The sequence below is a fragment of the Cynocephalus volans genome, chromosome 5, assembly GCF_027409185.1.
Source record: "Cynocephalus volans isolate mCynVol1 chromosome 5, mCynVol1.pri, whole genome shotgun sequence".
Classification (NCBI taxonomy): domain Eukaryota; kingdom Metazoa; phylum Chordata; class Mammalia; order Dermoptera; family Cynocephalidae; genus Cynocephalus; species Cynocephalus volans.
Window position 1 is genome coordinate 52,880,162 of NC_084464.1, and position 70,306 is coordinate 52,950,467.

Sequence of the window (70,306 nt, forward strand, 5' to 3'; positions counted from 1 at the left end):
TTACCAGATGTTATTAAATAAAAGTGAGCCAGCAATACATTGTAACATCAATGACATATGAGTGCTAAAGAGGAGAGGGAAAGAGGAAACCATGGGCTGGGGTAATCAAGAAATAACTGTAGCTACAGTCTATGAGATGCTATACTGAGAAGAACCCTACATGAGCCATCCTGTTCTGCACCACCTCTCTGCCAGACTCTCTTCCTTCTCCCTGTCCGGCAGTTGAAGAAACTGAGGTTAAACCCCTTGCTTCAGGATTTCAGGCTAGAAAGTGACAGAACTGGGATTTAAATCCAAGAGCACTTCACAAACGAATATGATGTGGGATAGCTCTTAAAAGATGAGGAAGAACTAAATGAAAAGGATCCTTTTCTCTGTTCTCTCTTTCTCTGTGCCTGCTCCTTCACCTCCCCCACCCCCATTAATGACTTGGTGCAAAGCATGGGGGAGTGGTAAGGTGCTGGTTCTGCCCATCCCTGTGTGTGTCTTGCTCTCTTGCTGCACGGAAATCCCTCCATGGCGGGATCTCATTTAACCCAAAGACACTACATTCTAATTAATGGAATATTGCTCACTGCTTGTCAAGTTATTGTTCATTTCCTGATCTTTAATGACTGATTTTCCACCAATCAGCCTAACGTCCCGTGCCCACCACCCTGCGCACAAGGCCTGAGTCTCTGAGTCCATAAAAGTGACTACAGGGGGGCTGGCAAACATCACTTAGGGCCCAGGCACCTGGCCAGCCTAACACCTAGAAGGGCAACGCAGCCCTGCCCCAGTCCTGGGTTCCCTCTCCCCCATAGTCCCTGAAACAGTTCCCCAAACTACCATGGTCCTCTACTCAGGGCAATATGGTAAGCTGATAAGCATCCTCCCAGGGGTAAAAGCTCCCCCTTTAAAAAGGGGGAGTCTAGAGAGTGCCTTGAAGGTTCCTGGCACAGTTCATTAAGATATCAACCCTTAATGAAATATTTCTTTGTTTAAATCGTCATTTATCTTGGGGAAGAGGGGCCTTGTGGAAAAGGAAAAGGCTGTTCCCCCTCTATTCCTCCCCCACCTCCACTCTGCACAGTTCCTGGGTCTTTCTGAGTCAGAAAGATTGGGAAGCAGGGTGGGGAGAAACAGGTGGGAAATGGGGAGAGAAGAAGATTCCAGAGGGGAGGAACCACTGTGGGGGATGGGGGCAACTTGCCTGAGCAGGAAGCAAAGCGAGGGGGTCACAGAATGAAACCCACTGCAGCGAGACCACAATGGCCAAACACTGAGTACAATTTAACTGTACATCAAGAGGAGGCTGGGTAAAGAAATGGGGGCATGTTGATATGGTAGAATGTTCTCCAGCAGCCTCTTAAATAAATGACCTAGAGATACACGTAACAATCATGTAGGGATTCATCTCAGCAACATGAAGTTGAGTAAAACACAGAAGTAAAAGCAAGGCGCAGAAGGATGCCTTTTGTGTAAAATTTTAAGATACTCAAGCAATACTAAACAAGTTAGTATAAAACTTACTTGGGAAGGCCAAATTCAGGAAACTGGCTATCTTTGGCAAGGGAAGGGTGGAGTAAGGGAGAGAGGGATGGATATGGAAAGGGCCTCAACTATATTGACAATTTTTAAATTTTTTATTTTTATACATAAAGGTACAAAAATCACAAGTATACAGACAGCTCTATTGATTTTCACAAAGTGAACACACCCATGTAACCAACTCACAAATTCAAAAAAGACAGATAATTCCCAGACCCCCAGAACCCCCCTCACGCCTCCTCCCAATCTCTCCTCCAACCATAGTAGCCACTCTCCTGAGTTCTAACACTATCAATTAATTTGACTGCTTTTTAAATTTCAGATCAATAGAATCATACCATGTGTTTTCTTTTGTGTCTGGCTTCAATGCTCAATGTCACATTTGGGAGATTTCTCCATGCTATTGTGTGTGGCAATGGTTTGTTCATTCTCATTGCCAAGTACTAGCCCACATATGAGAAGACCGTGATTTATTTACCTCTTCCACTGTTGATGACAATTGCCAAGAGTTGGCATCGAATAGGCAGCATACTATTCCAGTGTATGCATTTCTGTTGGTATATATGTTGGGGTGGAGTTGCTATATTATGCTAATAAAGCTTTATAACTTAATAAATAAAAAAAGTTTTCAAGAAAAAAAAATGTAAGATTCAAGCAGTCAGATAAATGGAAACATAAAATAACTGGGCCTAGGTGTGTTGGGACTATGGAAACAAGGAGACTAATGTTTCTAGATACACACCGCACCCCCACCACCCCCAGTGTCAGGCCTGGTACTAGGAACAATCTCATCCATTAGTCCACTTCATCCCCATAACAGGGAGGCAGGTGACCCGGGGAAAAGGCATCTGCTTCAGAGGAGCAAGTCCTTGCTGTACCACTTCCTAGCTATGTGACCAGACCTCTCTGAGCCTCCCCTGTAAAATGGGGAAAAGAACCACCAACCTGGGGGGATGAAGCTGAACAGCATGTTATTCAAGTGCCTGGCACACAGCAGGCATTTAATCACTAGCATCTCCTATGATCTACAGCTTTGTTAGGTCAGTATTCCTCGTTTTGAAGTGAGGAAATGGTCTCACAAAAGGGAAAAGCAGCAATTATGGAAAGCACTCGATAAATAGGTCACCACACTAGATGCTTTGTCCATCTTTTCATGCAATCCTCCCAATCACCTGAGGAGGCATTCTTCCAGTTTTGTGGGTGAGGAAACTGAGGCTCAGACATCATGTAAATTGCCCAAGTCACGCACTGGGAAATGACAGAGGCTGCCTGACTCTGGCCCCAGTGCTCTTTGCCATGGACCCCCAGTAGAGCCAGGCCAGAGCCCCTGCACCTGCTCTGATTCCTGTGAAGGAACAAGGAAAGAAAGAGGATCCTCTTCCCTGGCCCCAGTCACTCCCACTCAGGAGCCAAGGACTACTCTTTCAAAACTTCCCACGAAGCTCTTGCTTCCAGGAGGAAGGGCTTCAGACTGGCTTTTGTTGATTTGGGGGCAAATAGTTTTGCATCTTTCTTTGGCAAGGCTTTGTTTTCCTCACTAAAATGCCCATTAGGTGAAGGACAAAACAGGGTCTTTCGATTCCCTTGGGCCCTCCACTGTGACTCACAGGGTGCTGAGAACTGAGCTGGCCTGGAGACAAGGGGTAAACTGAAATGAAAGCAAAAACATTTCCCAGGGAAATCCCTGAGAGCAAGTGAGCCCACGTGTGAGGTATGGAGAACTGCTGCAGGAAGGTGATAGGAAAAGGATTCAGTGGGTATGAGAACCAGCTAGGGCTAGAGAAGCCCATTGGAGATCACCTCATTCCACCTCCTCCCTGAAGAAATCCCCTTTTGTATCCAAAGTCCCTAGTTATCACCCCACCATCAGCCTTTACTGCAGGAAGGATGAGAAGAAGGGCTGTGGGGCATGGTCATTGGCCCAGCTGGCCTGGCCCAAGGCTGTCCATACACCACGACTTCCACCAAAGCTGGCTCTCCACAGAAGATAAATTAGATCATACTACCAAGGGCTTCCTTCCCCCCACAACATACCCCTCCTCACATAATCACAAACAGGCAGTGCCACTTTAAAGACCTCCATGAGCTTCTTCCCTGTCCTCACCTAAGTGGCTCTGGTTGGAAGCCTGCTCCATCATTTACCAGATGTGTAAGCCTGAGCAACTGACTTAACCTTTTTCTGCCTGTTTCCTACTCTACGAAACGGAGATTATAGACCTACATACCTCTCAGGTTATTGTGAAGATTAAATGAGTTAATACGCCTGGCATGTGGCACAACTCAAATGTTAGCTGTTGTTTTACTCTTAATGCTATTGCTACAATAGAAAGGACAGTGTAATAGCCAAATTAATGGCACTTAGAGTCCTCCCCCACCTATTTCACACCTAGACATCCAAAAGGACCTAAGGATGCCTGTCATACTTCCCCAATAGGGCAAATACATAAGATCTGTACCTGGTCAGGTGTCACTAACATTACAATTACTGACTTAATGCACCTCCAGAAAAGGGACAGAATAAGCGATCGAGAACAACCCAAGAGGGGGTTCCTCTATGAGATCCCTTTTCTTTCAAGTCTCATTGGAAGGGCCTCGTCTAAGAAATCTGTCCCCAGGCAACGTCCTTGCAGCTCACACTCCAATGGGGTGTCATGTGTTTATCCCTTGTCCACCTGCCTCAGATGATTTGGGGCCAGGAGAGCCTTCAAGAGTCATTGCCTGCCTACTCTCATCCCACAGCAGGACCTCCTTGGTCCTGGGGAGCGGGCACCACTAGGCTGGGTCAGGGCACTCCTTGAGGATCCCTGAGGAGTCCCTCGCCTCTCCCCACCACACTCAATGCACACAGACAGACCAGAGATGTTTCGGGTTGTGGAGAGTGAGAGGGAGGATTTGTTCAGATTTCCATGGGTCTCTGAGTGGGGCATTTGCTACCGGCATAGCCCTTCCCCTGGCATCGTGGGCCTTTCCTCACCCGGACTTACCCATCCCAACCCAAATACACACCACCGCCACCACTACAATCCTTCCAATGCTTCCGGGCAGAAGCGGTATTCAGAGACACCAAGTTTTGTTTACATTCTAATTTATCCGGATAATTGCCTCAACGTTGCACTTCGCCTTGCCCGCGTGGATCCGGCCTAGGGCCCCTAGTTCACTAGTTCGCATGGCACCTTACGGGAAATTCCCCTTCCGCAGAGGGAGCCAGTGTGCGCCCGGGGGTGACGGTTCACAAAGCCCAGAAGGAGCCACCCCCCACCCCCACCCCGGTTCAGAAAGCCCACCCCCAGCCCCCACGCACTGGGGAGCAGGAAAGAGACAAGGCAGGGCCCCGGCCGGACGTCGGCTCCGAGCTCCCGGCCACTCCCCGCGCCCGGCTCAGCCCGCCGGGAACCAGTGAACCGTGTGGGAGCAGCACTCGGCCGTACCTCCAGACTCTAGGGAAAGGCCGGGGTTTGCAAAGCGTGCCATAGGATTAGTCCCAGACCAGGGTGAATCCCTGGAGTCTCTCCACCTACCCCCTTTTTCAGATCCGCAGCCCCACGTCTTCTCCCCATGTCCCTATTTTTCCTCGCCTAAAGTTTGGTCCACGTGGTCTTCTCTTGCTCGCGGTAGGCTGCCTGCGGGCCGAAAGTTGCTGCACCTGCTTTAGGCGAATTATGGTAGCACTAGAAGTTGGTCTCCCCTCCCTCCGCCGCTCGCCCGCTCACTCCCTCCTCCCTCGCTCTCCGCGCGCTCCCTCCTTCTCCCTCTACCCCTCCTCCTCCCCCGCCCCTTCCCGCCCCGCCCGCGCGCCGCCGGCTCGCAGCCACTCGCAGCCCGGGCTCAGTCGCAGCCCCTCGGAGTCCGGGGCCGGCCGCCCCTGTGGACCGGACAGTGCGGCCGGCAGCCGGGACGGAACCCCCAGCCCGCGAGGAGGGCGCGGCTCAGGCGGCCGCACGGCGGGGTGGAGCCCAGGCCGGAACCAGGGCTGGGCCGGGGGCGGGGACGCCGGGGTCCCGGAGCCCGGGAGCCGGAGCGAGCTAACGAGCGTCGCGGGAGGACCGGGAAGGAGGAGCGGAGCCGGAGCAAGCCAAGCCGCCCACAAAGTGCGATGCCCCAGCGGAGCTAAGGCGCGCGGCGGTCGGCGCGTCGCGCAGGGAGGACGCCAGGGAGCTGCGCGGCGCGGGGCGGCGCGGAGGGGCAGCCCCGGCGGGCGGCGGCGGGCCCGGGCTGCAACCGGAGCGAGCCCCATGCCCCGCGCGGGCTGACGGGCCGGAGCCCGCACGGAGCAGCCGGGCGGGACAGGTAGGTGGCGGGTCGGTCCCGGGGACGCGGGTGGGGGCTGGGCCGGCGACCTGACCAACTCCCAAGCTCGCGCACTCTCTTGCCCGCTCACTGGCTCACTTTGTGTTTGCAAACTGCCCGCCGGAGACGCGCCGGGCGCCGGGAGGAGCCGGGCCCGGGCCGGCGCACTTTGTTCCAGCCAGGGCCGGCCGCGGCGCACTGACCCAGCGCAGCCGCGACACCCCGCCCCCGGCCCCTGCGGGCCGGAGGTGTCTTGGGAACAGGTGGGGGTTACGGCTGGGCGGCGGGGAGGGGGACAGCCGGAGGCCGGTCAGAGGGGCGGCTGAAGAGGCCACTGAGGCCCGCCCTTCCCCAAGAATCTGGGCCCCGCCCCCTCCCGGCCGGTCGCTGGGAATGGGGTGTAAGGGGGCGCGACCCCCTCCCCGCCCCGAGTCAGACAAAGAATATTTCCCGGCCCAGAGTTTCCTGAGCTGGGAAGGGAAGTGAAGTGAAGTGGGCTCCCCCAACCCCAGTCTGTACAGACTCCCCAAGATGCGCTGGAGGCGAATGGACCGGGGAGGGGGTATGAGGAGGTGGCAGGGAACGGCCGTCCCAGCCGCCGCGTCGCCTCGAGTGAGGAAGGGACTCATCTTGCTGAAGTCGTACCTCGGAAGTGCCCGGACCAGTCAACCCCTTTCCCCCATCCCTCAGTCAGCTCGGAGATAGAGCGGAAAACTTCTTGGGAACTTGGGAGCTTCTGGAAATGCCCCCTGTGATTTTGTGCGCAGATGCTGGAAGTTGGGAGAGCGATCTGGCCGATACTTCTCCTCACCCCATTTGGGGAGAGCTCCTGCCCACCATGTATTGGGGGGAAAGAGGGCGGCAGAGGGACCCGGAGGCCACCAGGGAAGAGTGTCCCGGAGAGACCCAGCAGGACCCCACCCCCCAGACTGAGTACTCTAGTGTCTCCCCTGGACAGCCCCCACAACACCTCTCTGATCGGCGGCTACCCCGGCGGCGCTCCAGCCTCACGCTCCCCGTCAGCACAAACTTCCTTGGGCTGCCCCGGAGCAGAGCTGGTGGCGCTAGAATGCGGGCGTCCTCGTAAAGGACCGTGTGGTTTCGCCGGACGCGGATTGTGAGGCGAAGGCCGAGGCCCTGACGGCGGCGGATTCCCTCTCTCCGCGAACTGGGGCGACCTCGTGAACACACCCGCGTCCCACCCCCGACTCTAGGTTGGGAGAAAGAGGGCATGGGAACCCAGATACCCTGAGCCCGAGAGCGACCTGCTGCTCCCTTTGCACCCCCGACGTCTCATGCCGACCCCCGCATGGCCAGTTTCTTTGCTCACTCGGCGTCTGGGGTTAAAGGCATCTATTTCACCGCGTGTCTAGCATCCAGCACCTGGTTTCCCCGCCGGCTGATCGCGGTGCTTGGAGCTGAGGATAGTGGTGGGGGCCCGGAGGAAAGCCCGGGAGCATTTTGGCCAATGCGGGTTTTTACCTGAACTTCAGCATCTGCACCCCTGCTTCAGAGCACCCGCCTGGATTAGTCCCAGACCGAATTGTACTGGGTCTGGGATTGAGGGTCGCGGGAGCGCAGCTTGAGGGGTAGTCGCTATGGTTGGTCCGAGTGCCCCCTTCGCCCACGCAGGAAGGAGCAGCAGCAGGATCGCCCAGACGGCCGCCGGGTAGCTGCGAACGGGTCTGCATCCGTCCCACCATCCAGCCCAGTAGCTCACTTTCCACACGAACAGGGACTGAAGGGCCCTTTGGCCGCCATGCCCTTCGGGCACCCGGCTTTTCGAGTCCCCCGACGCTCCGGGGAACCAGCGGTTGGTGCAGGGGCCAAAGGCCGGGCCTAGCCGGGATTGAGCTGCCCAAAGGGGAGCCACCGTCCTCAGATGACCTCTGCCCGCCTACCCTCGCAGAAAACGGCTGCGGGAAAAGTCTGCAGGCTTTTTTTTTTTTTTTTTTTTTTTTTCCAGCTTGAGAAACTTTGTCTTGCCTGGGGTTCTGGGTGTCTGTCGCTTGGTGGTTGAAGGGAGGACACCTGGACTGTGCTGTGGGTACCTGCATGACTTGCTGGCTCCTGTGGGCCCTTGGATCTGAGTCTCTCAAAAGGCTGTGCTTTGTAGGGCTCCCAGTGTGATGTCACTTTCACTCTAGTCAGAGGGTCAAGGTAGCATGCACAGGAGATGTCCTTGTGTGTTACCCCCGCCCACCCCTCCTGGGCCATGTTGAGGTCCGAATCTCTTGCTGGGCCCTACTATACCCCAGTCCCAGGCTTGGCAGTAAGTTGGGGGAGTCGACAAGAACCTTCTCTCCTGACACTAAGCACTGGGCCCCTGGGTGGGGTTTTCTATTCTTCTCCCAGTCCTGGGCAAGTTTCCCAGGAGTTATGGAGTTGGGGAAGCCCTGAGCCCTGTGGAGGGAAAGAGAGGCCTGACACCAATACTAGAGAATGCCAGGAACAGCGCAGGCTGGGCCCAGCTTGCAAAGGACCTGCCCCTGTTGCTTTCTGTGTAGGTGCCTTCCTCACACCTAGACACCCCCATTTCCCTTCCTCTTCCTTTGGCCAGAAACTTCCTTTCTGGCTGTAGGCAGGTAGGTCCCTTCTTGCCAGGAATGTGCATATCCTGCTGGGCCCTTACTCCAAACACACCTCTTCCTTGCAGGGAGGGAAGTAGGGGGACTGGTGGAGGGGGAGCTTTCTTTTGATCTAGTAATTCCCCAAGTGCTTGCTAAGCCCCTACTGTGTCTGGGCAGGTCCCAGGCAGGTACTGGGGTACCCAAGTGATGAAGACTGGGGTCTGCTCTCTGGACCTCACATCACATTGTTGGGTTAGGAGAGATAAATAAGATATCGCTTCAGGGAGAGAAAGGTGGAGCAGGGCATCTGTTTCAGAGGGTAAGTGTGAGGTGCAAGAGGAGGGAAGGGTCATCTCCCCAAGAAGCCTTCTCGGCTGGGTAGCTGCCCCCTCCTTCCCTACATCTTAACCCTTCCAATGCCCCACTGCCTTGGCAGTTTCCTGTCTCTCCAGCTGTAATACAATCCACTCCACTCCCATCCCAAGCAGGCACAATGTCTTCTAACCTGAACTGTGTGAAATAATTTCTTCTGTCCAAAGAACTCCTCACAGTTTCCTTTCAGATCTTACCACTCTCCCAGCTTCCCCAGACCAAGGCAGGGCAAATACTATTTTTCACAGGACTCTGAGGCTCCATTGGCTGAAGTGGCTTTCTCAGACTTGGTTCCAGAACTCTGAGCCCAGGGCAAGGAACTCTGGCCTCCCCAGGGCAAAACCTGTGTCAGGATGGAAAAGGCTTTGGAACTTGGCAGTAGAGATGGGACTCTGGGGAACTTAATTAAGCTCTTCAAACCTCAATTTTCTTCTGTTGTGAAGTAGGTCAGTAATACCCACCTTAAAGAGTCAGCTTGGTTACTGAATGAGAGAGCAGATGTAAAGGACCTAGCATGGTGCCTGGCGCATGGTAGTGCTGATCAAGGGATAGCTTTTATTATTAGTTTACCACCACTGCCAGACCACATGTTGAGCTGAATACTGGAAATACTGGAGTATTAACCTTCATTTTATGGGTTGGGAAAATGAAGCCCAGAGAGAAGAGATGACTTGTCTGAGGTTACACAGCTACTTAGTAGCAGAGCTAGGACTAAAATGTGAGGCTCCTGAATCCCAGTACAACCAGTAGGGCTTGAGCCCCTGCTGTGGGAAAGAGAGAAAGGAAGGGATGGGAGGATCTGCTACAACCCTCTGCCCCCTTCACAAGCCTGGCCTAGGCCTCCTCTCTTTCCTCTATGTGAAGGCTGTATCTTCCATTCCTTTCTTCCTTTGAGGGAGGGTCTGGATTCAGGATCTGGCATTTCCTACCTGCATACAACCCTGGCGTATCCCCCAGGCACTCCTGAGGTGCTCATGGAGACAAATATAAGTGGAAGAGAATTCTCCAGAATGCAGAGGAGGAAAAATAACTGGTATCCCCTCTCTCCAAAAAAGGGGGATTCCCAGGGTTTGGAAACCCTAGCCTACACAGCCATAAGGAAGACATTTGGCAGCGAGTCTCAGACCAGTTTAGGACCTACCACGGACTGGATCATCTCAGAAAAGCAAAAAGAAACATCCCTTGAGTTTGAAGTCATTGGCTCTTTTCTGCATTACCTTCCAGGACACTCCATGGAAATACAAACAGTCGCCTTTGCCCACTGCCAGTTCGGACAAGCTGGTAGGGATCACAGCGGGAGCCCTCTTTCCTATAGACTTTGTGGCTGCTGATGCAGTGGTATTGTGAGATGCAGTTCCTGGGCCCTTCCAGAGCCTGGACTCGGGGCACACCTGCTTGAGCTAGAAAGCAAGAGTTCCTGGCACAAAAGGTGTACATCTGGACAAGACCACAGGGTGTTGGGCCATGGAGTCAGAGTTTCTGTGGTGCATTGCTTGAGCTGGCCAGTCTGGGCCTGGCCTGAGCTCCCCCTTGCCTTGATCCCTGGTCCCAAGACTCCTCCTAGAACCAGGGTCTTTTCCTGGCTGTCCCTCCAGCAGAGCCCTGCACCTTTCTTCTTTCCATCTGAGGCAGTAGCCATGTGCCTGTGCCCCAAATTCCAGCTGCTCTGCCCACCTCCCTGGACCCCATCCTCTATCCAAGAGGGGCCTCTCCAGCAGCGGCCTAGGGTGGGTGGGGTAGGTTGGTGGTACAAGATAAAGGGAAATGGTGTTCCCTTTCCCACTTGAGTTGGTTCTGATGACACCTGTCCTGGGCCACCATGTTGATGGGGGTGGGGGGGGCAAGATGGTGAGTTTTCCTTAGACGGTAACAAAGCAGAGCGTGTGGAATAGAGACCCTCCAGCATTTGTTCAGGTAGGCAGAGCTGTTGGGAGTGGAAGTTACCTAGAATTCCTACTGGCAGGAAGGAGGTGGCAAAATGATGGCGACTTGCTTTGTAGCCATTCTACAAACATTATAGAGCACCTACTGTGCAGGGACACATGGGAGAGACCCAAACAAGAGGTGAAATGAGAGGTGACTTGCTTGCAACTTGGAAAATCAGAAATGGAACAAGTGCCAGAGTGCCGATCTTTCCAGTGGGTACTGGCCACCCGAGGTAGCTTAGGACCTGACACACCCCAGCTGAGAAAGGACTTGTGTGTTAGCCAGAAGAGTCATTGGGAGGGCCTCCTCCTGTGAAGGGGAACCTGGGGGAGGGAGGTTAGCCAGGAAGGGGGCTTCAGTTCTCCTTTCCTCAAGGGGACAGCCCTGAGGGGGCTCCCTCAGATTCATTTCCCCAGCTCTGCATTTCTAGAAGACCCAGGCCTAAAGAGGTTGGTCCAAAAGAGAGTAGCTGCATAATTCTTCTTCTGCTTCAGGGGTTCCCTGTGCACATGCACATTCGAGTCCTGGAAGGAAAGGGTGCGGCTGGGGCGAATTTCTGAGAGAGATGGAACATCGGGATTTGTGGGAAACCCAGCAATGGGCAACTGCTGTAAGCACTTGGGGAGCAGAGTTCCGGGCTTCTTGAGGTTTCCCCATCCCTGGATTGGAACTGGGGCACTGCCAATGGTCGGGCCATGTTAAGGGTGTAGAGTTGGTCCACTGGGAGAATCCCTCCTTTAGAAAGCCTCTGGGATTTCCCACAGAGAGGCAGGATGACCTGTTCCCCCTCCCAGCTGAGCGCACTCACTTCCCCAACTAGCATTTTCCTGAGCTCCTGAGAGCGCACCAATCTGAGACTTGAGCTCCGGGATACAGCGCCTTTCCAGTGCGAAGCATGGCCAGCCTGGGTGGGGAACGCTGGAAGAGGGGGTGGTTCTTTTAGCCACAGTGAGGGCTGCCCACACCATCATGTGCGGCACCCTCTTAACTCAGATATGACTTCATATGTCTGAGTGGTTAACAGGGTCTGGACTCACAAGGGTACACCATGAGGGGCACCAACTTCCTAACTCGCTCTGTGGCCTGGGCATGACCCGTCTTCTCTCTGGGCCCTGGTTTTCCTAACCTAGTTAGTGAGGGAGCACCCGCAGTCCCCTCTCCCTGACCTGAAGATCCAATGCACACCCTCTTTGTTCCGACAGCATCTCGAGCCTACTGCCTCCGCAGTTGCTTCCGGAAAGAGGCGCTGTAGAGCTCAGGGCAGGGTACCCTGGGACCCATGCAAGTCTCCTCCTTCCCAATTAGGCAGTAGAACCTGATTAAAAGGGGTGCTGCCCGCCCCCACCCACCCGATCCCCACCAATGAGATTTCCCTTCATCAGAATCTCACATCCTCCAGAAATTAATTTGATGCCTTCTGTTATCAATTAATTGAATCTCGTTGGGAGAGAGAGCTCTGGGAGGCAGGCTGCAGCTTGGCCCTTGCGCGCCTCCATGCCCCCTCCCCCTAACACCAGGACAGCCACCCTCTTCCTCCATTTCTCTTTTTCTGCCATGCTTTTAATTTCACTTATTTTCTAAAATAACAGCACTGCTCTGGGACCCTTTGCCCAGGTTGGCTTGGATGGACACCGGTGGCCTGGGTACTGAGTGGGATTCACCCTTTCTGAGGTGGGGGGCAGGGAGATTTCCTTTACCCTGGGCCCTGTTTGATCTCTTTTTAAATAAGCAAAATCTCACCTTTTGGGAATTTGGCCCTGACGCTGTGTGTTCCAGGGGCTACTCGTGAGAAACTTGGAGAAGGGGAATGGAGGAGGAGGGCTGGGTTCAGACTCCGTCCTAGTTGGGGGGAGGAGGGAACAGAAGGACCAACCTAGGTACCTCTTAGCCATCAGGATTTTGTTCTTGTTCTTTTTTTTTTTTTTTAGAAGAGTCACTTAGGAGCTGTTGCTTCTTCCAGGGCTGCTGTAGGGCAGAGGGCATAGGTGTATAGTACCTCCTAGCTTCCCAACACCAGGCCAGGCATCTGCAGGAACAAGACTTCAGCGTATTCAAGGACATTTCGCCCTGCCTCCTGCATGGAAGATGGGGAAAGAAGATTCTAGAAGACATCCACATAAGGAAATCTGGGAGGGGGGTGTAGCAGATAGAACTAGGTGGTCACCAGACCCTGGCTGAGGAACTATGCTTTGCAGGTTCAAGTACCTTCTTGTTCTAATCCTCACAACAGCCCTGAGCGATCCTCCAGATAGTGATAATCATTACTCTCATTTGAGAGGTGAAGGAGCCAGGCCCGGAGAGGTGATGTGACTTGCCCAGGGTCATATGTTAACTGGAACCTGCCTTTCTGGAATGCTGACCATAAGGGCTGAGGTCAGAAATTGACCAATTTCACCCTTGCTGAGTTTTGTTGACCCACACATGGTTTTATTACAATGGTAAATTTCACATAAATATCTCCACTCAACTTCTTTTGAAAAACCCAGACCCTGTCAGCACTGAGCCTGCATTTCTGTGTGGTAAGGATAGACTGGGATTGAGTGGCAGCTGCCTCCTGTGCCCTCCTGGCCCTCTAGGTGACCAGCCTAGACCCTGAAGACATTTTGGCTAGCAGCTTTGACATGGAAATTCACCTGTCCCCAATATTCTTCAAGGAAAATCTAGGGGGGCCATGTCTGAAAGACTCTGCAGGGTCTGTACATCAAGAGCTTAGAGAAGACCTACAAGGATGCCCTGACCTAAATCTAATTCCCACACAGCTGCTTAAGAACTGATGGTGGTGGAGAATACTTTTTCCCTTCTTTCTACCATGGAGGAAATGATAAAGCCTTGTGTCTCCTGGGACTTGTTCCAAGCTGACACCAGGCCATCCCTGCCCAGGTGAGCAGGGATAAAAGTATATGAAAGTCATCAGCCTTTTACCTGTCCCCCAAACTTATTCTCTTTGTGTACTTTTTGTTGGGGGAGGAGGAGCTTTCTTCCAAGATTGCAACCACATGTGGTGACTAGAGAAAAACTAGACAGAAATCACCTTTCTGGAACTCAGCTTGGAAAAGTGGAAGGATGCTGAATCTTTGCATACTTGAATGTGGCTATATTTTGGATGCTCCTGAATTGATGCCTGAGATCGTTGTGAATGCCACACCTAGAAATCATATGGGGAGACAAAAGTAAGGGCCAGGACATGTCAGGGGCAAGCTGGGCAGAGCAGCCAGGGAAACAGGGAAGGCCGGGCCTAGTGGTTTATCCCAGGCCCACTGGAGCTCCTGAGCCCACAGGAGCCCCTGGTGCCAAGGGCACTAACAGAACCAGGCTCCAGATGGCCATCCTGGCCCTGGGCAGGTTGCCCCTACCCCTTAACCAACAGGCCCCCCAAGTAAGACGTCACTATTTAATTAGCCATCTCTGATTAACCAAACTTGGCATTAGGCTCCTCTTGCCCTCATCTTTCCCAGCTCAGAATCAATGGCTTTGATATGCTAATTAGGGAGTAATTTAATTTCAAAAGGCCGCAATTAACAAGGGTGTTGTGGACATGCTGTAGTTAAGCGGAGTAATCTAATTTGCATTAGTAACAAGCAGGGACTAATTAGAAGCTTAATTAGACACTTAGATGGCTCTTATGTTTACTTTCTTAATGAGATGGAGTGGGATCTTTGGTTCTCTTTCTATTTTTTTTCCCCTTTATTGTTAATTCTCCCTTTTGGTCATGCTAGTTCGGAAGGAGTGTTTAGAGAGGTCACTTTGCCAGGGCCTGGTGGGAGCATTTTGGGTCTGGAGCCAGTAAAAGGTAAACTGAGATGTAGTGGCGGTGGTGGTGGTGGGGAGAGGTTTGGATTCCACAGAAATTCCAGAGTGACTGCCCTCTGGGCCTTGCCACCTCTGAGGTGGGATGCAGGGAAGAGCACTGGTTTGAGAGTCAGAAAAGCCATCTGGTTTCAGTTTGGCTCAACCACTTAGCAGCCAGGTGACCTTGTCAAGTCACTTGGCATCTTTGAAGTGTGGTTCCTTCCTCTGTCAAAGTGAAACAAGATTGTATGAAGAATAGGGCGGACATAGAGTATGGGAAAGGGCTTTCTGTGAGTGGCATGGTTGTTATTAAGAATAAAATATATTCAGGAATTGTGTGCTGAGGCCTCGCTGCCTTGTGACTCAGCTCAGAAGTCACCTCCTACAGGAAGCCTTTCCAGAGTACTCCCTCTCCCTCCAGGCTCCAGTGTCTATATACATAACATTTGTAAAGTGGTATGTGTGTTGTGTAGGGCAGAGGTTCTGAACCCTGGCTGCACTTGAAGCTTAGAATACTTGGAAAAGCTTTTTAAAATATCCTTGCCTGTGTCCCACTCACCAGAGAGTCCAATTTAATTGACCAAGGGTGGGGCCTAGGTATGGGTTTGTTTGTTTAACACTCCCGAGGTAATTCTGGTGTATTAGAAGGTAAACTTACCTGCCCATGTGTCTCTCTTTATCCTCCACCAAATTGTAAGTCCCCCAAAAGCAATGGCTGTGTTTTATTCTCCTCTATTTGCCCAGACCCTAGTACCCACTTAGGTAAAGGCCCACCACCCAGCTATGTGCCCAGATTTGACAGGGTCTGTAGTGTTGAGTTTTGAATGCCTCATGCTGGATCTGAGAATCTCCTGGAGAAAGAGCTGAGGAGAATGGAGGGAAATCACTAAAAAGGTGAAGGCTTGTGAATCTTCTGAGACATGGGCATGTTGCCGAAGGGAGGGCAGAATTGGTATAAATTTTATTGACCCAATTAAGGAATAAATATATCAAGAGCATTAAAATATGCAATTCCACCTTCTAAACATGTATCCTAGTTGTTAAATAGCCAAAAATGTAAAGTATCCTGTTCCCACAAAGGTGTTTATTATGAAGTCGTAGTATAAAATAGGTAATAAATAGCCTAGATATCTAACTCTAGGGGATTGGTTAACTGAATTCTGGAACATGCAGCCCATTCAAGCAACTATGTGACCATTAAAAACCGTTGCTTAAAATATTTGATGTCATGTGGAAATGCTTATGATAGTAAATGGTGAGTGAAAAATAGGAAAATTCAAACCATCTACAGATTATGACCATCTACAGATTATTAAAAGTTTTCATTTTTAAATGTTTATAAGCCAAAAGAGAGTGAAAGTGGATTGCCTGGAAGGGGTATATACCAAAAGGCTAGATCTCTGGGTGGTAGGATTATGGGTACTTTATATTTTTTCTAATACTTTTTTTCCTTCAAAATTTCAATCAAGATGTCTGTTACTTTTAGGATTAGGAAACAATTATTTGAAACTTGGGAGAGAACCTGGGACAGACAGCACAGGATGGTGTTTCGCCTTCCAAATCAAAGGCTTTGTCGCAACCTCTTAAGCATGTCCTCACCCTGCCAGTTGTACTAAGCCCCCCGAGCCCTGAAGTTCTGTGCTATGAAGAGGCCTTGAATGTTTCCTAGAGTTGGGGCAAGCAGTTCCTAGGGTGTCACAAGTCATTTACCGAGAATCTCAGGCCAGGCACTCAGGCAGAGGTGGGAGTGCAGAAAGAAGCCTAAGGTGCCAGCCTCTGACCCACCAAGGGAGAGACCCAAAGTACAGGGAAGGCAGGGGGTTGAAGAAGGATTAAGCTTCTCCTGGAACTCAGAGGGTCCCTTGGGCTTGGGGAGAGAAACTGCTGGCCTGATCAGAGAGCCAAGTAGTCGTGTGACTCACATCACCCAGCTCTGGTTTGGGGACCTATTTTGGAGCTATGGCGACATTCTAACCCTTGGGTTCTGCCTCACTTCAAGTACTGAACCAAGGGCTGGGAGAAGAGGATGGGATCAATTTTATGGGATCAACCATAGCCCTCTGAGATTTGGGTTGTAGCAGGACATTCGAGGTCTCCATAATTATAGTAAGTACTACATCTTCTTGCGGTGTGTTTTATTTGATACCACAGTAACCCTGGAGGGAAGGTTTATTGGTATTAGCCCCATATTACAGATAAGGAAACCAAGTTTCAGACAGGTGATTTCACTGCTCAATGTCATGAAGGTAATAAGAGGCCAGAGAAGGGTTAGCAGGTAGGATGGCAAATTTAGTGACTGGCTAAGTAAGGCCAAGGCCCAAAGTGGCTGCTGCCCTAGAGCTCTCCTCTCACGGGCAGGCTGAAGCCAATGGGCCTCTGGGGCCAGAGCTGAATGGGGGAGGACAGTCCCTGGGCCTTTGGATTGAGAAGCATCCTTCAGTTACTTGTAGGGCCAGTGCTCATTGCTGCGAAAAGCTCTCTGCTTTATGTCCCTTGACACAAATAAGATCTGAGAGCAGGATAGGTAGAAAGAAGGGAATTGAAGGAGAAAGAAGGAAATATAAGGTGTCCTCACTCATGCTGTGTTCTATGTGATACCCACATGTGTGTCTTTTTATATAATCTAAGAAATGATCCATTTCAAAGACTTTTAGCTCTGGAAAAGTCTGAAACTGGTGACTTCTCTTTTGTTGAATAGGGCCTTTGCTGTTTCCCCTGCATTCAGTGTACACTATGCCTGGCCAATACCTACTCAACCTTTATATCTAAGCATAAATGACATTTCCTCAAAAAAGCAGGCCTTCCCTGCCCGCTTCCATTTAAATTAGATCCCCACTTATTCCCTGTACTTACACTTGATAGAACTGATCTTATTTGAGCTTATCTATTTATTTGTGTACTTATTTATCATTTGCCTCCAGTCATGGGAACATAATCTCCATGACAGCAGGGCCTGTGACCTATTCTATTCTGGTCTGCATACTCAGAGCCTGGCACATTGGAGGTGCTTAAATATTCTTTGAACCAGTGAATGGATGAAAGGTCATTGCTGGTGAAATATGCTCCTAGCCAGCCACTGGAGAGAGGAGAGAATGACTTTGTGGCCCAAATTCCACGAGCGGCTAAACTTTCAAAAAGGTAAATGCCAGACTTACCTAGAAAAAGCAAAGAGGATTTGACCTCCATTATTACCAGTTGCCCTTGCTGAGTCCTTTACACATACCTGTCAAACCATCTAGGATATTATTGCACTGGCTTGTTCAGTAAGGACCACATTTCAGTTTGCTGCACATGGATCCTCCATGCTTAGCTTAATAGGGCCCCAAATACATGTTGAATGAATGTATGGCCTTTGGAGATCGATCATCTAGTTTTGGCTACCAGGAAGCTCATAACTAAAGTAAGTGTTCACCATTGGAGCCCTGTTGCCTCGGACAACCAGCATCAGCATCAGCATCGCCTGGGAACTTTTTAGATCTGCAAATTATCAGGCCCATTCCAGACCTATTGAATTAGAAACTCTGGGGCTGGGGCCCAGCAATCCGTGTTTTAAAAAACTCTCCAAGGTGATTCTGATGTATTCAAGTTTGCAATTCTCTAGTTTAAGGTTTTGGTCCATTATTCCCCCCTCCTTTTACTCCATGATACAGTTTAAGGAGTTTTATTTGCCTTTTGCTGCAGTCTGCTTCCTGATCTTTCTTGGAGTTCTAAATTATAAAATAGCTACATCTAGTGCGGTTCTCCCCGGACTAGAAGAGAGAAGGTGGGGAATTAACTTCCCCCAAGTCACTCAGCAAGTTGGTGATAGAACGGGCACTAGATTCCAGTTTCCCAAATTCCAGTGTCATGCTATCTCCCTGATTAGACTATAGGTGTCCAGAGAGCTGGAAATGATGTCTTCTTATTTGAACTCCAACTGCCACCATTGCTCTGGGTACAGGTTGCGTGTGGTCAGACCCCCACCAGTGTCCTCCCTTAAGAGCTGGGGGCGCGTCCCCTCTCCAGCTGCGCGCGTGCACGTGTACGCCCAGCGGGGACATTCGCCCAGAGAGCGTGCTGGGGGCTACCCCGCCCCCTCTCTCTCCCTCCCTCGCGGGTAAAATCCGTGCATCCATCAGTCTGTTAATTGCACTAATTAGAGTTCGCGGAGGTGTTAATTGGAAAACCCTGGTATTGTGCCTGTTTGGGGAAGAAAACGTCAATAAAAATTAATTGATGAGTTGGCAGGGCGGGCGGCGCAGGTTCGCGGCGAGGCACAGGGTGTCGTGGCAAATGTTACGGCTCAGATTAAGTGATTGTTAATTAAAAAGCCACAGTAATTAATACTTGCTACGCCATATGGGCCCACAAAAAGGCACAAAAGGTTTCTCCGCGTGTGGGGCTCCCCCGTCTGTTTTCGCCACCCCAAAAAGCACCCAGCTCTTGGGTTACCCCTCTGGCCCCAAGGTGGGTAAAATTCGTCACTTCCGGCCAGGGAGGGGACGGGGCGGACCGGGTGAATTCCGAGGGCGTCCCTCCTTGCGCCCTGCCCGCGCCCCTGCCCTCCCCAGACTTCTTCGAAGAGCCAGGAGCCTCAGGGGAAGTGGGAACCCCTAGCGACCCGCAGACTCCCCTAGAGCGGAAGAGGTGACTGTGGCTTTGACCCGGCTTCCTTCCTTCCGAAGTCGTCTGCAGGAGCCTTGGGGCTTGGCCAAGGCTTGGAGGTGCCCTGGCTTCCCCAGGGGGAACCCTGAGAAATGAGAGACTAGGACCTGTCTAAGTGCAGGACCAGAGCCCCAGACAGAAATCCCGGACCACCCAAGTAACTCGGCTTCCGTTGCTCTCTCCACTGACCTCAGCGTGTGGTAGGAGAGGGGTCTGGGAAGGCTGGGTTAGGTGGATGAGAGCTCCAGTTTTAGACGATCCTATAAAGACTTCTGATACCTGCTCCCCCGCCCCCCAACTTATATGGAGGAAGAAAGAGCAGCCCAGTGACTTGCCCAAGGTCACACAGCTGGGCCTTGAAACCAGACTGTCTAATTCCCAAAGTTTCTCCTCTTTTCTGCAGATGTTCAGCTGCTCCTTGCTGAGAAAGTGAGTGACTAGAGCAGTAGCATGGATGGGGAGGGGACAGTTGTGTGGAGAAGGCAGAAGGATGGGAGTGAAGGGAGGAGGGAGCTCTTGGAGGGTGCACCACCAGTACCACAGCAGGAAGCTCAGGTTCACATTGTGGACCTTTTTTTCTTTTTATTGGGGAGGGACTATAGCTGTGACTCTGATAGACCCTCCGTGGTTCCTACTAGCCACTGAAATACTGCGGCTTCATATTGACATGCTGGACTAGGGAGTTTTACTCTTGGAGCTCCCTAGTCAGAAGAGACTTTCAAGACCACCTCTACACATAGAAGTGGGGAAATTGAGTCCCAGAGAAGGAGGAAGTCAAAGGATTTACAACTGGTTTGTGGCAGAGCCCAGGCCTCTGCCTTCTCTCCCATGAACAGTGGCTTCCTCCCTCACGCACTGGTAGTTACAGGGCACTGATAACAAGGCCTGTACCCAGCACCCCACCCCACCCAACCCCACCCCTAGCTGGCTGGGCCCCAGGCACCCAGAGCCTGCTCACTCACAGAGCAGGGAGTACCCCAGTGCCATTGCAACACCCTGTGTTGAGGCAGGCAGGGGCATTAGGTTGTTAGTGTGCTCATCCTTGGAGGGCAGGTATCCCAGGACAGAGGTGAAGATCAGAGATGGCCTGGGTGTGCCTGCCATGCAGGTTTAGGGAGGAGGATTGTTCATGGACAGGAACATGGAAGGAGGTGTACGGGTGTATATCAGCCAGCTTGGGAGGGGGCAGAATGTGCCACGTGGGAATTAATGCCATTCATACACCCTGCGGAAATGACTTTTCAAATGCATATAATCTCAAGCATGCAAATGAGAGGCTTGCTTCACCCTGTTTAATATGAATGATCAGCCCTTGAATAGCTATTATTACATGCCACATTTCAGCAATTATGTTTTTCACTGGGTGTTGCTCTGTAACCCCCCCCCTAATAAAAAGAAAAGAAAGGGACACCTCTGTTTGCATCCTTCTTCCTTTTTCCGCCCTTTTTTCAAACTTGCTCATCTACAACTTTGTGGTGTTTCTATGAGTGTTGGAAGGGGAGCACTCTCCCTTACCCCAGGGAAGTAACTGCCAGGTTCTTTCCTTTCTCCTGTGCACGAATACACCCCTGAGGCTCTGGTCTTTGTCCCCTGGGGCTCAGGCATTCTCAGATCTCAAAGAAGCTGGACTTGGAATCAGGGCGGGCAGCTGCTCTCCACCTCCAGCAGGGCTAGGGTTGCAGGAGAGGGAGAGCTGAGTGGACCCCTGCTGTCTCCCCATGCCCCTCTTGTAGCTGAGGCCCCGGCCTGAGAGGGGGAAGGTGCTCCTATAGGCTACTTGCTGGTAGGTTTCAGGGAGGGAGGGGGCTGGAGCCCTGTGCTCTGGCCGATGGAGGATGGCGCCCACCCCATCCATCATTTGGCAGCCACTAGCCCTGAGGCTGACACGGCCATTAAGGCCTGAGACTGAGTGCTCAATCTCTTCCGAACCATCACTCCCATCCTCGCCTTCACTCTTGGCCCAGCTCCTCCCAGAACCCAGGAGTGGGAGGGGCTGCAGAGGGGGTAGAGGGGAGGGGGAGAACAAGCCCTTGGGAATGTGTGGAGAAATTCAGACATGAGGCCACACAAACCTACTGGGACAGGGATATCCAGAGTCATAGACACAGAAAGACCATGGGAGCAGTGATGTGGCTCCCAGTGGACCCTTAGCAGCTCTGTTGCCCCCCCCACACCCCCACACACACACCCTTAATACCCTCACACTCCTATGCTCTCTGCTTCCAGCAGGGATAAAATCTGAGCAAGTGGCTTCCTAGAGTGAGGGAAAAAGAGTTCTACTGAGTGAAAGGAGAGGATTTAGGGGTGGGTGCTGCTGCCTTGGGGAGGGAACTAGGGACATAACACTACAGTCTCTTCCTGCAGTTTCTCTAATCTGCTACCTGCAAGGTTTTCATCAACCAGCTGGGTCAGGGAGACCATGAGTTTGTAGGGTCTGCCAGGTCAAAAGGGATCAAGAAGGAGGAAGGAATGATGGCTGGCTTCCATGGGCCTTGCTAGATGCTCATATGGTTTTTACCCCTTGATGATCTCAGTGGTCTGGGCCAAGTCCTTGACCTCTCTGAGCCTCAGGGTCTTCACCCTTACCATTAGGGTAGGTGGAGAAGGAGGCTGATAACGTTGGGGCTTACTCTGCCAGGTGTCTTTTATATGCTGTTTTATTTACTCCTCAAAGGACTCTAAGAGGCTGTGATCAAATATTACAACAGACAAGGAAACTGAGTTTAGGAAATTTAAGATGTGTTGAAAGTCAGTGGTAGATACCAACCACGTCCTGTTTGACTGAAATCCATGTTCCACAGTCAAGGGACAATGGCTTGGGGGGTAGTTGGGGAACCCCAGAATTTGGGAACAGCTTTGCACACTAAAGTTGCCCATCTTCATCAGAGTCTGTGTGTACAAGCCCCTGAGATGTTGGGATCTCCATGCATTGGGGAAAGAAGCTCAGGCCTCTGCTTTCTCCTCACTGCCCTTGACCATCCCAAACACACCCTCTCTTTCTGGGCATGTTTCAGCCACTCCTTGAGACACATTTATTGGTTGGGGCGGGGGGGGGGGGCAGATTCAGATCTTGACTCTTTGCCTTGGGTAAGTCACCTAACTTTCTGGACCTTCAGCTTTTCCATCTGTAAAATTGGCGTGATAATAACTTTCCCACAGTTCTTGTGAGGCGGAATCATGTTGCCTGTAGACAGTGAGTAAATATTATTGAAGGTCTACTTTTGGCCAGGCACTGGGCTGAGTGCTTTAGAACAGAAGATGGAAAATGAGACCAGGGCTTCCTTCAGTGCATGCCTTCAAGCCCAGATGAGGGTGGTCTGGCTCCCAGAAGGTGCTGGGCTAGTGGCAGCCATCTTTTTATAGAGCAAACATTGATTAGGGCCTTCTGTGTCTTGGGGAAGGAGGCCCTGCCCTGGGGAAACTCTCTATCTACATAGGAATAAACACAAAGTCCATTACAGGTACAGGGGAGGGGTCGCAATATAGTGGGCCCCCAGTGAATAGCTCATCTGCCCTTACCTCCTTGCAGGGCTCTCGCCTGCCAGCTCCCAGCTGATGCCCCTCTCCCTCTCCCCTTAACATCCTGGCTGGAGGAAGAGGCCAAAACTGATTTAGGAGCCCAGGGGGCAGGGCAAGGGCTTTGTCTCCTCCCCTCCTTCCCCTGCCCCAGGTCCATTAAAAGTCGAGGACAGGTGGGGTGGAGCAGGGGTATTCCTCAGCTTCAGTCTGGAGCTGCTCCTACTCCGGACCTGTGGGAGGGGTCATATTGGAAGGGGCTGCATCCCACGAGGGGTCCCAGGAGTGGCCTCTGGGAAGTTGAGGAGGAGATGTCCCAGGACCAGGGGTGGGGGGTGGGGGAAGTAGTGTGTTTGGTATTGGAGGTGGTTGTGTTGTTGGGAGGCATTGGTTGCTGCCCAGGTTGGAACCCATCCTGCCCATCTAGCCTCCAGCTTCAGCCCCTCCCCCGTGTCTCTCCTCCTCCTCCTCCTGCTCCTCCAGGTCCCGCTAGAGCGACATGATGGTGGAATCCGCCTCGGAGACAATCAGGTCGGCTCCATCTGGTCAGAATGGCGTGGGCAGCCTCTCCGGGCAGGCCGATGGCAGTGGCGGGGCTGGGGCTGTGGGCACGGCTGGAGGCGGCGCCAGCAGGGACGCAGCCACAGGCGCAGACAGCAACGGCGAGATGAGCCCTGCGGAGCTGCTGCACTTCCAGCAGCAACAGGTAGGAGCTAGTGCCCCTCCTCCCTGCTGGGGAGAGGAGAGGACCGTGCCAGACCTCATCCTACTCCTTCCTGACCACCTGGGCGCCCCTTGCTCCTGCTAAGCAGCCTCACTCTAACATTCTTGAGATGGTTCTGCCTCCAGAGGCCCCCTCTCTGCCCTCCCATTCTGGTGGCCACCTTGAGCCTGGGGGAGCACAGCATTTTCAAGAAAGAGAAGTGGGACTCAGTGGGGCTTGAGATCACGGAGCTTGGAACAGACCCAGAAGTACCATAAGGACAGACAGACGACTGGGCAGCAGGCTTGAGAGGCTGCATGTTGGGTGGGTGGGCGCCTCCACTCTCTGCCTGCACGCCCGCTAGGAAACTGGCTAAATTAACAGGGTAAGAAGGAGAGTGCTGTGCACCCAAGGGTATCTTCACTTTATTTGTATTGTAAAACAGTCCCCACCTTTAGAGGGGACTAAGTCTGCCCAGACCCCTGATCCATGCTGTGAAGAAATTAATCTTCCAGGCACCAGGGACCAAAGCAGCTGGGAGAAGGCCAAGAGAGGTAGGCAAGGACAGGCCTCCATTTTTAGGGCTCATACTGGGAACCCTTGTCTGTGGTTCCCCCCACCCCCACCCCGTCATCTCCACCCTGAAGTGCAGAGTTCCGGAGTTCAAGACCAGCCTGTCTGAGGATCAAGAGGCACTAGGGTGGGGAGCCTAGCTAGGTGATGACAGAGCAGGGGCCCCAGGTCCTGGCCCCATCGGGGAAAAAAGAGAGAATCACGCCTGACAAGTTCAGGAGAACCAGCCCAGCCAGCCCTGGCCTTGGGATTCTCCTTCCCTTATTTGACTCTGCTCCCCCCATCACTGCTGGTGGCACTGGCCCTTGGAGACCCAGCTGGGAATGCAGGAAAATAGTGTGCAAGGGTTCCTGCGTGCACCTTCCCACCCAGTGTTCCTACCCCTGCCTCCTGTTTGCACAGATGTGTACACCTCCCCTCCATGGCACTGCTCTTTTCCAGGTTCACCATGGGGCTCCTCTCCCCACCCACTCTCAGCCCATAACCCCAAAGGGGCCCTTTCCCACCACACTCCTTGCAGCCAGAGGTCAGACTGGAAGCAGCACCATCAGAAGCCCGCCTCCCACACTGAGCTGGTCAGCCAGCACTAACTCAGGCATCGAAGAAACCTGAGTTAAGTACCAGCTAGCCCCTAACCAGCTGGCGGCCTTGGCCAAGTCATGGGCCTCCCTGAGCCCTGGCCTCTGTGACAGTTAAAGTGCAGGGTTGTTAGGACCAGATGCAATTTGGTCCCCCCTGCACACTGACTTGAGGTGAATGTGAACAGAATTGAGGACTTTAAAAATCACATCTTCTTGTCAGTGGTGGAGACAGGAGTAGGAAGGGCTTATCTCCTTTCCCCAGGGAGGTGGTCCTTGGGCATTTGCTGGCATCTCCCAAGCCTTCCTAAGCAGGTTCTTAAGGGGAAGAGACCCATAGAGTCTGTGCCATCTGCTGGGAACAGAAGGTCAAAGGCCAAAATCCTATCCTTTATCAAAATAATAACAAAACACACCCCAGCACAAGTCCCCAAGGCCACCCATTCTGAATGGCCAGCTCTTCCCCTCCTACACCTTTTATAGACAGAGGTATAAAAATTTTTGAATGTGCTGGGGGTGAAAGAGATACCAAAACTGGAAAATTTCTTTTAAAAAATCTCTTTAAGTGAAGAGTGAACACAGATCTCTGGATAACTAGGGAAATGTTTGGGGTGGGGAGAGCCAGAACTGTCTGTACTGATCAGGTTTCTTGGTTCTGCATTGCTCATGAGCCATGTTTCCCATCTATATTCCACATTCCAGTTATTCTTGTTTGTTTTGGGGAATATCCCAAAGTCCTGGAAAATCCTATATCTGTTTCACAAATAAACTGGGGTGGGGTTTGGAGACAGGCAGAGGGCTGTTTTATCCATTTGGGCTCACTGTGGGCATAGTGCCCAGGGCCAAGGAACATATTTGAGACTTGAAAAAGGTTTTGTTGGCTCCAAACTATGAAAAGAACCTTGCAAAATTAAAATTACAAGATTTTCAATTAAAATGTAACTGTGGGCCACCAGTACAGGAACAAGCCTTTTGGGGAACTTCAAGGGTAACACTTTCTGGTACCCCAGTGACAACTGTTCCTATTTGTGGGGTAGGTGACTATGGGAAAGAGAGGCTGGCCTCTTGGGTTCTTCCTCCCTCTCAGTCCCAACCAGGAAGTCCTTAGAGGACAAACAAATGCCTTTGGTCTGTTTGGTGCTTTGGGTCTTTCATATACACTGTGTCATTAAGTTGCTTCACCAACCCTGGGAGGTCAATATTATTCCCACTGCACAGGTGAGGCAGCCAGAAGTAGGCACTGACTTGTCCAGTGACACACTAAAGTCTGAGGCTAGATCTTAGTCTCCTCGTTTCTAGTTCAGGGCTCAACACACCTTCCTTTTTGCTTCTGCTCCACTCACAAAATCCACAAAGGGGGAAATGGAGGGAGCAAGGCCTCAAACACAGTAGGTACTAAATAAATGTCTGTTGATGAGCACATAAGAGCACTTTATTCCCAACTTAAAACAATAAAAAAGCAACATTGCCCGCTAGCCCTAAGTAACTCCTCTTGCACCAACTGTGTACTCTAGAGGAAGGGGTTGGGAGTGGGTCTGTGAACAACACACTGGTCCCAGCTTCCTTGTGCCCTCCTGGGGTCTCCAAGCCCCTCTCCCTTTGTTTGTCTGTCTGTTGGTCCCTGTCCCTCCGCTCTGTGTAAACAAGCCCCGGAAATACAGCCCTGGCCCTTGAGAGTAATGAGTTGACAGAGGAGAGAGGGATAAACAGGACAAGTCAGAAGTCAGGCCGGTGACAGGACTTTAGGCTGACACAAACAGTGCTGAAGAGGGCAGCCACATCACTTTGGAACAAGAGCAGGCCCTTGTTTCCATGCAACAAGCAGACTGGGAGCTTGTTTAAACAGAGGCTGGGGGTGACCTGGCTTGACCACCAGGCCAGGTCTGACTAGAGAAAGGGTCTCTGCCTTACTGCCCCATTTCAGCATTCAAGGCCCCAGCTTCCAGCTCCTTCTTCCCAGCCTGCACCTCCACTCTGTCCATGGGGCTTTCACCAGGTCTGCAGTCTCACCCCCTCATGGAGAATCTACCCTGAGAATAAGTGCAGGGAGTGTGTAGGCCTTGGAGCATTCAGTCATTCAACAGACATGTGTTGAACCTCATCTTGCACCAGGCACCATCTGGCCAGCTAGAGTGGGTGATCCCCAGCCGCTGCTAAAGAATACTCTAGACTATAGACATACTGGCTGCCCATCAGTCCCTCTCCTTAACCAGGGAAAATGCTTCTACTGCATTGCCCCTCTCCTGCATTTTACCCTATATGATGGATTTTTTCTTTGGAGGTTGCCCTTGCGTTTTATCCTAATCTGATTTCACCTGTTTGAAAATGCTCCCAGTGTGTGGGGGTTTCACCAGGGACCCAACAAATACGCTTTGGTCTCTCCGATGGGGGGCAGTGCAGGCTGGGAGAAGTATGCACCAGATTGTGGGAGGTGGAAGGCCTGGGGAGTCTTGGGGACTGGTCTGGGCGTGCAACTGAGGAGAGCTGGACTTGGGGCCAGGAGGGCTAAGCCAGGCAGGGTGGGGGCAGGCAGAGCTGCTGGCGGCTGCACTGAAAGGCATCCTGGGCCTCTGGAGCGCGCACTCCCATTGTCCATGGGTTGCGGGGGTGACAGGTCAGGAAGGGTCACAGGAGGGTTGCCTAGCGTCTGGGAACTCCCACCACAGTTGCCGTGGCAACCGGGCCAAATCCCACCCTGTTCACATCCTGTGAGGAGATTCAAAACGGTTGGGGGGCTCTGTGCATTAATGGGCTTTGAACTCACCCCCCTCCAGAGATGAAGGGGGTGTCAGGGAATTGGGGGAGGGGAGAAGAAGAATGGAAGAAATTTCTCTTTCCTTTTCCAACCCCATCTGGTCCTCCTCTGCCCAAGCTACTTGGGATTGGTTAGGAAGGGAAGATTCAGAAGTGGATTAGCGTGCCCCCCCCACCCACACACACACATACACACACGCTGTCAACAGCTGTCCTTAGTCTTCAGGCCTGGGCCCATTTCTCTTGGGAACTCCCATCTTCACACCCTAGTTTCTCCTGTTTCATCTCTGGTCCCACACCTGGATTCTCCTTTTCCTTCTGGAGAATGAGCCCCTCCCTAGGAGGTGGTAGGCATGTGGAGGGAGAGTTGGGGCCTGAAGTCCTAGACGGGAGGCTTAGAGACTTCACACCAGTTTATACCAGCTGCTGCGAAAGGAGAGGAGGGCAGGTGAGATGTGGGTGGGTCAAGGGAGTGAGGTGCCCTGGGGTGAGGCTGAGGGAGGATGTTTCAGGAGAGAGGGCCTTAACCACCCCCCTTCTTGTACCCCTCCTAAGCCAAAGGCCTCCCTGTTTTGTTTTCCCCGAGTAGGGAGCTGTACTATGAGGGTACTGGAAAGGGCTCATGGCTGGGGTGGGGGGGTGGGGGGGCAGGGGGGTGGCTGTCTTTAGACACCTGCTTTCCTAGGACTAGGAAGGAGCCAGCCCACTCCGCCAACAGGAAAGCCTCTTGACTTCCCTCCATATATGGGATTCTGAGACCCTCTCTTTTTCTCTCCCCCATCCCCTCTTTATGGCAGAGTTCTTGTCCCTACTGATTAGGACTTTGGGGAAGATAGGTGAATGTTTCTTCTTCTGAGGGGGAAGAATTTGGTGTGAGGATTGAAGCGGGGAAGGCTGCAATCCAGGACCACCCCATCCAGAGCAGAACTCAGCCTGGAACCCTCAGTGGATGAGCTAGTTTTTCTCCTGGGAAGCTCCTTTATTCTGAGAGGCCTTAATGGTTGTCATTAGGAAGAGAACTGCCTGTGCCCCAATGCCCCACTCTGAATCCCACACTTATAGTCCCTTGCAGGAGTTACTAGGGTGAAGCAGCTCAGGATGCAGACCTCAGAATAGACCCACTTCAGAGAATTCCACAGATACAGGCAGGGGGCAGGATGTGTATTTGGGAGCCATCTCCTAACACCACCAAAATCCCACCGCTGTTAACCCTTGACTACCTCCTCAGTGATTTCAGCTCCTTGCCAGAGGCCAGACACTGTCCCTTCTGGCACCTGACACTCCTGGGCTCTGCCTCTTCCAGCAGCACCTCTGCTGAGCTGGTTTTGGCCTGGAGGAGCTGGGTGGCTGGGGGGCGCACTGTCAGTGGAAGCGCTGGCCACTGCTGCCACCCGGATTTGACAGCAGTGGCATGGAGAAGGACAGAATGAAGGATCCCCTCCAAGGATCCCACTTTTTTGTACTGCTGGGTTCAGTTGTTAATTTTCATCTCCTTGAAGCCAGTTCCTTGACAAGATGAGGCATTTTCAAGGCTCTTGGCTGGGAAGGGGTCCTGAAACCAAGGCTCTGCACCCAGGATGTGAGTCTCCCACCCATGTGGGCCTTTGTCTGTGCATTGCTGGTTTTCATTTGAATGGTTCTAATTTGAGAATGCACCAATGTCATTTTTATGAGGTAGGTGTAAAGAAAATTTATAGCCTTTTCCAAAAAGCTTTTTTTTTTCCCCAAGGGAAAAAGGTGTAGAATCACTTCAGGGGTTTATGGTCTCCTCTCCCCACCTTCCTTGTCCCTCTTTTCTGTATAATTTCATTTTTATGTCTCTTTGCTGGAGGACAAAACCTGACTGGTCAAGAACTTTTGTCTCTCCAGGTTAGTGCCCTCAGTGGCCGGGGCCACTGACCTCTGACCCCTCTCCCTGCACCTCTTCCCTCTACCCTCTGGTCCCTGAGGAGTTGCATTTTGAGGAATGGATGAAGAGGTGTTTCCTGTTTAACTCAAATCAATGAGGATTTATTAGTCACCTATCAGTGATAGTTTACTATCAGTCGATTAGGTTATATACATTCAAAGATTATATCACTTACTGCTCAAAATTCTCCAGCAATTTTTCCTCAAGTGTAGAATGAAACAAAAAGTCATTGTCCCTATATGACCTGGCCCTGCACACCTCTCAGGCTGCTCTGCTGGCCTCACTGACCTTTTTAGTTCTAATGCACCAAGCTTTTCCCCCTCAGGGCCCTTGTACCATCTGATTGCTCTACCCTGAACGCTCTCCCTTGGAAGAGCTCCCTTCTGATGTGTGTCTCCTCAGAGAGGCCTTTGCAGGCCACACACCCTAAGCAGCCAGCCATCGTCTGTGTAACACCACTATCTCAGAGTTTGCTTGTCACTCTGTTTAGTGTCTCTATCAGGCCATCAAAATGTGAGCCCCATTAAAGCAAATATGCTGCATGCCCAGTGCCTAGCACAGTGTGAATGCCTGTGGACCTTAGTAACTACTCGTTAAATTACTGGCAAATGCATAGCAAGTCATACTGTGGCCTGAGGGGTAAAGGTGATGGGCTTTTCTAAGACTGCTTTTCAGGTTTGGGATGGGGTGAGTAGAGCCAGCACCCTCAAACTCCCTTCTAGTCCCCCCTTCTCCTAAATCCAGCCAACCCCCAGTGAAAACTAATTATCAAGACAATTTAGATAAGACTAAATCCCAATTTTACCAAAATTAGCCAGAGGCAGACAAAAGAAGTTTGAATTGTATTTATCTTGGCTGCCCCTCACCACAATACAGATTAAACCAGAGCTTGCTGGTGCGTCCTCCAGCCCGCTTTGCCACCTCTTGGCTCCTCTTCCCCGTGCAGAGCCTAGTTTCAGGCCCGGTAGCTTCAGGTTCTGCTTCTGCCACTGTGTCTCTTTGGGCAAGTCACCACCCCTCTCCGGATCTCCATTTCCTCATCTATAAAGTGAACAAGATCAATGTAAATATAAATGTGTTTGTATATAAAATTCCTGTCTTTTGACCCTCTAAATTGATATTATGACCTACTACTAGATCATGACCCGCAATTTGAAAAACACTGGACTAGATACCCTCTGACACTGGCAGCTCACCAGGGCTGTGGTCCGTGTGATTCTATTTCTGCATTCTCAACAGCCCTTCAAGCTGTCTCCCTGATTACCACATGCCTGCCCTCCCAAACACAGACAGAATAAGGCTGGGACCCCAACACTGACCTGACAAAAGGACTGGTAAACAGTGCTGCACCTGGCTTCCTCAGAGAGGATGACCCTTTCCCCCCACCCCCACCCCTGAATTCTCAGAAACAGAAATGGGGGTGTGGTCCCATCCTGGGGGTGAGAGACTCCACTGCCCCAAGACTTGTTTTTCTTTCAATAGCCTCCCTCAAAGCCATTCCCCCTCCATCCCAGCTGCCCTCCCTGGATGCCATCCGTTATAAGCCATTTGTTCCTAATTGCAGAGATCCTGCTAATGACTTCTGAATGGGGGATGGGGGGAGGAGAGTTCAGCTTCATTAGCAAGACTGAGTTCTTAGGCTTGAGGGGGAGTGGTGGGAGGTGTGTGGCTAGAAGAAGGTTTGGTTAGCAAGGCCTTCTGGGTGGCACCTGGCAGATGACCAGGAGCTGCCTGGTGAAAAATCAATAACAAGAACAATAGTTAATGTTCATCCAGGACCCACTGAGTGCCAGGAACTGTGTTAAATCCTCCATGCACAAGGTCCTGTGTACTCTTCACAGCACCCCTGGAAAGTAAGTGTGGGTTGTTCCAGTTTTGCTGAGGAAGAAACCGAGGCTCAGAGAGGATAAGTGACTTACCCAAGGTCACTCACTATATGGTGGAGCCAGGACTTGGATCAGATCTCTCTGATCAGGGTACATACACTGAATAGACGGCACTGCCTCCCTTAGAGGAAAGCTAGACCTTATCCCTGAAACACAGAGCTGGGCATTTGGTTTGCAGTCCAAGGGAACAGGAAAATGAGGCTTAAGAGGCCAGTGGCTCTCAGTTTTCCTCTCTGCCACCCCCCACAACCCCCCAAATTTCTGTGATGGCTTCTCCCTGGTGTAGGTGTCTAAATGCCTTTACCACCCAGGGCTGTGTCTGGGTATCTCTAGTCCCTAGGAAAGTGAAACTGAGCCCAGGTTTCTCCTAGAGATTCCTTTCTTGGTCTTTTCCCTCTTCTTCAACCAGCTTTACCTCCTTTCACACCCAGAGAGCTGAAAACACGCGAGATTCGGGGGAAGGCAGATTTGAGGGCTTCGCTGGACCATGTGTGAGATCATGGAGGCCCCTCAGTGGGGTGGGGATGGGGGACTGAGAATCACAGGTGTCTGGACTCTTCTACTTCCTAGCTGTGGGACCTGGGACTTCAGTTTCCTTGTCTGTTAAATGGAGACAATGATACCTGCTTTGCCTTGCTCAGTGTTGTGAAGCTTCAAATGTCTGTAGAAGCACTTTGAAAACTGCAAGGCACTATACAAATGTTGGCTCTTAAACTCTGTCAGCCTAGACGAAAATGAATAGGCATGTCTGCTGCACGCTGATGGCTGGGGTGGGGGCTCACAGCTACACTGATAACATCCACGCTTTCAAGGAGGCTCCAATCTGGTTGGCATCATCAAAGATGATGGACCTGTGAGTATCAGGGCCCGTTATTTCCCATGTCTATCAGAGATAGGTGGCCCAGAGATCTACAGGCTCCAGTGCCAGCAGGCAGTGTAGATATACCTGGTGCCTCAGAGTGATGGATGTGACCCTCCTTGTCCACGTGGTGAGCTCGCCCTTCAGGACTCCAGTTAGTCCTGCCATCTCCTCTGTGAGGCCTTCCCAGACTTCCAGGCAGAAGTACCCACCACCTTCTCTGGGCTCTGGTACCACCACCACCACTTCAGGCTGACTAGCTCATTATTCTCTATGTAAGAGTCTCATCACAGAATCTGAGCCCAGAGCCCTAGGGGCAGGGATGGTGTTCTGTTTCTCAGTATCCCGAGCCCCTAGCATGTTTCCCAGCACACAGCAGTCACTTCATAAATGTGAATGAAGGCATGAGTGAGTTGAGTGAGGACCTAGTGGAGGAATAGTGGGGAGTCAGGGGAGGGGACAGCCTTGGCTAGGCCTACCGTCCTACCTGGCTCTCTCTCATCTGGCCTAAAAGGTAGAGGTCCTGGAAGAGGCAGAAGCAAGGGGAAGAAAGTCGGCAGGGGGGTGGCTGTCACAGGGAGGGAGGTCTGACAGGAATGAGATTGCAAGACACTGTCATTTTTTTCCTATAAATCTTGTAATTTCATGCTGCAGGAGACCACAAAGTTAGAGTTAGTGGGGAGTAAATTCAACTCCCCTGGTCATTCCTCCCCAACCCCAGAAGACTGAGCAGGCCTCTTCCCCTAACTTCCCCCTGGGAACCCCTCCCTTACTGCTCTCCTCTCCTCTCCAGGGATCTGGGGTGCTTCATCTCCCCACCCTGACTAACTTCCCCTTTTGGACACCTGGGCTGGTCGGCTCCTCTGAGCCATACTCTTCCCCCAACCTTGCCCCTGACCTCTGACCCCATACCCCCTCCACCCTACCTCCACCTTTGGAGAACAAAGACCTGCAGGAAGTCAGTAAAAGCAGGGTCACAGAGGCAGAGGCTCCTTCCTGATGACCACCTGGCCACCTCCCTGCCTCTCCTCAACCCCCTCATCCCCAACCCTCTTTCCACAGCCTCTCAGAGCATTTCTACTTTCTGAAGTGAATCTTGAAGAGGTATCCTCCCTACATCTGGGAGCCCAGGGTGCTTGTCCAGGTGTGAGGCCCAGGGGAAGTAGTGGGGTGGGGGAGGTTTAAGATCTGTGAGGAACAGGCCAATCATAACTGCGGGTTTGCTTAGGGGACACGTTCCCATAGATACACCAGTGTATATTTAAATGCCATCCTAGGGTAAACCAGATTTAAGCCTCAGGGAAGGCCCAGCTGTTCAATACAGTGAAGAAAGGGCCCAAAGGTGAGTGTGTATATGTGCTTGGCACACAGTGGGCATTCCGTGTTTGCTGAGTGGTGAGGGCCGTATCCACAGCCCACCTTGAAAGGTTTTGCCTTGAACCTACTTGCAGCAGGGTAAAATAGAAGTCCATATGAGAAGAAACACGTGTGTGGACAGATGTGACAGTGAGCCACAAGTAGGCAGGCCCATCTAGTAAGTGCACTGGGCACCAGGCTGTATTAGGGAGAGGCTGGAGGAAGTAAAGTAGAGAAACATCAGATTAACGAGAAGAGAAGGGAGTGGACACTTCCCAAATGCCAGCTAGATGCCAAGCATCGGCCCTTTCATCCCCCCCAGTGATTCAGAGATGGGTAGTGTCCCAGTTTTGCAGATAAAGAGACTGCAGAGAGTTGGAATAACTTGCCCAAGGTCACAGCTGGTAAGCAGCACAGCTGGGATTCAAACCTAGGTCTGCCTAATGCCAGAGCCCCGTGTCAAAGACCTGGACACAATTGCTCTGGCTTTCAAGAGGGTCTTTGAGGAACCTGTAGGCGGGCAGGTTTTGTGCTCCTGGAATGTGGATTCAGGAAAGGTGCTCACATCCCCTGCCTCTGAACCCCTGCTGACCCAGAGTGTGGGACTGGAGGGCTTACCTGGCCTTACAGAGAATGTCCTGGGCCTCTCTGACCCCTCACTCTCCTACCAGACATCTCACTGTCCATCTGCCCACCTCCCAGGCCCCCTGACTCTTTGACTGTCATATTGACCTGCTAGAGTTCAGTCCAAGCCACTGTGGCCTCCAAGCCCAGACCACCACAGTGCATGTATCTTAGCTGATAGTACAAACACACCCTTTATGACTTGATCTAATTACTCCAGTGCCCTGAGGCCTTGCACCCACATTCCCTGAACTGAGAAAGCCACTCAGTGTTCAGACCCTGTATTACTGAACCCTAGATTCTACCCTCATCCTCCCAGCTGTGTGCTCTGCATAGTGAATGCTACTCCCTTAGCCCTGAGACTGACCACCCAGTAAGGCAGATGGCCTTGGAGCCAAGCTTCCTGGGCTCAAATCCTGCTCTGATACCTCCTAGCTATATGATCTTGGACAAATTACGTAACCTCCTGGAGACTCAGTCTCCTCATCTGTAAAATGGGGCTGATAAATCCCTACCTCACAGTCTCACAGGGGAGAATTAAGTGAGATCTTGCCTGTAAAGTATCTGACACATAGTAGGTGCTCAACGAATATTACCTATTCTTAATACCCTGAGTTCACCCCCTGTACTGGAGTCCTTTTTTCCATTGGTCCTTCCATTTGCTGTCCCCACTGAGTCCTAACAAAAACTTACTGGGTCCAGGGTGAGTCCCTATAGCTCTGACCCCTAAACCCTGACCATTCATTCTTAGTGATTTCTACCTCTATCCTTTCCCTAAGCCCATATGGACCCGTGACCCTTTTACCACTCCAAACTGTACCTGAGTCCAGGATCCCACAGGCGGCCTCCTGGGCCACTGCTCGGGCAGCAGCACTGACTCAGCCCCTGTCTTGCAGGCTCTCCAGGTGGCCCGGCAGTTCCTGCTGCAACAGGCCTCTAGCCTGAGCTCCCCGGGGAATAACGACAGCAAACAGTCTGCCTCCGCCGTACAGGTGAGGAGGGCACCCTGCCCGCGCTGGGGCTGGGCAGGGCCAGGTCTGGAGGGTGGGCTTGGCACAAGGTGGGGGAGCAAGAACCCGTTGGAGAAGTGCTCTTGCCAGCCCCCAGAGCCAAAAAGTGGGCAGCCTTCTAGAAGGAAATGCATTCGCTGCGGGAGCGTGATGAGGGAACTCCCACTTTCTCTCTCATCTCCACCTGCTCAGCCAGGCCCTGGGCTGGCCTCTGTCCCTGTCGCTCAGAGTTTGTCTGTCTGCAGCTCTCACTGTCTCTTTCTACCTCTCTCACTGTTTCCTCTTCCCTGCATGGCCTCTCTCGGTCACTGCTCATGTTTCTGTTTCTCTGTCCTGCGGTCATTCTGTCTGTCCCTCTCTGTTCTGGGTCTCAGCCCCTCCCAGGCTCTCTCAGTTGCCATGGTCACCGAGTCCCCCCTCCTGTCCCCTCCCCTTATCACTCACCCACCGACTCACTCTCTCCCAGTCTCTCTGTGTTTCCTGTCTCTTCCTGTCTCTGTCTCTTTTGTTTTCCTTTGCACAATCTGCCCTTTTTTCCCCTTCTCCCCTCCCCCCAGCTTGCCAGCCCATCTGGCTGGCTGGAGGAGGGGAGATCTGTGGGGGGGGGGGGGGGGGGAAGCCAGGCCTTCTGTTTACCTTTTCTGTCACAAAGAACTTGGGAAAATTGCAGTCTGAGTCCGGGATGGGTCACAATCAGGCAGCCGCTGCCCTCCCCCTGCGCATGCAGCCCGGCAGCCCCACTTCCTCCACCCCTCCCCACAGCAGCGGGGTAGGCTCGGAACTGGGGAGAGGATTATGCCGGGGCTTTGAAAAGAAGTTTATCTAAGGGAGGAAGAGTGGGCATGATCCTGAGCCTCTGGACTCTCAGGGTGGGGTGCGGAGGGAAGTGAGGAGGAGAGTGGCATGGGGTGCAGGGTGCTCAGAGCAGAGCCCAGCACTGGATTTTGTCCTGGGGGAGATTCCAGTGCCCTGACAGAGTATCTGGGTTTTATATAAAATGAGTTTATGTTCAGAAAGCATTTTGCAACCTTAGCAGTAGCCCCTTTTTAAAAATCTGGAACCTAATGAGACAACCCTCAATGGGGAGGAGTTGGGCAAAGAGGGGGTGTGGCCTGGGGTGGAGGAGGGGAGGACAAAATCTGGAAAGTCAGTAAAAGGAGGAAGAGAAAGTTCTTGCACTTGCTACAATAATGTAGAAGGTTTTTACATGTGATGGCGGGACTGTGTCTCTAAATTAATGACCCCTTCCACATACACTCCCTGCATCTGAAGTGGCCTTCGGGCTGCTGCTCTGAATCCTTCTCACACTGGGCTCAGCATAGTGTACCCCTTTCTAACAACTGGGAGGTAAGACAGGGAACCAGAATGTTCCCCCAACCAGAAAGGGCCTGCTGACCCAAGGCAAGAGGGAAGGAACATGATGGAAGTTGGAGGGACTGAGGTCAGGCCTCAAAAAGGACTTCCCAGCTAGGTGCTAGGGGCACAAGCTCTGGGATAATTCAGAGGAAGGGAGGCTAGGAGTCCTCCTTAGGAGACCCTCTCCCTCCACAGTGAGAGAGGTCTAGAGGTTTGGGGATCAGGGACACAGATAAAATGATCCTTTTTCTCAGGCCTTCTCCCTCCTTGCTTCGTTACCTCCCAGTAATTGATTCATTCATGCATTCAACAAATGCCATGTACTTCCTAAACTAACAGTGGACATTTACAGAGTGCTTACCACAAGGCGGACAACAAGCACTTTACAGTGTCACCTCATTTTATCCTCACAACCCTGTGGGGTAGGTGCTGACTAACCCCATCTTGCAGATGAGGAAATTGAGGTCTAGAGAGGTTGAGTAACTTGTCCAAAGTCATACCACTAATAAGGGGCATAGCCGGATTTGAACCTAAACAGCAAGCTCCAGAACTTGCACATTTAATCTCTCCATTGTTGTTCTGCTTTGTGCTTGGTACCAGTAACGAACACCAGCAACACCCAGATACAGACACCTGGGCTGATGGTGTTCTGGATCCCAGGGAGATGGGGGTTCTCAGGGCCATGTCTGAGCTTCCCAGGACCCTAGAGCCTTGACTGTTGATCCCTATCTCCTCCAGCCCTGGATACCTTCCTTGCTTCCCACCTCCACCCCCAAGTTTACAGTGTCCAAGGAGGTGGGGTCTCTGTCCCAAATAAGTTCCAGGGCCTAGAAATAGCTTTTCTCTGAGCTCAAAGCCAGTGGGGGTTTAGGGGAGGGTGAGACACCTTACCTGAAAGGAAAAGAGCATTTTGTTGATTTGGAACTTGAGTGAAATGGGTAATGAAGGGAGATTGATGGCAGCCCCTTTCCCAGTGGTCCCCACAGGACAGCGCTCTGCCCTCTCCCACCAACAGGGTTGCCTGCCCGCTTGCCTCCCAGCCATGTTTGCCTCCAGTGTGAGCTGAGTTTCCAAAACCAGATTAGGTCTCCAGCTCCAGCCTAGCGAGATTACCTGGTTGTGCTTAGGCCTGGGTCCCAGGCAGAGAGAGGTTGATCATAGAAGGCAGCACAAAGCACAGGTAGCTGAGAGTTGGGGGTGGGGAGAGGAGAAGTATCTAGGGCCAGGCCCCTTGGCTCTCTTGCCCTCCCCATCTGGAAGTTCTTCTTGATATCCCACCACTAATCTTTCTTGCTGCAGCTCCAACCCAGAATCAGTCTGAGAACTTCCTTCTGGTCATTTGCAAGGGAGTTTAACCCAAACCAAGCTCCAGCCTGATCTCCCCACATTGCTCCACATTCACCCAGGGATCCCAGACCCCATACTCAAGAAATTGAATTTGGGTCCTTGACTCTGGCACCAAATTGCATCCATCCCAACCCTCAGTTGCCAGATAAGCTTTCTTTATGTCAAGCACTGTCCCTGTTCCTTCTGGGCAGGCCATCTAACCCAGCACACTGTATTCATGGTGGGTAGAAGGCGTGGGGCCCTGAGCAGGGTCCTGAGGGAGGGGTTGAGGCAGCTGCCAGCATTTAGCCTGGAGCTCATGCTTCCAGGGCTTTAGTGAGCATTTAGCTGCCCTGGCCACTCTCCAGATGGTGATTCACAGGCCTTGCTGAGCCTACTAGCTGATGAGTGCCCATCCTGATACATACCAGCCTGGTGAGGGGCCAGTGGGGACACCAGGGGAGCTCCAGCTCAGTTCTCAGATCTCCAAAGGGTATGGGCAGAGCAGCTCAGGAGATCAGCTTGTGGCAACCACCTTGCTCACCCTTCTGGACCCTTTGGACCACCTTATGACAAGTGCACATGAGATGACCCATCCTATATCTGTAGTAGCCTCTGCAGCCAGCTGTTCAGCCAAGAGGCAGGACCGGCAGGGGCCAAGGAGGCCTTGCAGGGTCATCTTGTCCATTCCCCTGCCTCCAAGTAGGAAAGCCCCTGGGAAGGAAATGCTACATCCTTTCTTACATGCTACTCTCAGTCCTGGTGCCCGGAAAGGTCTTCTGGGTGTCTGGTCTCAGTCTTTCCTGCTGTGGGCCATGTTCGTCTCCTCTAGTTCAGCTCTCTGCAATGAGAATGAGTGGCTGGTGCTTTGGTCCTAAGTGACCCTTGCTGCACAGTGCCCTACAGGAGAGAGGAAAAGAATAGAAAAGAGGAGAAAGGGAAAATCCAGAAAGTTTTAAAAAGTGATTTTCTTTACATTTACATAAAATTTAATGGGATACAAATCACTGTCACTCACCCCTCTCTCATTGTCCCTTTGGGGGCAGGGCAGGCTATTTAACCTCTCTAGGCCTCACTTTTCTCATCTGTGAAGTGGTAATGATGATGCCCTCCTCACAGGGTTTCTGTGAAGATTCAGTGAGATGATATACATAAAGGGCTTAGCCAAGTGTCTGGCACGTAATAAGCAGTCAACAGCATCCTCTTTGTGCAGTCATGTGAGGCGGCGAGGATAGGTGTTCCAGATCCCAGTCAGCAGACAGGGAAATGGGGCCTGAGATTTCAAAGACTAGTAAGTATCAGGAGCAAGAGCCTAGTTCACCTGACTCAGAAACCCAGTGCTCTGAGCTCACCACCACCACAGTGCCTCTCTTTGTTGGGTGGCCCAATAGAAGGAAGAAAGAAATGACAGTCTGTGATACCTCCTTGGTGTTGGGCACTCCCAGCCTACGGTTTTTCAACCCAAGTCTTCAGCTGGCAAAACCCAAGCTCTTTGAGCAGCCACCCCAGCTGCCTCCAGGGCACCCAACAACAGACACAGGAGTTGACTCTGCAAGGGGGTGGGTCTGTGCCATTGTCTGCCCCACCCCCAAACCCCTCAGAGAGTGAGGACCATAACAGCCCTGCAGTCTGGCTTTCCAGAGAGCTCTTCTGGGGTACAATTGTAGAGAGGGGAGTTTGCGTTTGGGATTTTGGCCTCATCGGCCCCTTGAGCCCCCGGATGGTCCCGTTCTCATATGCGCTCCCTAACCATTCTCAAGACCTGCTGGGGGGGGCGGGGCAGGCAGTGTAGGATGCAGAGACCCTGGGAACTGTGGAGTACAAAGACCAGACTGGGGCTTGAATCCCAACCCTGCCACTTAAAGCAGCGAGACCTCTCTAATCTCACTGGTAGAAATGAGATGGAAAAGCAACAAACAAAAACCACTCCTAAGGGCTAATGTGGCACATCCGCCACTGGCTTAGAGGTCTCTGAGAGCCTTCATGTACGTGGTATGTCCATGACCAAAAAGCTGGGTTGTTACTCCACGAGTGGGGTTCGGCCACTGGTTATGGGATAGGTGACAAGAAAGAGCAGTGGGAGTTCTCCGACTCCCCTAGAGTCACTGCACCTCCCTGGTTGCTCCTTTGCCTGGGGATTTCCTAATCTGTGGCTTAAGGGGTGGCTCAAGATTGAGTCTGCCCCTGCCAGGAATTGAGAAGAAAACCAAATCCTTCTCCCCTGCCCCACAGGTGGTGCTGAGACTGGGGGGGTGGGGCCTGGGGACCTAACCTGTCATTGCCCAGGACAAGTCCCTGCACAACACTCTTCCCTGACTGGGCTGGCCCTCACCCCTCCCTTCCTGCCCCAGGGCCAGCAGAGGGGGCCTCAATCTGCCGGGAAAGGCATTTCAGCTCAGGGGAGCAAACACTTAGTGAGTACCTACTGTGTGCTGGGCACTCTGCCAGGGCTTGGGAGGAAGAGAGGAGATTACAGAAGATACCTGTGCACATGGGGCTCACAGGGTGGTGAGGGTGGCAGACAGCTCCATCAAGGCACTTGTCCTGCTAAAATAGGGGGACAAGACAGTGTAGCAGCTTCGACCTGGCTGGCCATGGCTGCACAAGCCTGGGGGTTCAGGAGAGGTGGGGCTGGGAAAGGAATGATATCATTGCTTCGTCCTGAACCTTTTCCCTGTAGCTGGGTTCTTTGGTCCTCCTATAGAGGCCTAACCCAGGGCAGGGGGCAAAAAGCTGTTCTACTTTGAGAATCCTGGGAGTTCCAGCTAGAAGGAGTCATCTGTTGTAGTTCAATCCCTGTGTTTTATGTTTGAGGAGACTGACGCACAGCAAGTTCAGCACAGAACAGAGCTGGGAGTAGAAGCTTGCCCTGCTAACTGCCTGTCTGCTGTTCTTCATCTCCCCCACCCCCCACCCCCCCACTGTAGACATAGCTACACATACATGCACACACATATTATCATGGTACCGACAGTGCTGCCTGGGCTTCAGCTCTGGGCACTGTGTGTGCCATCTAGAGGGGTATGCTGGAGTGCGTGCTGTGTGCGTGAGTGGGCCAATGACCAGGTCTTCATGCCAGGGGGGCCTCTTTTTGAATCCTTCCCATGGCTCAGACTGCCCTGCTAGCCAGGCTCATATTGCTGGTGGTGGTGTCAGAACAGACCCAGCAGGAGTTGGACATGGCTTGGTGTGCTGCTTCTCCCCATCACTAGGTGAGAAGCCCTCCAAAGCCTGGGTTTTACTGACCAGTGTCACTGGGGTTTAATCTTCCTGCACCGAGGACAGCGCATCCTAGAACAATAGCCAACCCTTATGAGGTTGCCGTGGGCCAGGCTTTGTCCTAAGCATTAATTTAATGGTTTTCATGATAACCTTGAGAGGTAGGCACTATTGCTATTTCCATTTTACAGACAAGAATGACAAAGAACAAGGAGGTAAGTCACTTGTCCAAAGAGACACAGCTGGAAGGCAGCAGAGCCAGAATTTGAACCCAGGCAGCCCTACTTGGAGCTGCTCTGCCACTCCATGGGTGGGCCCCCAAGTGCTGCCTCTCCTGGGGGTGGTGTCAAGGTGAGCTGGCTAATGGGCTGAATCCTGCAGGTACCCGTGTCTGTGGCCATGATGTCGCCGCAGATGCTTACCCCCCAACAGATGCAGCAGATCCTGTCACCCCCACAGCTTCAGGCCTTGCTCCAGCAGCAGCAGGCACTGATGCTCCAGCAGGTGAGTCCAGCCCCAGGGCAGCTGGGTCCCCCTCCTCCAACCCTGTTTACTGCCAACATTACTGAGGGCCAAAGCTGTCACAGAAACCAGAGAGACTGATCAGGCCAGACAGATCTGCATTCCTCCAGGGCAGCTGGGGGAGGTCAAAGTCAGTCCTCAGCAGCCACTCCCCACTCCCTATGCTCCCTTCCTGTGTGCTGGCCCCACTCTATCTCCTGAACTCCGAGGGAAGGACAAAGTGCTGGAACGTGCTGGCACCTTGTCCCCATGACCTATTCAGGAGACCCACCACGAGGCAGGGAGGGTTCAGAGCTGTGGGACGAACCTCCCCCCTCCCTCCCTTTCCCTCCCACCCAGTCCCTGCTCAGGGACCCTCCAGGCTGACTGGGAAGAGCAAAAGTCTCCTTGCCAGGCCATGTTTCATTGAAACTCCCCTCTCCTGCCCACAGGAGTCCAGACAGGACAGGGTTCTGGGTATCAGAACAGGTGGTTCTGGGCATCAGCAATCCCCTGCCCATGGTCACCCACTCCCACCCCTACCTTCCACCCCACCCAGCTGCAGGAATATTATAAGAAGCAGCAAGAGCAGCTCCACTTACAACTTCTCACCCAACAGCAGGCTGGGAAACAGCAACCCAAAGAGGTAAGAGGCTCCAGCAGGGCCCACAGCCCCCAAGACAGTGATGCTCCCCTGAAGAGAACCTCCCCCCCCATCACCTGCAACCCCAGACATCTTCTGGCCACAGGCTGGGAATCTGGAAGTGTTCAGGAAAGAATTGCCTGTGGGAATAGTGAAAAACCAGGAAAAAGTTGGGGGAGAGGATCAAGGGAGCAGTGAAGGAAATGGTCTCTCTCATCCCCCTTCACTCTTTCTCTACTTGCTGGTGCAGTGTTGCCTCTGTGCACATGTGTGTGGACATCATCAGTATGTTAGTGTCTGGTGGCTCACGCACATGTCCAGCTGCCTCATGGTCATCCCACCTTTCTGCCCACTTGTCTCTTAATCCAGTCCCTCAGCCCTCCACTACTTGTGCTGGGAACCTTGCAGTCCCTCAGCAAACCACCTCCACCCACCTCAGCCTATCCCAATGGGATAGGCTGCTTGTGATATCTTGCACAGTCCCCTCCAGCAACCTCTTCCCTCACCCTGTGGGTTTGCTCTCAGAGCTCCCCTGCCTGCATCCCCTACCCCATCTGGGCCACAGAGCTCCCAAGTTTCTGTGCCAAGCCCTGCAGACCCCTACACCATGTCCCAGACACACACCTCCCTCCTGCTGCCTAAACCACAGCCCCGTTCTAAGTTGCCTCTTCCTAGAAGGCTGCCCTGATGTTCAGGCATTCTCCCTGCTCTCAGCCTCCCCCTCAATGGACTTGCAATCACTGTGTTACCTGCCCGTAAATCTCTAGGCTGACTCTGTCCTCTTGTCTCCTTATTGAATAGCCAGTCCCCCCCATCCCCACCCCACCCTAGGGCAGGCAAGCAGAGATGTCCCTGCCTCCCAGACATCCAGGACATGCTTGGCTCTTGGGCTGAGAAAAGACTTGCTGACAATCTGACTTGTCAGTGCCTGTGTGAACTGAATCTGGGGGGACAGATGGGGGGTAAAATGGAGCCAGCGAACCAGTGCCTGGGCAGTGGTGAGGTAACTGTTCCCTGAGCCTGTGTCCCCATGACCAGCTGATGCTGATCTTTTGAAGTCCCGCCAATTCCTTGATTCTCTGTAGCTAGAAAGCAAGAGAGGAGAGGAGCTGGGGGGGAGCATAAGGGGGGCACCCTGGGCACATGGGAAGGGTGCCCACCAGGCAGGATTGGCCCCCAGAGTCTGACAGGCTCATCGATCACTGTGATGAGAAGCACCCCCCTCCCTTGCCAGGCACGCACAGCTGCGGTGCAGGGAGCTGAAGCAACAGAAGGTGGGAGGAGGGAGGGCGTCGTGCTGCGTGTCTGGGTCTGGCTGTGTGCTTGCGCGCGTGCGTGTGTGCGTGCATGCGTGTGTTTACTGCAAGGAGGCATGCAGCCCTATGGAAGCTGGGCCGGGAGCAGAGAAGCTACAGCTGCAGACGCCACAACGACAGCTCCGGGGGCTGACAGGCCCTGGGAGGGGGTGGCCGCAGGGTGGGGGCCAGATGGCATGCCTGAGGCTGATGGCACCCCTCTCTGCCCGCCTCCTCGGGCTCCCCACCAGGCACTGGGGAATAAGCAGCTGGCCTTCCAGCAGCAGCTCCTGCAAATGCAACAGTTGCAGCAGCAGCACCTGCTCAACCTGCAGAGGCAAGGACTGGTCAGCCTGCAGCCCAGCCAAGCCTCGGGGCCCCTCCAGACTCTCCCACAAGGTGAGCGGCCCACCACCCCATCCCCTCCCAGACCAGCCCCACTGCCCTCCCTGTACCCAAGAGCAGGCAGCCCCTGCTCCCAGGGATGAGGTGAGAGGCCCCATGTGTTCCCAGAGCCCTGCCAGCCTTCCCGTTTCTCCTGCAGCAGCCGTATGCCCGACGGACCTGCCCCAACTGTGGAAGGGTGAGGGTGCCCCTGGGCAGCCTGCCGAGGATAGTGTCAAGCAGGAGGGGCTGGACCTCACCGGCACAGCCACCACCGCTACCTCGTTTGCCGCCCCCTCCAAGGTCTCGCCTCCCCTCTCCCACCACACCCTGCCCAACGGACAGCCCACTGTGCTCACATCTCGGAGAGACAGGTACAGGGCCCAGGCTAGGAGGGGGTGCTGCAGTCCTGCACAAGGACAGACCTAGACCCCAAGGGATGGCACCTTGGTGGGGACTGGGAGGGAGGGATTGGATCTCAGGGACCTGGAAATTGATGCCCTCTTCCAGGGCATACAAAATTATGCTCGTTCTCTGGGAAACCTGTGTTAGGGACAGAAACATCACCAGCAGGGGAGCTGGTGCTGAGCCAGGCCTGGGGCTGCTGGGGTCTTCGGGATCCCTGACCACCACCTCCCTCTGCTCCCCCAGCTCCTCCCATGAGGACACCCCTGGCTCTCACCCCCTCTACGGACATGGAGAGTGCAAGTGGCCAGGCTGTGAGACCCTGTGTGAAGACCTGGGCCAATTTATCAAGTGGGTGTCACCCCAGCCCCCCACCAGCAGGCTTTTCCTTCAGGACCCTTCATCTCCCCCTGCCAGCCTGCCACCTAGCTTGCCCCTTCAGGGCCTTCAGTCACTAGCTGTCCTACCATCCTCACTCCAGGGAAGCCTAGCTGCTTCTTTGTCCCCTATCAACTCCCTGATCACCCACCCCACCTATATTCCCAGGCCTGCAGCCTCCCCACCTTACCCCCAGAACAGGGTGGGGGATATGAGGAGAAGGGAAGGACAGATGTAAGCGTTTCTCTACCCGCCACCCTCCCCAGCCTCCCTCCAGATCTAGCCAGGAGAGTGACGGCCTAGTGATGGCTGAGGGCCGGTGGACAGGCAGGCGGGAGGCGGACAGGCGGCTGGCAGCAGGCAGCCAGCTGCCACAGCATGCCAGGCTCTGTCACTGACTGATTAACTCTGCCGTCTCCCAGACCCTTGCAGCATCAGGGTCAAACAAATTGTTTTCACGCTTCGTCAGAGGTTTACTTAATTAGTTCATTTGCAATCAGATCTCTCTGTAGCTGGGATTTTAGCAAAGACATCAAAGGAAGCTGACGAGAAGAGAGAAGGAAGCCTTCCTCCGCTGTCCCGTTTTCCCACCTCTTTCTCCTATTTGTATCTCTTGGTCTGTCTGCTTTTCAGGCTGTGGGAGGGATTAGAGGATGGGACGGGAGGGTGGTGACAACAGGAAAACCAGGCCAACTTTCTCTCCTCTACCCCCTCCTCCCCTCGAAGACACCTCAACACAGAGCATGCCCTGGACGACCGCAGCACGGCCCAGTGCCGGGTACAGATGCAGGTGGTGCAGCAGCTGGAGATCCAGGTGTGGCCGGGGGCGGGGGAGGGGTGGGAACTCCAGCTCTGCCCACCCACAGCACTGACTTTCCAGGAGGGGTTGGTAGGGAGAGGGTCTCATGGGAGGGTCCCATGGTCAAAGCCACCGTCTTATGCTTTCTAGGTCCTAATTACCATGGTTGTGAGGTGAGGACAGCTGGATGCTGAGGGGTAAACCGAGGCTGGGGCATCTCTGCTGGGAAGTCCAGAAGAGACTCACACAACATAAAAACAACAAAAATAATATTGACAGCTAACATATCAAGCACTTGAATTGTGCTCTACTATATGCTTTACCTATATAGCTCAAGGAATCTCAACAACCTTGTGTGGTGGGGACCACAATTATTCCCATCCTACAGATGGAGAAAACAGAGGCACAGAGAGCTACAGTCACTTGCCTGTGGTCCCTGAGCTAGTGAGTGGCAGAGCTGGGATTAGAACCCAGGCAGTCTGGCTCCTGAGTCTGAGCTCTGTAGACACTCTGTAGCTACTCAGGACAGTCCAGCAGCCAGCCAGTCAATATTTCCCTACTTCCCTCTGGCACCTAGCAGAGTGTCCTGCTGTGGGAGGGTAGTCATGAGAGATCTATTGAATTTATGAATGGGGTGAATGAATCATTCATCCGTTCCTGCCGTGAGCCCTCTCACACACAAGTGCCACTGCACTAGGCACTTGGGTGTTGTTCAGCCACGGCCTCTGCCCTCTCTGGGGAGAAGAGTGGTGTGGTGGATGGGCTCCAGCCTGGGACAACAGGGAGGGCTCTAGGGGTCACCGTCCAGAGGAGGGAGGGGGAGGGCTTCACGGAGCATGCAGTCCCTGTCCTGGCCTTGAGGATATAGAGGGGCTAGGAGGGCAGCAGATTACCAAGGCCTTCAGGTAGTGGGGAACACAGGGAGCGGGGATGCTGAGGCATGGAGGTGAGTGGGGGTGAGGAATCTGGTGGTGGAGGGGTGGGACGTGGAAGAGGAGCCCACCCCCTCTGAGGCACAGCCTCCTGCTCACCTCCGGCTCTGCCCCTCTCTGCAGCTCGCCAAGGAGAGCGAGCGGTTACAGGCTATGATGGCCCACCTGCACATGCGGCCCTCTGAGCCCAAGCCCTTCAGCCAGCCAGTGAGTGACTCTCCCCTCCCTGTCACCTTTCTGGAGCTCCTCCGCAGCCCCTAGACCCTTGGGGCCCCCACCCCTGGGCACTGGTCTCAGCATCCTCCCCATTGCTCACAGCTGAACACGGTCCCCGGCTCCTCCTCATTCTCCAAGGTGACCATCTCTGCAGCAGACTCGTTCCCAGATGGTCTTGTGCACCCGCCGACCTCGGCTGCTGCCCCTGTCACTCCCCTACGGCCCCCCGGCCTCAGCTCTGCCTCCTTGCACAGCGGAGGTCCAGCCCGCAGGAGAAGCAGTGATAAGTTCTGCTCCCCCATCTCCTCAGGTGAGGGCCACCAGGGCTGCGGGGCCACCACTGGGAGGGGCGGTTTCCAGGCTGGGCCCCCGTCTGGCTGCCTCATCCTCTGCCTGTCTCCCCCAGAGCTGGCCCAAAATCACGAGTTCTACAAGAACGCTGACGTCAGGCCCCCCTTCACCTACGCCTCCCTCATCCGCCAGGTGAGTATAGACATCCTAGCCCTCACTGCAGCCTGGCCTCCAGGTCCCAGCCTCCAGGGAGTACAACTTTGCCTCTCACGCCAGCCTCTCCCTCTTGCACCTGTGTCTGCCTTCTCCAGCTCTCTGCAGGCTGCAGCTCAGTGGCCTGCCACTCATGTGCATGTGTCTCTGGGGGTACACTCACTGGTTTTTACCTCCCACCCCCACTGTGGGTAGTAACTCATGTGCTCCTTTCCATGTACACACACTCCCATGACAGATGCATGGTCACTTAGTCTGCCTCTCTCTCTCACACGCACACCTCTGTTCCCTCCCTCATGTCTGTAACCCTCATGACCTGAATGTTCACATGATATTCACACTCATACATGAACATGCATTTACACACATGTTCTCTCTCTGGTACCCCCAGTATTAGTCTGTTTTTGTTGCTTATAACAAAATACCTGCAACTGGGTGATTTATAAAGAAAACAAAATTTATTGCTTACAGTATCTGAGGCTGGGAAGTCCAAAGTCCATCTGGTGGTGGTGACAGTGACCGAGGGGCCTCACATTGCAGGATGGTGGAAGCAGAGAGAGTAGAGAGAGAAAGACAGACTCTTCTCTCTCTTCTTTTAAAGCCCTGAGAACCATGCCTTTGACCACCATTTTTAATCCATTCACTACTGCATGGTCCTAAAATCTAATCACCTCTTCAAGGCTCCACCCTTCAATTACCATAACACGATTTCCCACCCTCTTAACAGTCACAGTGGGGGCCAAGCCAAGTTTCTAATACCTAGGGGGACACAATTCAAGGTTTAGTGAGTTTTGGGGGACATAATTCAATCCACTACACCCCCATAGGTATGCACACCCCTATTCACATTCTGTGACACGCGCGCGCGCGCGCGCAGGTCTCCCCCAGAGGATGCTCGTGTGCTCCCTTCAGCCTCAGCTGGGCTGTGCAGCCTCCCTCTCAGGGGACTCAAAAGCACCCACCCATCCTCTTATCCACACATTTCTGCAGTGGATCTCCTCTGTCGCAGGGTGGGTTAGGGGCCAGGCAGAAGGGAGAGGTCCTGGGGGAGATCACAGAGCTGTGACCCTTCAGTGCCCAGACTGAGGGTCCCTTTGTTCCTTCTCTGCCCACAGGCCATTCTGGAAACCCCCGACAGGCAGCTGACCCTGAATGAGATCTATAACTGGTTCACCAGGATGTTTGCCTATTTCCGCAGAAACACTGCCACCTGGAAGGTGAGGCATGCCCCTTCCACCTCCCCCAGGCCTGTCACCCTCCAGCATCTCCACATCGCATTGAGACCAAGGATGACTAACAATTAGTCCCCTAAACAATTATCCTGCAGAAATGGCCCCACCATGTGCTCCTCGCCCCCACTTCAGCGGGACCTGTGGAGTGTTCCAGAATGACTTTTAATGACTCCTTCCTTCCAGCCCTGTGCTGCCTTCTTTCTAGGAAGAAATCCTTCTCCGGGGTGCTCCCCCATGGAGACTCCAGCTCCATGAAGTTGGGCCTCCAGGAATCTGTAATGCCCAAGTATGGTAGCGAGGCCTTGGCTGAATTCACAGAGTCCCTAAGGGTCTGGGCACCCTGGCTAAAGGCACATGTTCTGAAGCCTGGGGTTGGGGTGGGGGATGTGCAGTCATGGACACATGGATGGACCGAAAACCATGGACCATACTCTGGGGCACAAACACAGGCACTCTCATACTCTCCCAGCTCTGCCATCAGTGACAAGAAGGCAGTTGTCTCCATCCATTTAGTTATTTCAATGCCCTCAGCCACCCTCAGCAATAAGAGTTTTTCTGGGGGACCAGAGGCAGGCAAGAGGGGGACCCTAGAAAAATGGGACACAGAGATATGGGCCGGGGCACTAAGCCATTTATTTTTCTATAACTAGGATGGGGTGCTAGTGTGTGTGTGTGTGTGTGATGTCTAAATTGGGAGAGGGCTGGGGGATGGGGAAGGTTGGACACTGGATGGTTCGTGTGTGTGTGTGTGTGTGTGTGTGTGTGTGTGTGTGTGTGTGTGTGTGTGTGTGTGATGTCTAAATTGGGAGAGGGCTGGGGGATGGGGATGGGGAAGGTTGGACACTGGATGGTTCGTGTGTGTGTGTGTGTGTGTGTGTGTGTGTGTGTGTGTGTGTGTGTGTGTGTGTGTGTGTGTGTGTGTGATGTCTAAATTGGGAGAGGGCTGGGGGATGGGGATGGGGAAGGTTGGACACTGGATGGTTCGTGTGTGTGTGTGTGTGTGTGTGTGTGTGTGTGTGTGTGTGTGTGTGTGTGTGTGTGTGTGTGTGTGTGTGTGTGTGATGTCTAAATTGGGAGAGGGCTGGGGGATGGGGATGGGGAAGGTTGGACACTGGATGGTTCCAGTCTCAGAATCTTAATTGGATCCCTGGCTCTTGAGTCCTCCTGCTGGCCAGTGCAGAAACTGCAGTTAAGCAGGCTACTTCCCCCAATCCACAGGTTTCAACAAGTGTTACTGAGGCCCCCGTCCCCACCAGCACCCAGGACTGGGTGGAGATTGCACAGAACAGCCTTTTCTGCCCTGGGAGTGTGCTGAGTGCAGCAGGAAGGACTGCTCCATGACCATCCCCATGCCCAATTCCCAAAGCTTGGGAAAGAGGCTGAGGTTGGGACAGCTGCTCTGATTGGCTGTGAGTGATGTCATTTCCTGCCAACCACAGTCCTGCCCTCTTTCTGAGCCAGCAGGGCCTTCTTGGGGCCACCTAGTCCAGTTTCCAACCTCTAGGCCAGTTCAGATATCAGGTTTTATAAATGATAGAGTCCTATACAAATGTAAAGGATCATTACAATTTTTATCTAACGTTTTCTTTAACATTACATATTAATCATTTGCCTTTAGGGGTGGCGATGTAGAGCCTCATTTCTGTAAGACACCTCCTCCCTGACAGTGGAGTTCTACTCACTCACCTATCCCCCTCCTCTTCTTTCTCACCTATCCCACCCCACTGCAGTTTTCTGCTTCTCTCTTCTACTGAGATCAGGAGTAGGTGACTTTCTTAAATCACTTCAGTGACCATCATGAAGCCACCCCCCATCATATTCCAACCTTACCACCTTCCACTGGTTGCCCAGCGTTGGTCATCTCTATGGCATGTCTCTCCCTCCCAGTTCTTCACCTCCATCTCCCCTCACCTAGTCTAGGTCCCAGTAAGAAGATGGCTAGGCTGGGGAAAAGTAAATGACTGCATGGGTGACCTTCCCAGTTAGTGGTGCTGTGCTGTGGCCTCTGCCACCTGCAGGCACTGCCTTGCCTTTTTCATGGCACAGCAGAATTCATTTTAACTTGAGGTCCACTTTGACCTTCAGCTTTTTTTCATTCAAGCTTAATTCATATTGCTTGGGAAATATGCCCTGTCTATACCCAGCTCTCTTTCCCTTCCACATCTACTTTCCACCCATTTATCTGCCCCTTGAGGTCCCTCCTCTTCCTCACCTAAATTATTTTGGCTTCCTTCGTTCCCTTCTCCTTCACCCTTTCTGATCCCCACCCTAGGAAGGTGTCTCCTTCAAACCAGGGCAGAAGGGTTGTGAGTGGTGTGGGCCAGGCCAGCTGCCATTTATCTGGGGACAGAGCTGCCATCTGCCAAGCTGATGGTCCTTGCTGGCCCTCCCCCTGTGTCCATCCCCTCGCAGGGCCCATGTTGTGGGCCCATCCTTTTGTTTACGCAGCCCCTGCCAGACCCCTTAAATTGCCGTTAATGTTTCAGCGTAACGAATTAGTCTCTCATCACGAATCAGGCTTCGAAATGAGGGAAAAAAGCTCCGGTGAGGCCATCCTCGGAAATTGGGGTCATTCTCATTTGCAAAGCGGAGGATCGGAGCCCCATAATGCGGGCAAATTTATTCCGAGGCAGGAGCCCCGGCGTGATTAGGCCCTTTGTAATTATCGCTCCAAGAGATTCCACTCCAGCCGCCCGCCTCCCTCGTGGATTAGCAAGCGAGTCGGAAAAATACACAGGATTTAATTAGAGGCAAATTAAAATTGGTAATGAAATCGGGCCAGTTGCAAGTGGCAAGAGTTGGAAGGGAGAGAGGGAGAGGGGATCTCCAGGGGCATGGGCTGCCTGCCCTGCCCGCTTTCTTCCCCATTTAGAAATGTAAAGAGGAGACAAGGATGGGGATGAGGCTGGGACAGGGACAGGGATGTGGGCAGGCAGGCTGGGATGGTGATGACAGGGGCCAGTGGAAGGACACTGAAGCTGAGAAAAGAGAGTACAGGTGTAGGGTGGACCCGGGAGGGTGCACTGGGTGGGTTAGGGCCCCTAGCCCAGCTCCCTCAAGGAGAATTGGGCCAAGCACCCCCGCCCTCACCCAGGTGTCCTACAAACCAGATGACCTCAATTCTTGAAGTTATCCTGCCAGGAGGTGGGAGCCACAAGGTGACTTATCCTCCTTCTCGCCTCTTCCTGCCTTATGGCTGTAAATCCATACTCTCCCTTCTCCCAGTTTATTTCAGCGTATATGTATTTATTAGGCCTCTACTGTATACTTCGTGCTCTCAATAGGTTGTCTGTTTTGAGCCACAGCTCAAAGCCATGGTTCCCAGACACTTAGGGGTTGAAGAAGATAACAGTGAGGGTTCGTGAGTTATTTCCAAAACTCTTAAAAGCTTAATGGAAATTCTACATGCGCCTAAGATAAGATGTCTGGGCTCACAGAGGTGCCAGGGCCCGAATATGATCTCATGTAAATCCCAAGCCCTGAGTAACAGCTACATGTGTCTTTGATTAATGATGATAGGAAAACAAATTCCTACTAACTAGATATTGTTTAGTTGGTAGACAGAGTTTTCCAAAATGGGGCAGAGAGAGGAAAGCAGATAATAAAATGGGCTTTGGTGGTGAGGAAGCTGGGAGCCCAGCCCAGCCCTCCCCTGCTGCCCCTCGGCTGGGGAAGGTGGGCTGCCGCTGCACGGAATGGAACGGGGACTGGCTGAGGACTCCCTGTTGTGCTCACCTGAGTGGAGGAGCGGCTGGGCCAGGAGCCATCTCTGATCCCTCTTCCCTGCACCCTCAGAACGCCGTGCGCCACAACCTCAGCCTGCACAAGTGTTTCGTGCGTGTGGAGAACGTCAAGGGTGCCGTGTGGACCGTAGACGAGCGGGAGTATCAGAAGCGGAGACCACCAAAGATGACAGGGTATGTGGGCCAGACCTGGGTGGCAGGACCTGCCCCTGGGTGTGAGGCAGGTCACCCCCCATGCCTCTCCAGGACCCCCATGGGCACTAAATCCTTCCCAGTTTGGGGGGTATGGGGAGGAAAGGGGTGGAGGAGCCCAGTGCTTGTGGAGCAAAGGCTAAAGTCTAGAAGTGACAATCAGAAGGCAGACATTTATGGATTGTACTGCCCTCACTTCTGACTGAAGGAAGGAGCCAAGGGGAACCTAGTACCAGAGAGAGACAGAGGTCAAAGTAGCCACAGCCAGAGCTGGGACATGGGCGATGCTGGCCGGTGGGCCATGGGTGAGGGGCTGCCACGCCCAGGGCCCACACTCCTCCCCCAACTCATCACAGATGAGCTGACCTCTGAGACCCCTGGGGCCTGCCTCTTCATTTCACAGGGGAGGATGTCCAGAGAGGACAAGGGGCTGGCAAGAGGCCACACAGATTTGCAGCAGAGCTGGGTCAAGGACCAGGTCTCTGGCCTCCCAGTCTTCTGTGCTCTGCTCTACCACACCGCATTTTAAATGGATACAGGAATCTGGGAGAGGGCCAGAACCTCCCTTTTGGCTTCCCTAGTAGCACCAGTGGCCTTCTCCCCACTTCAGACACCCCCACCCCCTCTTGCCTGTGCCCCTTGGACCAGAGGTCCCTGGGGAAGTAGAGAGCAGTCTGAAGCAAGTTAGATGGCTATCTCTGGGGTGTCTGTTCTCCTCAAAGATTCCTTCTTTCCAGTCAAGAGCCTTTCCATCCCAGGCAGCTGTGGCTGGGGCAGGGTGGGGGCCCGGAAAATGAAAGGGAAGCCACCCCCTACTGAGTACTCCCACACACCAGTCTCCACAGTAGGCATTGTCAGGTCTCATTACCAACTTGGAATCAGAAGACCTGGGTTCACGGTGCACCACTGCTTCTCACCCACCAGCTGTGTGACCTTGAGCCAGTGTCTTAACCTCTCTGAGAGGCTCTGTAAATGGGGTCTTCACGGTGGAAGAGGGATAGCCTTGAGCCACTGCTTTTCCTGACCTAACTCCTGAACACCTTCTGGTGCAGAAAAACCTTTTGTGTGGAGCATGTGGGGACAGGCTGAGCACATGGCTGATTATTACATGTCCCAGAATTCAGGATGGTAAGAAAGTGTGGATTGTGCAGACAGGGAACTATTGAGGCTCAAGATCGGACCTCGCTGAACATGGCAAAATCTAGACTGGAGAGAAAAATGCTGGGGGCGGCATGACGCAAAGACAGATGTTGGGAGGGATCCTGGTCCCCACTCACCAACTCTGAGACTTTGGACAGGTCTCAGCCCCAGTGAGCACAGCACCCTCACCTATGAAGGGGCTACTGCAACCTGCTGGGCCAGCTTAGTGTGAGGCTTGGATAAGATGGAGCGTGCACCAGGCTCAGCAGATGCAGCCAACCCTGCTTTGGCCTCCCAGGATGATGAAGGGTACAGTACCGGCACAGCACAGTCCCTTGGCTAAGGTTGAGAAATGTGAGTGAGGGGAATGTGAATGAGTGAGCCAAAGACTGCCTTCTCTCTCCTGCAGGAGCCCCACCCTAGTGAAGAACATGATCTCGGGCCTCAGTTATGGAGCACTTAATGCCAGCTACCAGGTGACTGGGCCCCGCCCAGAGCCCTCCCACCCCCTGCTCCTCCTCCAACCGCACTGGCCTCAGAGAAAAGACTTTTCCCCACCCTTCTCTGCAGAAGGCCTGTCAGAAGAGGGCAGGACACCGGGAGGAGGTTGAAAAGCACTACGGGGTCCAAAACCCCAGCCCTCTGCCCCACCCCAACTCGGGGTCCAGCTTCCACCTCTAGTCTCAAGGCTGGGTTTGGGTAGGGGTGGGGTAGAGAGCAGGGAGGTTGGCATAGCCAGTGGCATCCCTTTCCCTGGCTTGTCAGTCTTGGGGTCCTGTGCCCTGGGAGAGGAGACAAGCCAGGCCCAGATTCCCAGGAAAGCTGGGAGGTAGAACGAGGTCTGAGATGGATGTGCCCAGGGTGGGGCCAGCAGACAGACTCATGCATGGGACCCTAGGGGTTGGGGAGGGATGGCACCTGATGGGATGGGCCCAACCCTGTGCCCCTCCAGGCCGCCCTGGCCGAGAGCAGCTTCCCCCTCCTCAACAGCCCTGGTGTGCTGAACCCCGGCTCCGCCAGCAGCCTCCTGCCCCTCAGCCATGATGACACAGGCGGCCCCGTGGAGCCGCTGCCCAGCAACGGCAGCAGCAGCCCCCCTCGCCTCTCCCCACCCCAGTACAGGTGAGCACAGACACAGACCGGCCACCACTGTGCCCTTGACACTTCAGGGAGGAAGATCCCCCCCTGCAGGAGGAGTCCCAACCTACCCCCCACTCCCACCACACCATGCCGGCTCTCCCAGGACAAGTGACCTATGTCATCCTGCTGCTGGGGCCTCCCCTCAACTCCCTTCTCCTCCCACCCTCTCCTCTCTCTCTCTCCTTACTCCTTCCCTTCTTTCCCCTTCTTATTTCCCCTCCTCTCCTGTTTCCTCTTCTTCCTCTACTCCCCCTCACCTCCCCTCTGCTCTCACATCTCCTCTCCCCTCTGCTCCTTTCTCCTCTCCTCCCTCCTTCCCAGCCCAGGGTTTTCCCTGGGGGAGATCAGACCTGGAGGGGATGATGGGATCCTGGAGAGGGGACTGTGGGAACCCCAATGTGCCCGAGAGTTCTGGATGAATTTGGAAGGATGTGGAGGGGATCAGGGAAGGGAAGGGACCCCAGTGCCCACATCGTCCCTTCTGCCACCTGCCTTCTGCAGCAGCCACCAGGTACAGGTGAAAGAGGAGCCGACTGAGGTGGAGGAAGACAGGCAGCCCGGGCCCCCGTTGGGCCCCCCCAACCCCAGCACTGTGGGGCCTCCGGAAGACAGGGACCTGGAGGAGGAGCTGCCGGGAGAGGAACTGTCCTGAGGGCCTCCGGGACAGGCAGGGCTGGGGTGAGACCCCTCCCTCCCAGAACCCAGGCACCACCTACCCCCACTCCACAGCCCCTCCCGAACCTCAAAGGCACTTCCAGGACTCAGACGGGGAGAGGCCTGGGCCAGCAACTCCCCTTGTGACCTGACTGACAAACACGTGGGGGCAGGGATAGTCCCCGCCCCCATGGGGACACAGAACCCTTGGTTTGGGACCTGTAGAGGACACAGAAGGCCCAGACCCCTCCTCAGACCCTCCTCCACATCTGAATGCCGCCTTTCCCCGACCACCAGCAGCAGGGCCCTCCACCCCCACCAGCTTCACCCCACACACACAGGGCCCCTCAGCGCCATGGAGACCCGCGGGCGGGGCTGTCACCCCTCTCAAACCCAGGGCCCCTCACCCCTGGCTCTGGCAGTGTTTTCTGGCCAGAAGTCCCCCTTCCCTAATTTGTGTTCCCTTCCACCTTCTTTTCCTTCCGTACTGTGAAGAAATAACTCTCCACCCCCAACTCCTACCCCTGCTCTGGCCTGGGTGGGGACTGAACTGTCACCATCCCCAGAAGAAACCAGCCCCCTTGGCTGTTGGGGTGGGACAAGTGTGCCCTGTGGGGGTCCATGTGAGCAGGACCACCTGGCTTCAGCCTCTTCCCCAGACCTGAGACAGGACCCAGGCTGAACTGGGCCCCCACCCCACCCCTGTTTGCTGGGTGCTCCCCAACCACCCCGCACCAGGGAGCACAGGAGGAGACCCAGTGCCTCCTGCCTCCTCCACAGAGAGATCTGTGCCAGGTGGACTTCTGCGGGTGGAGCCGTGCCCCTGAGGCTGGAGTTGGGGCCAGAGGCGGTGCCTGGACTGCCGGGAAGCATCCAGGGCACAGGGGAAAGGAGAGGCTGAAACCCAGCTTCACCTCCACCCTGGCCTGCAGGTCCCCCCACTGCAGTGCTCTCTCACCCTCCCTCAGCACACCTTCCCTGTCCCCCCAGTTAAACGGATGACCAAAGACCTTTCTTATGCCAGAAGCAAAAACCAAAACTTTTTGTTGGCTTCTTCCTTTGTCGCCTCCCAAACACCCTGCTCTCCCAGCCCCCCACCCTGGCCCCAGGCTGGAAGCCCTCCCTCCACTTAAGTTATTGTTTTAAACCAAAGTTTACAGTGTCTGTTGGTGGCCAAGACCCTCTCCTTCCACCCCTCCTCCACCCCACCCCAAGGACCCTGGGACTCAGTGGAGGTGGGGGCCCTGCGCACCTCCCCTCTGCTCTTGCCCAGCCTGGGGGAAGGAGAGAGGGCAGAGGGGAGGAGGTGGGCACACAAGCCTCCACCCCCAACCCTGGGCTGCTTCCTGGGGCTCTCCAGACCCCTGTCTAGGACCAAGTCCCCCATCATGCTGGGAGTGTGGATTCCAGCAAAAGAGCTGGAAAAAAACAGACTCCACAAACCCCCTATGGGGGACCCCAACTTAAGGCCAAGGACTGGGCATGTTGGATGCTCATAACACCTCGGGCCAGGCCCCTTTGCTGAGAAGACTCCTTGGATATTTCCCAAGAAACCCCCCCTTACACCCCTTCACAAGCCATCCCTCCCGAGAGGCAGGGGGCACTCCACCCCCTCCCCCTGTATTCCCCACCTGTGTTCCATTTGACCAGCACAGAAATATTAAACGTCCTCTATTCACTGGGCCCTGCGTGTGTCACCAAGGTGGGGGAGGGGAGGGGCATTAAAGCTTAAAGAGTATTCTGTGCAGGGAGCCGGGGCAGGGACATCAGCTAGACAGTGGAGACTCCTGCAGGGGTGGTTTCTGCAAGTGTGGATGGGTTGAGTGGGCATAGTGCCCCGGCTGGCACATGGGCTGGCACCCCAGCTTTAGGGACAGGGGCTTCCTCTGGTTCCTCTGCTCCTCCTGTCTCCCTCCTCCACTCTTAAACTAGGTCTTGCCATCATTCTTCTGTTTTCTTCCAAAGCCCCAGCCCCTTGGCCCAGTTCTTTCACAAGTTGCTTCCATGGTGTTTTCAGCCAGGGAGTCAGTTTACTCCAGGGATGGAGAGGACTCCTGCTGCAGGAGATGGCCACCCCCATCCCCAGCTGTCCTCTGGGCCATCATCCACGTCTTCGTGGGGCTACCTGGACAGGTGTGTGTGCGCTTATGTGCATGTATGGAGGTGGCATCCTGCTGCTTGTGGTAGGGCTCTTAGTGGATGTGTGCATGCCCATGTGGCACATGTGTGTGTGGTGACTGTAGTGCTGGTGGCTTGGGGTCAGAAAAGGTATTATTCAAACCCACGCAAAGGGGACCCTGGACAGTTAGGGGGAGAGAAGGAAAGGAGGAGGTAGTCTAAGCTGTTAAATCAGAGATGGGTCCTGACACCTCCCTCAGCCCCAGCAGACCAGCCCACATTCCTCTCATCCCACGTCAATTCCTGGTACCCTACCCTGCTGCCCCTCCTCCACAGGGGAGCCCCTCCCACCTCCTCAGACCCTGGCGCCCATCCCTAGGGCCTCACTGTTTCAGGTCTTATCCTTGCTTTCCATGGTTGCCTTTCAGACACTCCCTCCTCGAGGGCGCGTAGGGTCCCCGCCCCGGGGAGTAGGTGCAGGGTCCAGGAAGGAGTGTGTGTATTTGGGGGGAGTGGGAAAGGGCAAAGTGTTGAGAAAGCAGAACTGAAATCAATCACCCTTCTGCAAATCTCCACCAAACTGCTGGAACTCCCCAAAAGCCAAATTCAGGAGGCAGGTGGGGCAGGAAAGAGAGGGTAGGATCTGGAGACAGAGTCTGCTGACTTCTCTGTCTACTCTCAAGCCTGCTTTTTGTCCTTTTCTGCAACCACCAATTTCTTTCTGTCTCTCTTGCTCTCCCCACTCTCTCTCTCTTTCACTCCCCTCCACTGTCTCCCGGCCACCACCTGCTCAGAGCTTGGGGTGAATTCCCTGTCCCCCACTTAGTACCTCAGGAGGGGCCGGGGAGCTCGGTTTGAGGGTCTCAGAGTCCCCGCACACCCCATCCTCCAGGCTTGCCCACCACACGGTGAGAAGTAGCACTGCTGTGTCCTGTAATCTGCCCTCCTGGCCCTCCGTGGAGGCTGCCGGGGCCCTGCACAGTAGAAGTAGCTGCATGTAATCTGTGCAGACAGCAGCGTTCCCTACGATGCAGTAAAGCAATTACCATGATTTTGCTGTGGCTGCTTTACCTCCTCCCTCTACCCCTCACAGTCAGACCCACCAGCCCCTTAGAAAGCCCCAGAGAACCCAGAGATGTTGGCTGTCAAGCTCCCAGCTCCCTCACTCCACCCCTGGAAGAAGAGAGTCTGTTCTTCAGGCTGGCCCCAGGCACACCTTCCTATGACAGACTCTTAAGTGACAAGAATGAACCAGCCTCATTATCAGGACAGGTCCTCCAGCAGTCTAACTTTAGTTTCTCCTGCTTCAACTACAGTCATTTTCCTTTTATTTCTCCCACAGGGATATGGCAAATGTCTGGTCAGTGCATTTGGAGGTGGAGTGATGATCTATCATTGGCATTGGGGGCAGAGAGGGTCTTGCAATAGAAGAAACAGGTGCTGCCATGGACCACCACCTCCTGGGTGCATTGGGCTCAGTCTCAAAAATTTTCTTACTATCTGACATCCCACATGAGGCAGCACCCCACCCCCCACCCCATTATTACCTTCTTTTAAGTGATTACCAACTTCCCAATCACACCTTGCTGCCAGGAAGTCCTGCACACTGTCTAGCTTCTCTCCTTCCTACTGATTCACAACTGTTGGGGGCAAGTTGTTAGCTATGGCTGGCAATTTGTCCTTGTCTTAGTATTTCTGCCCTGATGGAGGAGCTGTCTTTGGAAACTGTTCTCAGCCTGGCAAAAAAAAAAAAAAAGAAGAAGAAGAAGAGAGAAATATTCCGAGCCGGACATTCTGAGGGTGGGCCAAGTCCTCTGGGCCCTGCATCGGGCCAAAGTCCCCATCGGCCTTTCGCCTGGCACTCAGAAAGCTCCTTGCTACCCCTACCATTAACTCGCCAACCTCGCCTAAGGCTTTTTGCCGGTGGCCAGCAGAGGGCGCTTTAGACAAAGCGGACCTTCTCTTCTTTTGGACAAACTTGCCCATCTGAGGAGGGGGTGCAGCACAGGGGTGGGGTTCAACTCCCTGTGAGAACTCCAGCCCCTCTGCACATTCCCAGACAGCAGCCTCTAGCCCAGGGTAGGAAAGGGCTCATTCTGCTATTTGGGGGCTTCCCAGACCCCACCAATTTGTGACTTATGAAACATCCTAAATAGACACGGGAGAAGGCAAGAGAGATGAAGAGAGTGAGCTGCAGGGAAGCTATCTCAGGAGCCAAGCACACTGGGCACAACGAGGGGCTCAATACATGTTTTTAATAGTAATAATTATTAGCCTTTAATGAGCTCTTATGTGCCAGACACTATGCTAGAAGCGTTGTATTTCATTTAATTCTCACAACAACTCTTGAGTTAGATGGTATTATTATCCCTGTTTTACAGATGAAGAAACTGAGACAGAGAAAGAGATCAGCAGATAAAGTATGAAGAATGAAGAATCTGTGGTTTGCAGTGGGGAAAGAAAAGAGGCTTTGTGGCTTAGTTCCAGCTTTCTAGTGACACTATTTACTTTGACATCTCCCCCCCACACACACACATACTGCTTCTTTGGAGACTCCCAGAGGGGAAACTGAAGTACAGAGTGCCTCAGAGCCAGACATTAGGTACTGGCTTTAGAGTTCCCCAGCTGCCATTCTCTAGGCAGAATGAGGTGAAGTGGGGCTTGGAACAGGCACTGAAAGCCAAAGTGGACCAGGGAAAGAAGGCTGAAACACCCTGTAAAAATAATCTAATAGGGCCCTTCTGATAGAACTGCGAGCCAGGGCAGTGAAGACAAAGAGGTCCTTGCCTGAGGTGGGGAATCTAAAATGACCACACACACACACACACAAGCATACACCTGAGCACATGCACAGACACATACCCACACACGTGCTGCTACTCAGATATGCTTACACCCAGAGGTGCCTTCCATCTTTAATCATCTTCAAGTGACTGGCCTGTGCACAGTGGCACAGGGACACATGCCTCACAGTAGCCACAGTGACATTCCAGTGACATCCCATCACACAGGCACACATACCCACACACACAGGCCTCAGGACCCCTCATAAAAGTTTAGAAAAACAGCCCCTCCCCAAGAAGGTGGGCATGATGGCAGCCAAGGCTGAAAGGCCCTCTGTCCTAGCCAGAAGGGGCCAGGGACCGGGCCTGGGGGACTGGCCACCTTCGGAAGACGGGACAGTTAATGGCAGAGCAGAGGTGGGATGGGCGCAGGGAGCACTCCGGGGTTTCTAGCCCAGGCCCTCCTGCCAGGGACTGGAATTCAGAATGTGTCCGCATCAGGCCTCTGCCTGGGCTCAGAAGTCAGCCCGGTGCAGGGGGTAGGGGTAGTGGTCACCAGCAAAACAGGAATCATCTCTCTTCTCAGAGCACTGGTTCTCTGGCTGGGAAACATGGAGATGGGCATGGGCCACGAGGGAGTAAAACTCAGGCCTGCGGGAGCCAGCCCAATGAAGGCTCCAAGCCTGCGTCTGCTACTTGCTAGCTCTGTGGTCTTGGGAAAGCTTTTTGACCTCTCTGGGCCTCCTTTCCTCATCTGTAGAATGAGGTGGGGCAATCATCTCTACATCAGTGGCTTGTTGAGAAGATTAATAGTATAATATATAAAAAGATGTCTGGTGCATGATAAGCCCACACCACACAATAGCTACGACTAAAATGTAGTACTGGATGCCAATTACCTACCATAGGGGGTGGGAGGACTGGAGTGCTCACTGGAGGTCAGTGTGTCCTGGGAGACTCCCTGGAAGAGTCCTAGAATTGGGGAGGGGAAAATTTGGGTAGGAAGGAGGAGAGAACATTCTAGGCTCACAGAGGGGTTGAGGTGGAGCTGAGGTGCAGCTTGAGGAAGGTTACTGTGGCAGAAAAGAAAGGGAAAAGGGTTAAATGGAGGTGGCGGTGGCAGAGGCAGGGCAGGGAGGCCAGTGTGTTGTCAGAAACCTCCCCTTCGTGGTTGTTACCACCCACGTTCGCATCCTCAGGCACTGGACCTTGGGCAAGTGAAATGGGGGGTGCAGTCGCCTTTCCTATAAAGTGGTGATAGGAATCTCTGACTACTCAGAAGATTGGGGGAGAATGAAATGGAATAGTCATATGAAGCATGCCCATGTCTGTTGACACCCAGTCAGGATTGATGCTGGTGATGCTGCTGATGAAGATTAAAAGACATATTATGTCATTAAGGAGTTCACATCCAGAGGGGAACGGTCTTGTACTTAAATACTTGGCAGGTGTGGCAGCGGCCACATCAGTGGTTCCAGCACCACGTGCTATGGCCCTCAGAGGTGATCAGAGCAGGCTTCTCGGAGGAGGTAAGGTTTATGAGGAGCCTTGACAGAAAGATTAGATTTAGTAGGAGAGTTTCACAAGGGGGGAAGGCTAAGGAAAGGCATGGGTGGCACTGGGTAGGACATTTGGGGTAAGCCAGGAAGGCCAGAGAGGCTGGAATAGTGCGAGATGATACTGGAAAGCTGGGGGCCAGACTACGGAGGGCCCTGCAGGCCAAGTTGGGGAACCAAGAAGGGGGCTGGGGGCACTGTGTCCACAGGAAGATTTAGAGCACAGGGTTAACAAGATAGACTTTGGTTCTTGAGCACAGGCAAAGTGGAGCAATGGGGTTGTGAGGGCCAGTTAGGTGACTACTGGGATCATTCAGGTGACAGGTGATGAAGTCCTAATTAGGGAGTTGCTTTGGAAAATGATATCAGGAGTCTTTTTCCATAACAATGAGGTAAAAGAGGGATTGGGTGGCTGCGTGAGAAAACAGAGGTCCGGAATGAGCTCAGCTAGACAAATCTAAATGTCTTCCCAGGAGAGGGGGAAATCAAGCATGGCACATTTTACGGTGGAATATTCTACTGCAAAGAAACTGAATAAACTACAGCTCTCATCAGCAGGGTGAATTTGAGCATACATAGGGAGTGTTCCGTTTATATAGATTTGAAAATGTGTAATAATGTTATATATCACAAAAGTGATATGTCCATGTCCATGTAGCAAACATTGAAAGAATTTGTAGGGATGATAAATAACAAACTCAGGATCCGGCTGCCTCTCTAGGGAAGGGGGTATGCAATGTGGAGGGGCACCCAAGGGGCTTCAAGAATATTGGTAATGGTTAATATTTGAGCTGGGCGGGGGGAACACAGGGGTTCTATTGTTCTCTGTGCCTTTGTGTGGCTGGAATATTTCTTTTAAAAACAATGGTTCCAAGGTTTGGGGCCTGTGCCACAGGAAGAATTCTTAACCTTTTAGCTCCTCCAGACTCAGGACAGGACAAAGGAGAAGATAAAATGTTAGACTGGGCTTGCGGAGTGGTGGGACATCAAGCTGCCCTGCTGCAGAGTGGGTGGAGAGATGGACATTGGTGAAGCATATCTGGGCCCACATCTGGTTGTGGGGCAAGAGGTGTGGCTGGCTGTGAAGGAAGGTAGAGATGGTCAGCAGACAACAAGGAAGGAGAACCAGGAGAGAGGGCAGTCCCAGGACCAAGGTGGGGGTCTGCAGTGACAGAGGCGGCAGGGCTCTTGGAATGAGAGGCCTGGGAGATGCCCTGCTTGGCAACTGGAGGCTTGTAACACCCCAAGACAGAATAGTTGCCAAGGAGAGTGAGGGAGGAATGGTGGGTTAAGGAGTCAGTATGTGGAGAGGAAGGGAGGACATAGGCATAGATCTCTCTTCCAATGAGTTTACTAGCAAAGGGAGAAAGAGAAGACCGGCAGAGGTGGAGGGGAGGGGCACAGCCATGGGATGTCAAGAAAAGGTGCTAGTATTAATTCTGTCAGCTGTGATGGCTTTATGTGTTCTTAGGGAGAGTGGGAGAGGACAGAATAGGATCAGGTTGTGTAGGTCCTATGAGTGTGGGTGAGCATGCCCTCCCTCCTCCATCAGCCTAGGTGCTTCTCACTTCTCCTTCCTCATCATCTCCCCCAGGGGTGGGAACAGAGCTCGACCCAGACCCAGGCTCCACCACAGAACTACTCAGGAAGAGGGTTGGAGTCCCCCTCTGGGAGGGGGAGGCTGGAAACAGTCATGGGACTCGTGTCTGGCATGGGAAGCTGGGAGGGGGTGGGAATCCCATCCGCAAGTAGAGGCCAGGACCTGATGACACTCAGTGGGAGGGAGAAGACTGCAACAATTCAGAGGAAGGCGGCTCTGAGACATGAACCACAGTGTGGAGCTCCTGTGTGAGCAGGAGGCAGGGGAAGTGGGAGGGAAGACGGGCTGGCCAGCCCATGGAGTAAAGAAGTCTCCTAAGGCCTTCGCCCTGGGGGGGCCTTCCCACCTACCTGCACCCCTCCCCTATGGCACTTGCCACCCCCACGCACTGCCACTCCTTCACATGTTTCTCTTCTACTCCACCTAGCCTCCTTCCTCATCTTCCTCTTGCTTCCTGCTTCCTGCTTGGCTGTGATTGGCTATTCCCAGATGCCCTCTCCCACAATGCACTCTGGCTGTCACACCTTCATGACCACCCCCAGGCCCGACCCAGGCCCAGCTCGGCTTCCTGATTTTGCTTCCATACCAGAGAATCACCCCAAACTATCTTTCCCAGGTATCTTTCCCTACCCCAGGGCACACAGTCTATAGATTTCTACAGAGCATCTACCTACATCCAGGCTGAAAGCATTCATTAGGCACTGGCCCTGCCCTCATGGGGCTAGCAGAACAGTTGGGGAAAGAACACATATGTGAAGAAGTAAAATAAGTCAAGGTAAGGCAACATGCAAAAGAACATACTCTATTCCCCTTTGCTATAAGCAACCCTTGATATAGAGAAGGGATGACACTTCCAAGGAATTTAGTTGTTAAAAAGTCCTCCTATAAAAATTGATACTCATGGTGACAGGGAAGGCAGCAGCAGAGAAAAGAATGGATATAGATAAATAATGAAGTATAACTGTGAGGCCAATCATTCATACATTCGAAATTTATTGAGGACTTACTGCACACAAGGCACCAAGCTAAGCACTGAAAGTACAAAATAAATAAGACACAGTCCCTCCCCTTGAAGAACCCCAAAGTTGGACAGATACATAAGCAGAAGAATGACAGTACAAAGTTCAGTTTGGGGTTGGGAACCCAGAGAAGGGTTCATGCACCTTCTCTGGGGTGACTTGGGAAGCTTCATGTCAAAGGCAGCACTTGAGCCGAGTGTTGAGAGGTGGCTAAGCAGAGAGAACAACATCTGCACAGGCAGAGGCCGAAAGGAGCCTGTGTGTTCAGAATGACCACGCCAAGCAGCAGTGGTAGGAGAATCAGGCCCGGAAATGTAGATTGGCATCAGACAGTGGAAACTTACCTGCCCAATGCAGAAATTTGTCTTTTTCTAGACAAAATATTTTTGAGCAGGGAATGACATGATGGTGGCATTTCAATTTTTTTTTTTTAAACACATTTTATAGATTAAATGTGAGGGAGAAAGCTTGAAAATCATTAACAGGCCATTCATTCAGGAGCCGGATCTGGGTGGTGGCTGCAGATAGAGAGGAAGGGAATCGGAGGGACCATAAAGGAAGAGGAAGAAGAAAGTGAGACTGTTCCACAAAGACACCAAGGGGACCCTGTGGTTTTAAACCTTAGTGACAGGGAGTAGCGGAAACTGCTGGCGGAAATCAGGATATATGGAGAAGGAGCTCATTTTGTGGTAGAAGATGAGAGGATTGGTCTGGGTCAAGTTGCATTTGAGATGACAACAGAATATCCAATTGGAGCAACTTCTAATTAAAGATGGCAGATTGAGCTCATGCACTTCCCCTCGTGCCCTCCTGAAGCCCTGCTGAACTACGGTCGAAGAATTGTTACTTTAGGGCATAGACTCTTGAAGACAAATGGAACAAACAGGAGACAACAGCAACAGGTTTTGGAAGCTGCAGAGAGTGTGGGCAGAGATGCTGAGTCCTGAGCCAGCAGCGAGGAGAGTGGGTGGCAGCCTACCCTGCACTGTGGACCTCCCATCAAGGCTCAGGGATTGGCTGGTACCAGTTACCTCTAGAGGTGAGGGAAAACGCCAATTTTTTATAAAGTAAAAAGTAAGTGGCCAACGAGGATGGAGGGATGAATGGGCAGAGCACAGAGGATTGCAAGGCACTGAAACTATTCTGTGTGATACTATAATGGTGGATACATATGATCATACATTTGTCAACACCCATAGAATGTACAACAGTAAGAGTGAACCTAATGTAAAATATGGGCTTTGGGTGATAGAGATGCATCAGCGTAGGTTCATTGATTGTGACAAATGTTGCATGCTGGTGGGGACTGATAGTCGGGGAGGCTGTGCGTGTGTGGGGGGGGTTTATGGGGACTCTGAACTTTCCACTCAACTTTGCCGTGAATCTAACACTACCCTAAAAAAAACCCAAAAAAGTCTATTTTGAAGAAATAAATACCAAGCAAACTGTTTGAAAGTCAGTTTAAGGAGCAGTTAGACCCCTTAACCCCATTGTGTACAGGCAGGCCCCTTGCCCTCCCTGTACCATGGCAGATGATAGGAGATGCTATTCTGGAGTGGTCTTTGGGCTGGGAGTTGAAGCATGGGCACTACAGGGGGATTAAGTGAGAGACACTGACATAGAGGGTCCCCAAAGGCCACAGTCAGCAGGGCCCACCCATGGGTAGTGGGCTTTGAGAATCCCATTCTTCAATAGAAATCCAAAGGTTGCTAGACATATGCAGAAAGCATCTAATGTGAAAATCAGAAAACAAAACAGACAAAAAGCACGTGAAGAACACTGCTATGTAGATAGAGGAGAACTTTTTAAAAAGCACTTATTCTCAGAGAGATAGGATATTGCATCTATAAAATAAGAATAAGACGCTATGAAAATGGATGTTCGAAGAATAAAATGAGGTTTTAGAAATTAATAATATGATAGCAGAAATGAAAACTAAAACAGGAAGGCTGGACGTTAAAGTTAAAAGGCCTTCCCAAAAGTACAGCAAATCAGACAACAACAACGAAGGAAAACAGAGAGGAAAGACAATAAGATTAGAGGACCAATTTATGAGGTCTATCTAACATCTAAATAACAGTAGAACTAGAAAGAGAAACAGACGTCAAGGAAGAGAAAATCCCTAAAGAAGTAATTTGAGAGCATTCCCCAGAATTTATAGACATGAGTTTCCAAACTGAATAGGCCAAGCAATGTATAAAAATACGCCCTCACCAAAGTACATCACCAAGGAATTTCAGAATATTGGAGACAAAGAGAAAATCCTACAAACTTATAGAGAGAAAACTAAGTCACATGAAAGGACCAAGACTCAAAAGAGCGTTGGATTGTTCAACAATACAGTCGTAGAAAATAATGGAACTTTGCCTTTGAAGTTCTAAGGGAAAATTATTTCCAACCTAAAATTCCGCCCTGCAAGACTATTAATTAAGTGTAGGGTAAAAAAATGTCAAGGCAAGCAAAATTCTCAAAATGGTACACCCATCCACCATTTCTCACTGGAGGGTAGAGGATGGGTTCTACCAAAAGCAAGAAAAGGGAAGCAGAGGGCCAGTATAAAAAAGAGTTAGGACCACAAAAGCACAAGCAACAAAAGAAAAAATAAATGGGATTATATTAAACTAAAAAGCTTCTGCACAGCAAAGGAAATAATGAACAGAGTAGAAAGACAACCTGCAGAATGAGAGAAAATATTTGCAAACTACACATTTGACAAGGGATTAATATTCAGAATATGTAAAGAACTCAAGCAACTGCACAGTAAAAAACCAAATAATCCAATTAAAAAATGGGCAAAGGAGATAAATAGACTTTTTTCAAAGGAAGATATACAAATGGCCAACAGGTACATGAGAAAATGTTCAACATCACTAATCATCAGAGAAATGCAAATCAAAACCACATAGAGATATCATCTCACCCCAGTTAGACTCAGCATTGTTATAAAGACTGAGAATAACAAATGCTGGTGAGAATGCGGGAAAAGGGGAACCCTCCTGCACTGTTGGTGGGACTATAAACTAGCACAGCCATTAATGGAAAACAGTATGGAGGTTCCTCAAACAACTACAGATAGAACTACCATATGATCTAGCGATCCTGCTACCAGGTATATAGCCAAAGAAATGGAAATCATCATGTTGAAGGGATACCTGCATTCCCATGTTCATCGCAGCTTTATTTACAACAGCCAAAATGTGGAACCAACCTAAATGTCCATCATTGGACAACTGGATAAGGAAAATGTGGTATAAATATACAATGGAATACTACTCAGCTGTAAAAAAGAATGAAATTCTGCCACTTGCAGCAACGTGGATGAGTCTGAAGAAAATTACATTAAGTGAAATAAGCCAGACAAGGAAAAGAGAAATACCACATGTTCTCACTCATAACTGGATGCTAAAAAGGAAGGAAGGAGGGAAAGGAAGGGGGGAGAGAGAGAGACAGAGAGAGAAGGACAGAGAGAGAGAGACAGAGAGAAAGAAAGAAAAAACAATACACTGAACTTTCAGAAGGAGAGAACAAACCTAAGGATATTAGAGATGGTTGGGGAGGGAGGGAGGGGGTTCGGGAAGTAATATGATAGGTTGGGTAAAGGGCATAAAGAAAAATCACAATTTGTAATAATGAATATGCTAATAATAAAAAATAAAAATTAGAAAAATAATAAAAATTTTAAAAAAGAAAGAGGTTAGGAGATCCATCCCAAGAGGAGAGAGCTACCAGGTCAGACCAGAGAAGTCAAAGGCTCTGAGAAAGAGTTCTTCCAAAAGACAAAATGTATAGAATGCCTAACATTTGGACATATTATGATGAGAGTTGTACTACTGGGGAAGATTTGGGGGCTGAGTTAATAATACGTATAAAGAAAACTAAGCAAATAAAGGCAAATTAACTCGAGAGAACAAAATGTTGAAAGAAAAGTAATAATATACTACATGGTTGAGTTGTAAATAACATTTAGTCCTAAAAATGAAAACACTGAATCCTGATCTAACCAAGAAGATGATGTAACCGCGCTGGGAGAATGGGGACACAAGAAAGGGTCTCTGGGGGAAGGTTACAATGGAGAGGGCGGATGAAAGAGAATTGAATCTACATCATATAGAGCTAGAACCTAATTGGCAACTAGAACTGAAAAATCAAAAAGTAGCAGTACAAGCCTTTTCTACAGATATGGTGCTAAAAACCAAAAGAATCCTCTAAAAGAATTGAAGGTGGCCATGTGTGGGCAGCAGGAAGAGGACTTGGGAGGCAAGGAGACTCCTGCTTTTCTTAACAAGCCTGGTAGAGAGCCGGCCCACGGCTCACTTGGGAGAGCGTGGTGCTGACAACACCAAGTCAAGGGTTAAGATCCCCTTACCGGTCATCTTAAAAAAAGTAAATAAATAAAAAGGCCTGTAGAACTGATGCTTTCAACTACAACTCACAGTCCCCTGTGATAAAATCCTGTGCTCACCTGTCTGCTTGTCCTCCAAAAGGTTAGATCCACAAGGATAGGGACCAGGCCCCATTCGTCTTGTTGCCCTAGCACCTGGACCAGTACTCGTCAGAGAGCAGGCCCTCGATTGCACGTTTGTGGAATGAATCATTGGAGGTTCACGCTGGGAGGGGACTTTCATTTCAACCCTATCATTTTATAGGTTAGAAAACTGAGGCCACAGAGAAGAAATGACATTCTCCAGTGCTCCAGGGCTAAGATGTCAACCTCTGGATTCTCTTTCCAGAGCTCCCAAAATGAGCAGGGCCAGCCTTCTAACCTGCATAGAAGTGACAGTTGGGGGGGGGGAGGGCAAGCAGCTCTTTGGGGGAGAGGATTTAAAGAGCAGGAATGGAGCAAAGAAGTGGGAAGACAAGCAATTTAGAAGAAGGAGGAAGTGTTGGAGAGTTAGATGTGGCTACTGCCAGAATTGGGCAACATTGCCCAAGCCAAGAGACAGCATTTCACAGAAGAGGAGGTGGCCACCTAGGACCCACCATGGAGCTGCTCCCTCGGAGGCTCCACTGAAGCTAAAAATTCAAAGCACACCCATGGCTGCAATCCAGAGATCAGGAAGCTGCTACTGCAGCTGCTAAATCTGTCTCTCAATAATCAGGAAGCTACAGAATGGACCCTGGAATGCTGCTGCAGAAACACTTCCCATTTCCACCACCTTTCCTGGGAGCAAAAGCAGCCAAAAAGGTCAAGAACATGGCCTCCGCCTCACTTCTGCCTTCCAAATACCACCAAGTGCATCAACATTAGGCAGAAATTAACTTCCACCTGGATCCCTATTGCAAGGGAGTTTTGAGAAATGTGGCTTTCAGCTTTCTGGTATCTCCAAAGAAGGAGGGTAGACGAGAGGTTGAGATTTTCACTTCACAGGATCCACCAGCCCTCTGTCATTTTCATGCCATACCTCTCATCTCTCCCTCTTCCCACGTCTCCGAAGGAATGTCTGTCTGCCCATTAGTGAACGAATGCAAACATATGCCTGGCGGGACCCCTAGCTACCCAGTTCTGCACACAACCCAACTATGAATCCTAGCGGGGCTTAGCAAGGACACCCTGCTCTGCATGCCTGTCCTTCCCCTCTCGTCTATCAGAGAAAGCTTCTAGCTAATCCAGAGGGAAGCGGGAGTTCAGTTTTAGATTGGTGACACAGAGGAATGTTCAGCAGGATGCCAGAGTCTGATAAGGAGAAGGCGGGAGTGAGCAACAGGTTCAAGAGAAAAGAAGCAGGTGATGTTCTCCCTAAAGGGAGTCTGATGTGATCCCTCAGCTCATGGACTCCAGCTGTTATCCCTCTGAGCCTTGGCTTTCTCATCCATAAAATGGAGCTAAAGATAAAACCATCATAAGGATGTTGTGAAGATTAAATAAAGACACGTGTAAAGCTCTTAGCAGTGCTTGGCACATGTTTTAGTTTATTGCTGTGTAAAAACCACTCCAAAACTTAGTGACTTAAAACAACAGCTATTTATTATTTCCCATGATTCCAGGGGCTCGGCGAGGCAGTTCTGCTCCTCGTGGTATTGGCTGGGGTCACTCATCTGGCTGCATTCAGCTTGTGGTTCAGCTGGGGTGACTGGAATGGGTGGAGGCTGGCAGGACCTTTCTCCACCAGGGCAGACTTCCTATATGTGGCCCAGGGCTCCAAGGGAGTCCAGGAGGAAGCACCCAGTCCTCTTAAAGCCTAGGCCAGAACTGGCACAGCATCATTTCGGGTGCATTCTATTGGTTAAAGCAAGTCCCAAGGCCAGCCCAGAATCAAAGGGAGGGGAAACAGCCTGCCCTGCCTG

The 70,306-nt window shown here is 52.4% G+C and overlaps 1 protein-coding gene across 7 annotated transcripts; it reads left to right on the top strand.

The window, feature by feature from the left end:
* The first annotated feature begins 5,711 nt into the window (after positions 1-5,711).
* On the top strand, positions 5,712-56,035 carry FOXP4 (forkhead box P4). 7 transcript variants are annotated; one of them, XM_063096168.1, is made up of 18 exons: positions 5,712-5,817; positions 23,118-23,340; positions 34,773-34,868; positions 41,169-41,291; positions 41,848-41,934; positions 43,478-43,625; positions 43,771-43,984; positions 44,262-44,366; positions 45,120-45,207; positions 46,248-46,331; positions 46,443-46,650; positions 46,747-46,823; positions 47,960-48,061; positions 51,872-51,993; positions 53,561-53,627; positions 54,104-54,273; positions 54,793-54,969; positions 55,726-56,035. In XM_063096168.1, exons 2-17 carry the CDS (start codon positions 23,134-23,136, stop codon positions 54,941-54,943), a joined length of 2,049 nt encoding a protein of 682 aa, XP_062952238.1. In that variant the 5' UTR covers positions 5,712-5,817; positions 23,118-23,133; the 3' UTR covers positions 54,944-54,969; positions 55,726-56,035. The 7 variants fall into 7 exon arrangements, with proteins under 7 accessions (XP_062952238.1, XP_062952237.1, XP_062952240.1 ...); XM_063096167.1 differs by having other exon boundaries at positions 54,793-56,035; XM_063096170.1 differs by having other exon boundaries at positions 46,479-46,650; positions 54,793-56,035.
* The last annotated feature ends 14,271 nt before the right edge of the window (positions 56,036-70,306 follow it).

Excerpts from the sequence above, each read along its gene's own strand:
- FOXP4 (XM_063096167.1), top strand. The coding sequence starts at position 23,134 with ATGATGGTGGAATCCGCCTCGGAGACAATCAGGTCGGCTCCATCTGGT. Across the intron at positions 41,935-43,477 it reads GGAAACAGCAACCCAAAGAG|GCACTGGGGAATAAGCAGCT; the intron begins GTAAGAGGCTCC and ends GCTCCCCACCAG. Across the intron at positions 43,985-44,261 it reads CTCACATCTCGGAGAGACAG|CTCCTCCCATGAGGACACCC; the intron begins GTACAGGGCCCA and ends CTGCTCCCCCAG.